Source organism: Podarcis erhardii (genome assembly GCF_964252035.2).
Source record: "Podarcis erhardii genome assembly, chromosome: 17".
In the NCBI taxonomy this organism is placed as follows: Eukaryota; Metazoa; Chordata; class Lepidosauria; order Squamata; family Lacertidae; genus Podarcis; species Podarcis erhardii.
The window spans coordinates 9,870,514-9,942,602 of NC_138515.1; the positions used below are offsets into that span (position 1 = coordinate 9,870,514).

Genomic DNA, 72,089 nt, shown 5'->3' on the forward strand with positions numbered 1-72,089 from the left:
TACCAAAACCAAAGTATTAGCACCCCTTAGTCACAACAGCCAGGATTCTCTGTGCATAATATTTGAGAATAAAAGTTACACCCTCCTTCAGCTAATGGATAAACCAAATGGTGGATTTTGAACTTAAACTCACCATGTGAGAAAAATGAAAAATACAACTATGGAGCAAATTTACTGTAAACTTATCTCCTTTTATTCATTTTTGTAAAACGAACACTTTCTAATGAAATATGCAGCTTTTGTTTTTTAAAGGTTATTCCAGATACTGTGTATAGTTTTGTCCTATGTTGTGTTGTAAAGTGTTTTTTTTTAAAAGTAAACAGTAAAAGGAGGCAGAGAACAAAATGCAGGGAACGTATTCTGGCAGGATGCAGGAGTGGTATCTGGGATTTTGTGCATTTGAACTACTGAGTAAAAAACAGGGCATCAAAGACAGGAAGGTCAACCTCTTATCATCTTCCAGAGGCACCAATCTTCCTCGGGTCATGGCAATGGTGTTTTAAATGTCTAATTTTGCCTTTTCTTCTGTCAGAGATATGCTTTCCAATACCACAAACTCTAGATTACAGGACTAGGTGGAATGACATGCATACAAGAAACATTTTCGTAACATTCTTCCTGTTAGCATTTGAGAATGGGCAAGGCCACGTACAAAGATAGGAATAAAATGCAGCAGCAGAATCCCACGTTTGCTCGGGTTTTCATCAGAAATGCAGGTAACAAATCCTTTTTTAAGTTTCACCAAAGCAATTCTCACTATTGCACTAATGATTAGAAGGGTTTCAGCCTCCATAAACCTTTATACGGCAAACGAACAAACATACAATCTCAAAATCGTATGTTTCATGTGACAAGACACAGGCCTGCTTGATAGCTTCCCACAGGTATCTGGTAAAAACTGAATGCTGGAGTAGATGGGCCATTGGTCTGTTTCAGCAGGCTCTCTGTATGTTCTTAGCATACTGAGAAAACTCTTGGCTTTATTAATAGCTCAGAAAGGAAATTTTAACAAACAGCATTTTCCACCAGAGTGCCATTGTGACGAAAGGAACTGTTCCCTAAAATGTATTGGCAGGCTTATGTGAGATTTTCCCCCAACCCACTTTGTGATGAACCGCTTCCCTTTGCAAGATCTTAGTTGCTGGTACTCAGCTATTCATTGGTTGCCACTAAACAATACTTTCAAGTTGAGTTGCTATCCCTAGGCTATCATGACTTTCACATGTAGCTTATCTCAGGTGCCACCACTCTCAAGGATGGGTACAATACTCTTGGTAAGGGGAAACAAGAACATGGGGACTCTGTGCATTTTTTATTAATTGCTTTACTGAAGTTGTTCTTGAGATGCAATTTGGGGCTTTCAGTTGTCCACTACCATACTAGTGTCCACTCTTCTAGAATGGCAATTTAGTGTTTGTCCATGATAAAAGGATCTGAACAGATATATTTAGAGTTCATTATTTGGTCAAAACTGCTAAAGGTATTACTAAATTTGAAATACTCAAGCTAGTGAAATACTTAAAATGGTCATGGCAATATCTCTGTCATGGATATTCATGATAGCCTATATTCCATCAATGTGTGGGATATTTGTACAGAATGATTTTATGGTCATAGTTGCTAAGGCAACTTTCCATTAGAAACAAAAATTTTGAAGGCCTTAAGCCTTCAACCAAAAATAAATGCATAATTGAAATGATCTAGGGATACTGCTTTGCGAGGCAAGACTCCCTACAGAAACATGACTTGCTAAAGTGATACAGATTCCTCCTTCAATCCTCTCCCCAAACCAGATTGTGTATGTCTTGACTGGTATGCAAGACTAGGTGGAATGAGGCACAAACTATTTGTTTCTTGACATGCGGAAAACTTCCAATGCCAAGGCTTGATCATTTCTAAATAATCAGGATGAACTGTGCTGTTAATGAGAGAAGTAAAAACCCAAGCTCAACCCCACCCCCATGCTCTAAACTCTAATAATCTAACAAACTCCCATTAGGACATGAAGCTTTGCAGATCCCCTTAGATTCCACAGAAGGCAGCTGTGCACTGTTGGCATGTATTCAGAATCCGTACACATGTATAGTACTAACACTGAGATGCAGGTTTGATCAAAGTAACATAGAGGTCAACTTGCCCGAGGAGCCAACTGATATGACCCCAATTAGTTACAGAAGAACCACATACACATAATTTTCTTTAATTGCAGTTTATTGAGCATCTTCTATTATATGATGAACACGTTATTCCCACTGATGCCATTTTGTTTCAGTCTCTGGACTTTATGCCACCCTGCATTATTCCCTTCACAACTGGAGTAACAAAGGGCAACGAACAAAACCCATAAAAAGAAGGAAGGAAGGTCTCTTGATGCTTCATATACCCTACAGAAATAAGAGAGAAATGGTCACCGTAATATAAAAACAACCAGGGAACTGGAATGCTGGGGAGGGGGAATGGAGAGACAAGTAGCACAAAAACCACCATCAGAGTAGTTGGCTTCGTCGTTGGTAGCCACCAGAGACTCATCAAGGATACTGACTAGCCTTGAAGATGGTTCTTCATTATTGGGGAAGAAAGAGGTATAGTAGAAAATATGAGCTCAGGTCAAACAAGCATGTTGCTACCATTACCCCCCTGCCATGCATTACCTGTCCTCTGGCGAGATAGTGGCAGTCTCTGGGGCTGCTGACCCAGCATCAGAGTCCTGTGAAAATATTGCATAGAAAGGGGGGGGGTGCATAAGTAGTTTCACAAGCTCAACAGTACTCTATTCTCCTGCAGTTACAAAGCTTGCCTCTGGAAATGTCATTTGGAACAAAAACAGTTCTGGAATTCGTGGAGAAGCAGTTTTGCCTCCAAGGCCTTCTAGAGCAAACTGTAATCTTGCTTATTCCTCCAAACACTGGGTCAGAGGCTGGTGGGGCTCCTGCTACCCACTTTTCTGAGGGACAGGTGAGTCTGTGTGAAATCTTCATGTGAAAGGAAGGGGAAAACACTTTAGTAGCAATTCTCTTTGCTCCTTTATCAAATGAATTTGCAGTATTTGCCAGTACCTGCAGACTAACCATACGATTGAAAGTCTGCTTTAGTCAAAACTAAAAATCCAGTAGCCCAAGAACTCAAGACTGTTAGGACACAAGTGGAATAAACTCTGCAGGTTGCACAAAGTAAGCAATTTGAACGTGTTCTTTTAAAATGCACTTGAGGGAAACTAAGCTCCTCCCTTCTCTTATTGCATTCCACTGCAGCAAGAGTTTCTCTAGAGTTCAGCTTCCTTTGCTAATAGGGCTTGACTGGGCAGGAGAAGCGGCGAATTTTTAGAAATACTGGAATGTAGCAAGCTAAGGCAAGAGGGGTTTCATTCTCTTTACTGACACTGCTTTTCATGCAAAAATAGATTCAGCCTAACCCCCTGTTCTGCATATGAACAACACACACGTACACGGTTGTCTTGTCACATCTAGTTTGACTCATAGATGGTCACGTCACCTTTTGTTCAAAGTTTCTATTTGGATGGAAGAATAGCTTCACGCGGAGCCCAAGGACTGATGAGGCTGTAGGGAGCAAGAGGGAGGAATCTTGAGAAGACACAGGAGTGCCTGGTAAAGAAAGTAGCTGAGGTCTTGGGAGCCCTAGAGGCACGAAGGAGGGCAGTGTAAAAAAGCTGCATAAGTTATTTCAAATTACATCTTTTTTCCATGACAGAACTGAAGGCAGTGTGCCTGGAGCTTCCATGAGCTTCGTGTGGCTTTAAACCATTACTAGCCTTTATGTGGCGTGTATAGGGTGCTGGGGGAGAAGTAGTGCCTCTGGTGGGGGATACGCCATGCTCCTTCTGGGGTAGTTCGTCCACCATTCGTCCCCACCCTGCAGTCAGCTCTCACCTGTGGCTCCTAGAAGCTGTCAGAGCGACAGCGGCCACATGCCAGGAACAGCATCGACTGGCTGACTAAACCAGGTGAGAGTAGCTGATGGGTCTCAAACCCTCGGTGAGTTAGGTACTTCCCCTGAATGCGAATACAGGCTCCACTGGATTGATCAAGAGTGGGTCCATCGGTCAAGAAGGCGGTTTCCGCACGTGCTGTAGAGGGAAGTGAGGGACAGATGGGACTAGTCAACCTGGGAAGGTAGCTAATCTAGGAAAAGGCAAACTCTGATCCTAAACCTCTGTTGGCTCATGAGATATATTCAGGAGAAGAGCAAGCTAAGGAGCAAACCCTACACAAATCTGGAATGGAGTGTCTAAGATGGTTGGATGGTGCCTGATACGTCTCCTTCTTGCAAATCCTGCAGCCAAGCAAGGCCAAGATGAGGGTCTTGTCATCTGGGCAGCCCAGGACCTCCATACACACTGCCCAGGCTTGCTTCCCAGGGAGGTCACTTTAGTACTGCTAATGCAGCGGTTTGGCTGCACCCCCTAGAGGTGCACTCTGTTGTCTATCAAGACAGACAGATGTGAACAACAGCAACAGCCCTTATGTACAGGACCATGAAAAAGAAGAGCAAAGGGAAGCATGGGTTGGAGAAATGAAGGCACTGAAGGAAAGCTGTATCAGGCAGGACATAAAAGGGGCTCTGGAAACTAGAGGGAGATGGGGGTGGGAGAGGAAGAATTCTGCATATTAACTCAATCAGTGAAGGATCTGGCTGTATATCTCTAACTCTGTAGCAATGATTTCAAATATTTTTTTAAAAATGCATGAGAGTGCAGTGTCTCTGGCTTTTTTCTACTCCCCCTTTTAAGCACAAATCACATTTTATTACAAGTACTCAACTGAGAGATTGGTCTGCAGTACTTATGTAGACCTACATATCAGGCGGGGGGCGGACAGGTGGACACTTTGGGTCTCTGTTAAATAGTGGCACAGCAGCAGAGGATTGCAGTGCTGGTTCCTAATGCTCCTCTCCTTTTCACTTACAAAGCTTTCCTCCCAGCTGCTTCCTCTGGCCCTCCAGTGACATGAACACACTCATCAGGTATGTCAGCTGGGAAAAGCAGGTGTGGTGGAAAGACTACAGGCATGTCTGCAGTATGCACTGAAATCAGCATTATTTAGCTACATTAAAAAGAGAGGACCTGGGTGGAAGGATGCTAGGTTATCGAATTACTCCTTAGACACAGGTGACTAGTGCATGACTACTTTTACTGCATTTAATTTTATTATTTACATTGGTTTTAGCAAGTTTTTATAAGAAATGAGCTTAAGGAGGCATACAATCAATGGTCCAGTTCACACATCACTTTAAACTACAGTTAAGTTGGTGCACTGGGAGAAAACCAGGACCACATCACTCTTTCCTAGTCCTGCTACTCTGCAATACAGTGGTACCTTGGTTCTTGAACTTAATCCGTTCCGGGAGTCTGTTCAACTCCTGAAACTGTTCGAAAACCAAGGCGCGGCTTCTGATTGGCTGCAGGAGCTTCCTGCACTCAAGCTGTGAACCAGTTCAAGAGGGAGTGCTATCCCATCTTGCACAAACTGAATGCCCCCTACCCACCCACTAATCACACCTCCAGCTTATCCAGGTTGAGCTTCAATTTATAACCCCTCATCCAGTCCATTACTGGAAATGAGGTTGCCACATCTGGATTAGAGGGAGTTGGATGACACCCACATACTAAGGTCACTTCAACCCAAATTCTTGGCCATCACTCAGCAAGTTCAAGTAAATATCATGGGAGAGGGGGAAAGAGAATCAGGGCCTGCTCAAGATGTTTTGTTGCCTGAGACAGATCAGCAAATGTTGTCCGGCTGCCACCTGCTCCACTGCTTCCTCCTGCTCCAGCGTTTCCCCCTCCCCATGCTCTGCACCTCCAACATGACTTTTGCACATTTCACTGTGAATAAAGGCCTCGATCCACCCCACTGTTTCTCTATCACATATCTCTTGGAAGTCTCTTCAAATACAAAAAGGGTGCTTAAGATACCTGCTCCTCTAAGGCACCCCTACTATGTGCTCTGTAAGTGGAAAAAGGTAACTTGTTGCATTATTGTATCATTCAGGGTTGCCTTGCTTTTTCTAACTGAAGTTCTGTCTTGTAAGCATATCCAGTTTCCATGCAACCCACCCCCCCCCCCCGAAATAAGACAGGCAGCCCAAAACTCATGTTGTGCTTCTCAGAAGTGTCATATTTCAGACACTCAAAAAATCATTGAGAAGCAAGGGGCACCTTGGTCTAACCAAACAAAGAACAAGTTCACATATGTGGCAGCACCAATGAATTGTTTCCACAGAATCCTATTATCCACAAGCAGTACTGCATGGATTCTAGTGATTCCTGCAATCACAGCAGCCATTCACTTGCACATTAACTCTTCTTATCTTGCACAAAGCTGTTCGGATGGCAAACCATGAACATTTGGTGGAAATGTCTCATAGGTTTATTATTAATGTTTATATTGTGGTTAAAATCTGTGGCACATTAACTTCCAGATTAACTGTGATCTAATGGGCACAGTAACGATCACAAGCAAGTAGTTGTAAAAGATCTCTTATGGCAATTGTTTGTACAGCTACAATTTATTTCCAACGTATGAAGTTTCAAGGGGCAGTTTTGGAAAAAGTCTGTAGGGAAAATATGGAAGTTGAAGAAATCTTACTTTAATATGTTTCGAGATCATAAATATTTGCTTCTCGTTCCACTCAGCTGCTGACAATTTTCCCCAATGAGTTCTATTTCTAACTACTCATTCCACACAGCATTGCCTACATGAAGTATGAGCCAATGGCTCTTTAATGCAGAACATTCCTTGGAACTGAAAATCTGGGCCACAGTGAGATCAAATGTCAAATTTCACATTCCATTTCTGTTTAACAAAATTTGTACAGAGTCATTTCCTTCACCTTGAAATACATGAGAAGTATAAATACTACATGGATAATGCCTTTGAAATGGAAGTGATAAAAATACAATCTAGCAGTACTTTTTGGAAGAAAGTGATACATATTTTTAACATGAGCAAATGGATGCCCTAGGGGAAGGTTGTGATAAACTAGTCAGCAACAATCTCTTAAAGTACTGTGTAACATGAAATCCAGACAAGCACACACAGGTCTGTCAGCCCTCCATAATGGCTTTTAGTCAGTATTCCAGATTAAGGAGAAATGTGGAGTGTAAAGATCCATTATTGTGGATAAGAATTGACCAAGAGTCAGACTCACCATGCAGATTGACAAGTCAGGGAAGCTGCCTCTCATCTTTGCACGTTACACCAGCTAATGTTTTGGAATCCATCTCTCCACACATGGCAGCATTCTCAGTTCACGGGTGCCATCTGAATAAGTTCCTTCTTCTGCTGCCACCTACCAGTTTTATTACTCTGTTGCAGCACAAGGGTATATAGAAGAAGTTCTTGTTCAGCTTGCAGAAAAATCATACAATGGGGATCCTTTTAAGGCACCAAAGCTTATTTCAAGCTTTCCCCCATATCCACCCACCCCCTTCAAAAAGAGTTCTGGACAGACGATACTCAGTAACAGGCTCTGGAAGGCCTCCCTACAGATGGAACTATCTGGATAAAGGACAGATTAAAATAGGATAGGCAAATACCACCTAGCGCTGCTACCATGTGACTTCCATACATTTCAGTAGGAAGGGGTGTGCAGCAGCTTTGTTGGTTGGGTTGAGCTCAACTAATTTCCAGGTACTGTAGAACCTAGAAGGCTATTTAATTCTTTCTTATAGCATATTAGTAGCTACAGATCTGAAACACACAACCTGAGCCACATAGAACACCACAAAACCAAACAACTTTTACTGAAGACGTTAACACCTTCCTGGGCTCCCAAAGGGAAAAAAGTAGCACTTTGTTTTAACCTTTGTTGGGCACTGTTCACAAACACTCTTCCCACAGACTCCTACTGCTTCAACACCACTCTCATCCTTCTCCCTGCCCCCTTGGATCTCTCTCCTCCCAGGAATGATACTGGCAGAGCAGGGACAATGCTTCCTGAGGTGTTCCTAATCCATTGGGAATACTTTTATTTTCAGCAAAGGGACTGCAACTGATTACCTCCTTTAAGATATCAATTCACAAGGGCGCAGCCAATTTAAAGGAAGCAATCTGCAGCATGAACTTTTCCTTAGTCTGTTTGCAAGTCGAAAGAGGCTTTCAACCACCTCCTTTAAATTAGCCAGGTGTTTGCAAATTGACAGGAGGGAATACACTGCAAAAGCAGCCCCCTCACCAGCATGCATGCATGGGTGTGTGTGTGTACACACGCATGCACTTTTTGTCTCAGTTTGCATAGAAAACAAAAATCACAAGAGAGGGTGCATATGTCAAAATGTTTGCAAAATTATTGTGCCCTCTTCAGCTAGCTCTAAAAGGTAAAACCATTTCTTTCAGCAATCAAAGGACAAAAATATATTCAGGAGTAACCCTTCCATGCCAAGCGAAAAGGAGAAGCAGTAAAAGCAATATGCAACAACAACTGTGAAATCTTAAAACATAAAAAGGCAAATCCTGCACTAGTGCTGCTTAAAAGATGTCCCAAGCAACAAATTTCAAAACGTGTTATGGGGTTAAACTGGCAAAGAAATGTTTTGCTTTAGGCGGTGTGCACACAAAATGTTAAAATACAGCAACACTGAAAAATGACTTATTTCCAACTTGTACACTAAAAAAATGATTTTAAGAGTGTTTATCTGAAGCATTATATTCTTCCTCATTAGAAAGTACCTTCAATATAGGCTATATCGTTGCAGTTGCAGCACTATACAAGTTTCGGGCTGTTAATAAATAGTTTTCAAAGTTATCAAGAGATCATTTGAATCACCAAGTATTACTGACATGAGTACCATCCTCAACAGGACATACTAAAAATGTCTGAAAACGTCACCCTCAAATGGCCTTAACAAAGGATGATAACCACCCTCCTCCCCCCCAGCCCTGCTATAAGAAATTAATTTTATATATAACTTTGTACAGCTAGTTTTTCATACCTGTTATTAATTGATGCCGATTAGTTTTGTGCTGATTGTGCCCCTGGAAAGCACCAAAGCCCTGTAAAAACTTAAGCCAAGAGTGTATATGGGGGGAGGGGGAAGGGAGTGAGAAGAGCAAGACAGGAACATGGGAGGGTGGAGATGGCAGAATTTATGGAATTACACACCATCCCACCACTCCTTTCTGAAGCAGTGCATGTTGTTTAAACTCATCCTTGCCATGATCCTACTTGAACACATGGATCCTGAAAAGGTTTATTAAAACATGGCTCTAGCAAAAAAAGCAAAAAACAAAAACAAGAAGAACTCAACATGCTTCCTAAGCCTCATTCTTTCTGGACAGTAATAATATTAAAACTAGGGTGTTAGAAGAAAGGAAAGCAATGTTAGCAAACATGGGATGATCAAAAGAGCTGAAAGTTACCTGCCAACAGGTCGGTACTGGATGCCACCAAACTGCTGCGTTTACTGTTTTACCACAGGGGGGAAAAGTTTAGGGAGGAACATTCTCAAGGATTTTTCACAAGCTCTTTCTCTTGCCATCAGAAAGGGGAGAAGGGAAGTTTTTCTCTGGATTGTTTGACTTTTTTGGCTCCTGAAAAGTTTTGCAAAGAACAGTAAGAAAGTGTGAACTGTTAGAAACATCAGCATAATGAATTCTATGTATATAAAAGTTTACATAGCAGAACAGTGTTCCCCAAGAACTACAAATTCCCACCCTAAAACATGGACAGTGCATTAATCAAATAAAAGACATTCAACTGAAAACTGGTACATGAGAGGGGGGTATGGAAACTTCCAACAATGGTCCAAGCCACCATCAGATCATCCCAAAAATCACCCTCCAAGGTCAGGAGACTCAAAATAAAAATAAAAGAAAACTAAAGGAAAAAGGTAACATTTCATTATTAATCCTACAATAATTTGCATTTTAGGAATTCCTAGAACAGAGAAAAATTAAAAATAAAAAGAGACAGTAGCAGCAGAGGTTACCTGTCTGAGCACCTACAATTCCATAGAGAGAACAGGAGTGGGTCGTGAGTCTCACACCAGCCAAATAGCTCATAAACCTTCTCAAAAAGAGTGAGCCATGAGAAAGAATTGTACATGTTGATACGTCTTACAATGTTTAAGCCCTTACACATTTAACCTACTTGGGCTTTGCTTTTCTAAACTGGGAGACTTCTTAGAAGTTTAAATGATTTATTCCACTTGTTGATTCTGGTAAGAGTCCGGTGCACCACCTCTCGTAGAGTTCTTTTTAATTTTTATAAGCATCGCAGGTCCAGAACATTTTTCTTAGGAGATAATCCACATGAGGCATTGCCGGCAAAGTCAGTGAAGCATGATCACACAGTTTGAAAGGTGAGTGCAACCCAACAAGAACAAAAGTAGTCCATGAGTGTGCTGTCCTTCCATCATTTATTACTGATGATCTATCACAGTGTTCCAGAATGAGAGGAGGGTTTATAAAATTTATCAAAACATTAAGACATTAAAGATCTGAAAACATACAAAGCTATAAACACAATCTGCATTTCTACACAATACAAAAATGTATGAAGGTAACCATTTTATCTGCAGAAATTGCTATACAGAAGTACAAACATATTAAAAATACAAATAAAACATATGGAATTCATCAAGCTCCACCCACCACCACACATCCCAGCAACTTTGCTTCCATTTGTGTTATGTCATTGGCTATGCTGATACTATGACTTCTGTCTTACCAAGAGCTCATTTCAACATAAAGTTTCAAACTATGATCAGCAACGCTGGTGCTCTTACTGTATTTAAGTAAATATTCTTCAGAAAAGTGTGACATGTAGCATTAGCTTGTGTGGAAGTTTCACCCTGATTAGTAAGAGCATAATTTATTTTCTTTACCTGATAGGTATGTTGTTTTAAAAACCTTCTACCATGACATTTCCCTGGTGGAGCTATGATAGGCAGGGTAGAGGATGAATCTACAACCCTTTTTTTTTTTCAAGTACAATTTCCTGTGAGATTTTAGTGCAACTTTTCTTCTCCCACAGATTAGCCACAATTTCCTCCAATCTCACAATACATCCATGACCATCTCATGACAAGTAGACAAATCAAAGCTTGAAAAACTCTTCATGTTTCGTTTGTGTGTTTATGTTGTTGTTTTTTTTAGAAAGAAATGTGTGCTTCATTGCACTGTGTTTATATTGATGTAAACTGGGTCTAGGAATTTGGGGTGGGGAACAAAGACACATAAGTGTGAAAATCAGACTTCTCACTACCAGTTTTGCTCAAGCAATGTAGACTAAATGCAGCCCATATCAGAACTGTCAAAGAGTTACCAGTTCCTTCCTGGATTCACTTTGTTTCTTTTCAGTGAGTGATTCAGAGATTTGTAAAATTCTATCAGATAACAGAAGGATAATTCTTTGCTCAAATTCCTGAAATATGCTCAGTGTTTCAAAGCACATATAAGGAAAAAGATTACCCAACTGGGTCATCAGAGAAACCTGTATTTTAGAAGACACGTGTAGCTGGCAAAGGGTTGAAGAACCACCAACCAGGAAAAAAATTGTCAAAGATTGGGCTTTGCCTGAGTTGCTGGGTGTTTGGGGTTTTTTAAATGAAAACCTTTGTATCTTTTGTTCCAACCTGGGCACTCAATTTGCTTCATCAGCTAATGTCAACAGTCAACCTTCCACTTGATTTAAATAATATTTAATTCTACAAAAAAGAAGAGTACATATTTTTTAAAAAAAAAAATGTACAAACAAGGCATGACCAAACCTCCATGAAAGCAGGTTAACACTTTTCTGTTTATTGCCGCCTGACGCCTCTCTGCGTAGTAATCCTCAACTGGTGTGTATTTAAGATCCGAGTGAAGGTTAGACAGCCAAGTGGAGAGGATGGGCCAGAGGAATGAAGCTCAGAGCCTCAGAAGGCAGAGGGGCCAGGCTCCTTTGAGGCATCCAGATAAAAGCAGCACTGTACACATAAGCTGCCCACCCTCCAAAAACTTTCCACAAACCATCTTCCTGTTGCAAACATTTTACTATGTGGTGTTTTTTTATAAAAAGTAATAGGATTCTGTATATATTGTTTCCATGTTGTACACACCCCAAAGAAAATAAATGAGTGAGAAATGGGTGAGGAGGAGGAAGGTGAGGCCATTAAAACAGACCCAAAGCTGCTGTTTTGGTTCTTTTATCAAATTTAATAAGAAAATGCACAGCCAGAAGTATCAGGATTGGGTAGGGGTTGGGAGAGGAGATCATCAGGCATTCTGGAAAAAAGAGTGACGAACTGGACAGACAAAAAACCAATGACAAAACAAAGCAAAATACAGACACATACATAGGGGCCTGAGATCCACAGAAGTGTGGCCTTAAATCATATTCCCATTCTGGCTGGGCCTTACTAGCAAAGTGTCCTATGTTGTTGCCCAAAACCTGCTTAATTATCTTCAAGATTTATTCTTAAGGAAGTCACTTTAGATTTTAATGTGTTCTACAGAGAAAAGTTACTAATAATAGTAACACGTTAAGTTTACTCCAAGGTGGTTGTGAAATTTGCAACCACTTCAACCCTCCTCCACACCCCCTCCCACATTTTTCAGGGTAACAGATTAAAAAAAAGGTGTCTAGTTTTTGTTTGTTAAATAGTGGTGATGTTAAACAGTATGGGTATTTTCAAGTTTGGCCACTGTTAAAGATGCAGGCATGGAGAAGGAAGTGTTGGACGAGCATGTATTAAAAACGAAACATTAACATAGCATATATCTTGCAAAAAGGACTAAAACACTAACAAATACAAGTCAATGCACATTTGTTTTAAACTAGTGTTATTCTTTTTCACATCGGATTAAACATTATTTTGTACACCAAAAGTTAACAGTGCTGTTTATCTTTGCCTTTTGCGCAAAAGAAAACATGCCACTTCTGCCATCAATGAACAAGACTGAAATTTAGACACACCTTCTCCCCCCACCCCAGGAATTAAAATAATTTCTTAAAAATCCACACATACTAAAATCTTTCTCCGAAAGAAAGTGGTTTGTTTTAAATATAAATGTATGGACATAAACCCATCTGTTAATACTGAAATGGCAGAAGTCACAGGTTTGGTTCAAAAGCTCATGCTGAACTAATAAATGCTGCACCCTGTTTAATTGCTTTAAGGGCCAGACTTCTGAGGCCATTACAGACTGTTTGTCAGGGATGCGAATTCTCACAGATCCTACAGATGTTAGATGGGGAATGCCGATATTTAGAACCTTTGGAAGAAACAGAAATTGGCTGCCCTAACCTATAAACTCCTAATGGGACAAAAAGCAAGGGGTATAAAATAACCAATAGGACTGAGCGCTAATGAGGTGAGGGGATGGTTACAGACAATAGTTTACAAATGCTTTTGGAGAATTAAAACTTCTAAGTTCCGAAAGCACAAATCAAGCTGAATCACTTCCCAATGAACCCACATGCTCTGCAATGAGTTTAAAAATCACAGTGGCATCCCTAATGTCGCAAAGGTTCCAACCCCCTCCCCCACACAAATGCAGGTTCTTAACTGGGCATGACCAAAGGGAAATTGGCTGTCAAAAATATCAACTAAACGTATGTTCTGCAAAATCAATAAGTAGCAAAAAAGCAGCATTCACAGAACATGCGTTTTGATCTTGATCCCCAGACTAAAACCTCCCTTCACCTCCATAAGCTGCTTCCGATATACAGCACTACAAGTAGTTGTTGTTGTTGTTTTTTTAAAAAAAATGTACAAGAAAGTTGGTCATATTTATTTACATGTGGCATCACTCCACCAGGAGCTTAATCTCATTGGCTATTAGCTGGTTCATGTTGAATATACCCCCCGGGAGCTTGGTGAGCAACTCTCTCTCTGTGGTTTCAGGGTCGCTGTCGACAGAGCTGGAGCTGGCGCTCATATTGTCGACAGTGGCGCTAGCTGGAGGGCCCAGCTCTGGCTCGCTAGTCTCGCTAGCCGTGGACACCACAGAGAGCAAGGACATGCGTCGTGTCAAGCGACCGGGGGGAAGAAGGGAAGCGGCATAGTCCGCTATGATACCAGCTACATCTAGATTACAAGCCTTGTCAAAGGCAATGAAACCTACATTTGCATTGGCCTCGCAGACGTAGAACGAGCCATCATCCTTCATGAGGAGGTCGATGCCACATACATCCATCCCCAAGATGTTGGAAACCTGGATTGCCAGCTGCTTGCCTTGTTCACTCAGCGAGCACATCATTCCTATGCCACCTGGCAAAAGAGAGAAGGGTAAATCTTAGGGTGGGGCTACTGAAGGTCTACCTATTTGGGGGCTACATCTTAAAAAAAAAAAAAACATGGACCAAACAGGTAGAGATGCGGGGGCTCCATAACGAATAAGACTGAAGTCTTGGGGGAACATTTAGGGAAGTCTGTATCAAAAAGATGGAGTCCACCTGAATGACAGAAAACCCAACAGCTAGTGCACAAATGGATGGGCATCTGTCATGGATGTTTTAGTTGATATTCCTGCATTGGAAGTGTTTGGACTAGATGACCCTTGATGTCCCTTCCAACTCCACAATTCTATGAAAACAGGTGACAGAAAAACTTTTCAATCCAGCAGGGGATGATGAGCGAGATAAACAGATTCTATTTTTTAAAAAAGAATTGCTTAACAGTATTTGAATACCAGCTTTTAACCACACTGCTTCTGAAAGTGGTTCGCGATTAATATAGCTTTACAGGCAGATGATAGTGCCCTCACATTTGGTTCAAGATCTCACTCCATGAGAGGTAAAGCAAAAGGAGTGAATGAAATAAAAGTAGGCATTTAAAAACTTGGTGGGATAATCAAAGCCCAAGATACGTAACCATGGATATAACAGCCACAGAAAAGATAAAAGTGGTCCAAGGAGACAACATTTCAAGATAAAATAAGTGATAAAGCAGCCTATTTCCAGTCACACAGTTCATTGGCAGTAAGTTCGCATGTACCACATCACTATTCTTTTATATCTGTGACCAGATAAAACCATATAAACTGAAGGAAGCCTACTGCGTAATATTCTAAATACCATTATCTTGTCTTTTGAAAAAGTTGGTCAAGTCTCCAATTTCAAAATCTAATTTTTAATGTAACAGCTTAATTATTTGTAATTGCACATTAAACGGCTGCCACTTAAATTAGATTTTAAACTCTCCTTTGCCGGCCCCAATTCCACCCAAGAATAAGCACACTTCGATTCTTACCAAGCGAGCAATTGCTCTGCATTCTACCGTCTGTTGAGCAACGCAGCATAGTGCCCACCACACGACCTCCCACTACGATGACACGAACATCTTTGCCATGGGATTCTTGGACATATTTTTGGAATAGATAAGGGGCCTCATGACGAATTAGATGGCTCAAGTCTGCCAAATGGTGCTTGTCTCTTGCCAGAAACACAGCTTTACCTGCATAAAAACAGTATAGAAGGTGAAAGGGGGAGGAGGTCAGTGAATTTTCTGCATATTCTAAAGGGTATGAAAAACATAATCCTTAATCTCAGTACTGCAAAAAAGTATCCTGGCAGCACTGGTGCATGTATGAATAAAATTAAAATTGGTTAAGCGCTTTGCACATTTAGTGCTATAAAAATAGCAAAATTTGAAAAACAAAACATTACCTTAAAGCAAACTCACAATTTCCAACGTTTATTCCAGTTCTCAACTCCCTCAGTATAGGTCTGCCAGTATCCTTCAATCTTGGCCTGTACCATTCCGTGCTATTCTAGTAGTACTAGGTTGCAAGAGCGTTTTGCAACAGGTTTTGGGTTCTCTAGACACATAAAACAGAGGGCTGCACCAATCACAGTCCAAAGATGACAGCCGATTCCAAGGTGCTGTGTATGATTAGCTGATGAACCCAAAATGAACCACTCCCAATTAATTGGTAGCTACTAATTAGTGCAACAGTGAAAAATATAAAAATTATTTATTTATTTGCCAAATGCAAATCCATGGGAAGTATTAGAATTCTTAGTATCATTTAAGATGGGAAATATTCTTTTGTTGTTTATACCAGTAAGCTGAATGCAACAAAAATCTATTAAATAATTTATCCCTAGAAAAATGAACCCTGAGCCAGGCCTAAAACTAAACTGATGCAGAAAGCTGCCTCAAGTGGCAGTGCCCCCTAAACTAGTCTTAAGGCCCCAGATGCAGTGGTGATGCGGAGCAAACAAAAGGCTGACTGCTCTCGACAAGGCAGGAAAGGAAACTGGAGCTGTGACGCCCCACTTCACAGAAATCTGTGCTCCTGCCTTGCCCACAAGCGGTCAGTTTCTTAAGCCCTTAGGACCACTCAGTACAGTGAGGCTTCACAATACATTGCTTCTGAAACAGCCATAACCACACCATGCAATTCTTGATCTCCAGCCCTTCCTCTTCCTTAACTGACCTATTCAAACTATTTACTTGCCACGAAACACACAAGAGCCTGGTGAAATGAAGATAAGTCATTCCTTTTAGCAACTGATAAGGCAAGCAAATCACTTTTGCTTAAAATGTTTACTTTAGGGAAATATTTCATCCCTGTATTTATGCAATCCTGTGTCCACAGGCCTTGGACTTTTGCTTACAGGCAAATTCTTTCTTTCAGACAACCCCCGAAGCCCCAAACAGCTATTCTCCTGCAAGAGGCCACATAACAGAAACACGAAACATAAGCATTGTCCAACAGAGGAATTTCAAAGGGAAAACCCAGAATGAAATAGCTGGACTGGAATATAGAAGTTTGTTTCTACTCATCTGGGTACGCCCCATTGCAGATGTGGATTTACTCAGCCATGCTTAGATCACTGTGTCCTCACTAGGGCTGGGCGTTAAATTGATATACCATCCAAAACTGGTTTAAAGTCCATATCATATCAGTTTCATAATTTTTGACATGGCAATATATTGCGGACCATGATGTGTGTTTGCTATGCAAAAATCACGATGTGGGGAAAACTGTGAAGCCAGCCAATGCCTCTGCACAGCTCCATCCTTATTTCAGACATGATATTATCAGTGTATCACAATGTTCAGCTGGTGATATATCACAATGTTGAAAGCCAGATATTGCCCAGACCGACTCCTCACCAATTACTGCTGTTTTAAGTTGTCACTGTGTTTATTTCACATACATTGAAGCTTTTTCTGGAACAACTGTCTGGGATATGTGTGGGTGTGCATGTGCACATGCATTTATGTGTAGCAAACATTTGCCTGTGGTGTTCCACACCAGAATTTCATCTGCAATCACCTCAGTCAAATGCACATGGCTGGTTCTGCAGGCCTGGGAACAGGATTTAAGTACCGTATTTTTTGCTCTATAAGACTCACTTTTCCCCCCCTAAAAAGTAAGGGGAAATGTGTGCGCGTCTTATGGAGCAAATGCAGGCTGCGCAGCTATTCCAGAAGCCAGAACAGCAAGAGGGATTGCTGCTTTCACTGCGCAGTGATCCCTCTTGCTGTTCTGGCTTCTGAGATTCGGAATATATTTTTTTCTTGTTTTCCTCCTCCAAAAACTAGGTGCGTCTTGTGGTCTGGTGCGTCTTATAGAGCGAAAAATACGGTAATTATATCTTGCTTCTGTCTGCTCCTTTGACTGTGTGGTCAGAGAGTTGCCCCACAAAGCATAAATATTAGCCCTGTCTACCCAGCTACCCCTTTTTGCTGCTTCCACGATTGTTACTGTCTAGATATCCAAAACAAGGGTTTAGCCTTAATTCCACATCCCTGCCACCACCCAAAAACAGGACTTCAACCATTATTTCCTAAATCACTGCTAAGTTCATGGGTTGGTTTCGTGTGAAAATGTTGCTTGCTCTAGTGTTTCCATTCCCCCTCGCTGGCAAAAAGCTCATTCTCCCAGAGATGCACAAAACCTTTCTTATTGGGAGCCTATGCGTTCTTCAGGGTTAGCTTCAAAGAGCACATTGCACCCTAATTAAACCATGCTAACATTACATGCAACTTAGCAGGCCACTGGGAGAAACAGACTGTATGATGATCCTGCATATGTGATAGTAACACAATTACTATTATTTTAGTCCTGCAGAATGTTCGCCGCCACCCTTCCCCCTTGTATTTTTTATTAAAGTTTTCTTGGTTTACACAGGTATGCGCAATGTCTCTTTTTTCAAGTTACATTTTCCATAGGTCAGTTTCATTTGCTGAGACGTTAGGGTTACATTAGGAAGAAAGGGGGGGGGGGAGAGGTGGGGGGGAAGGGGGTCGCCCCTCCACCTTGTAAACTACTGTATCTTTGCTTACTAGTCAATAGCTCTAGTCTTAGTATTTTCTTAAAATACTTGCTCAAAATGCAGTAATTTTATTTTTAGAAAATAATCTGAGAACCCTGCTGAATCAAACCAGCATCCTCTTTTCACAGCGGCCAGCCAGAAGCTGACAGGAAGGCCACAAGCACAACATGAGTGAAACAACACAGTCTCCACTTGTGTTTCCGAAGCAACTGGTGTTCAGAGGCATAAGGCCTCTAATACAGAGGTAAAATACAGCCATCATGACTACGGGTCATTGACCACCTTAACCTCCAGGCTATACTCAAGGGATACCCTGAATCTTTGTTTTAATGGCTTCAGATTGCATTTTTATTGCAATGATACTGTTTGTTTATTACATTGTAGAGTTTAAAAAAATATTAAGCAGTTTATAAATGCTCTAAATAAATAAAATCAGAAACTAGAAAAGCTTTGTTGCAAATGTTGTTCGATAAGCTTAATATAAATCAATCACTTAAACAGAGTTTAAATTCTAAATTCAAATGCTAACACCAAAATTATCAATAAATTATACTTTACGCTAGCTGAGAAAAGGTAAGGATTTTTGTTCCTCTTATTAAAATGATTCAACATGCAGAAATACACTTATGTGATTTTGTAGCTAAATAAAACACTTGGTGTTCTACTTATCCACATGTTGAGAGAGGTATACCACCTTAGTTAGAAGGTCTAGGCAAACCTCATTTGCCCGTTCCGCCCATTTCCACAATGTCTTTTTGACGTTTAGGGCTAGTTCTGGGTTTGGTGCTATGCCCGATCGCGCATCATTCGGACATGCTTAAATTGGTCATTGCCTGTACATCGGTTTGTTATTCAGGCAAGGGTTGATACTACTACATCACTGTAAAAATCTGCATCTTCTTGTCAAGGCTGAGTTTAGGATATTTAAAGACTTTCCGAAATAGCCAGGAAGCTTTAGACAAAGCACAATCCTCATTCAGCACTCCATAGCAATTATGCACAGATTCTCACTCACCTCTATGACCACGTGTGTTCTTCACAACCATGGGGAACTCCAACACTTCTGCTTCATCAATCATTTTGGCAAAATTTTCATGACCACCTGGACAGGAAAAAAAATATACATGTTGCCAGTGAAGCGTTCAGCCAATTTCTAGCAAAGGCATATTCCAAAGGCCAACACAATTATTTAAGAAGACAACCCTGGAACCCAGATTGTTCATTTTCACATCAGAATCTACAGAGGTTATCTATTCTGGCCATATGCTGAATAGAATTTCCTATTAATTTACATGTTGGTTAAAATGTGACTTTCTAATATCAAATCGTCATCATATGATGCCTTTTCTTTCCTCAATTTTAAAAAGTTTACAATTATAGTACTGTAGAAACAATCACAGGCCTCATGTGAGGGAGTGTCCAAGCTGCTCTGCATGGGAATGAATTTCTCCCAAAAGATCCAATTTGCTTCTTTTTTGTATTTTTAGTATTTATATTTTATTGAAAGAATTTCAATTATCAATTTGCTTCCTGAGGGCACTGATCAATTCAGATTTCATTAGAAGTGCAAATGATATCCACAGCATGCAGTGTCTTGTACCAACTAGGGCTGATAGGCAAGCTGCAACTGCTCCTCAACAAATACAGCTTGGCCACAGTGATCCATGCCCTAATAACTGCTTGACTGCACCAATACAATGTGGGCTGCCTTTGGTGATTTCCCAGAAACTTAAGTAAACTCACAACACAGCTGCTGTGTTACTAACTAGGACTGGCTATAGATCTCATCAGAGCTTACAAGAGCTGCACTGCCTGCCACTCCATTTCCGAACACAATTCAAGTGTTGCTCATTCTTTACAAAACCCTACATGGGGCGTTGCTTCTTGAAGGAAGGTCTTCTCTCACACAAACCGGCTTCAACCCTTCATTCTTCATCCGAGGCCCTTCTTCTGATTGCCTGCCCTTTGAAATTAGGCATGTGGTAATCAGGGATACGGCCTCCTCAGATGTGGTGCCTTAAATATGGCTACCGTTAAATCGGTCCGGAAATCCCAAATGGTGTGGAATGTTGCTGCTTGGTTTCTGGTGGGAGCAAGGCGACTGGAGCACATAACTTCAATTCTGTACCAGTTACACTGGTTATTGGTACACCTCCCAGTCCAACTGAAAGTGCTAGTTCTGACCTTAAGAGTCCTAAGTCATTTGGGACAGAGTTGTTCAAAGGACTGCCTACATCCATATGAACCTGCCTGGATATTAAGAGATGCCTCTGAGACTCTGCTTCTGCACCTGCCAGTGAAGTCTATTTAGCTGGTGGCCATGACAAAGACCCCTTCCTGTGATAGGCCCCAGACTGGAAATTCTCCCTGTGCACACATTTTTCGCCGCCACCAATTCTATGCATCTTGCCGTAAAAAGTGATGATCACACACGGTGCAAAGTCCAGGCATTGTTTACTCAGGTACTTGCGTATAAAATATCCAGTGAGTAACAGCCCTGAGTTATTGGATTAAATCACAGCCTGTTCTTTCTTCAGCTGAAAATATGCTACAGATCGCTACCATCTTATGAACTCTAGCCTTCTAAGAAGACCAAACATTTAAAGCCTTGTTCTACTATCTCCCTTCATTTCCCTCTTTCATCAAGCAACCAGAGACGAGTATTCTGAAGCGCCAAGCTCCTTTCCAGGCCAGAAACTGAATGCTTAGTACGGGTGTGGGAAACCTTTTTCAGTCTTGGGGACCACATTCCCCCATGGGCAAACTTCCAAGGGCTGCACGTCAAGTAGTGAGCAAGGCCAGAGCCAAAAAAGTGAGCCAAACAAAAGTGATTTGTACTGTGGATTAGACTCATGCTACAGGAAAGTCAAAAGTTTACCTGCACACTCCCCCCCCCCCCCCCGTCCTTCACCAAGGTAAGACCTGTCACAGTTCAGGAACGCATTCCAGGGAGGCAAAAGTATGCAAGGATGGCACACAGTATGGATGATGAGGGGCCTAGCCCTAGATAGTCCCGGCGTCTAGAAAAAGAAGCTTGGAGAGCCACATTTGACACTCATCCCGGGCCTGAAGTTCCCCACCCTGGCTGTGAGGAAGCTGTTCTCAAGAAACCCCTGCTACATTTGCCATTCACAGGCCAGAGAAGCACCTGACACATAACCAAAGAGGCCTATGCCAGAGGTTCATATAAGACAAACTGCCTCCCATCCTTCAATTAATGCATCCTTCTCCCTGTAACAGAAGAGCTATGGAATCATAGGAGGAAAATTAGGTGTCAGCAGGGTAGTAAATGGGAAAACAAGGCTTAGAGGCACAGGCACTAAAAACCTGATTAGAAGCTAGCAGAACAAGCCAGAATCAGCTCTGCATTTTCCTTGTTCAGAGGAATACGTGCGCTGTAGGACATCTTGCTTCTCTTGGCAGCCCTACATTTTAACCATCTGGCACTTGAGGGGAAGAGAGAAGTCTGAGTCCAGGTCCTTGTATACACACTAAGAAAAACATATTTCTAGCCCTCCACAGACTGAATTCTTAAATACAGTCTGATGGACACATCTATCATCCTGAACATTAACTCCTAACTACCCAGACCTAGAAAAGCAGCAGCTGGCCTGCTGAGGGGCTGTGAAAAAGCAGAATGAACAGTAAGGTAACTTGTGTTGTTAACCCCCATTAATAGCCCTATGCCTCAACAAGGACCACAAAATATGATGTAATGCATAGGAGTTTGTTTAGCTACATATTTATCAGGCAGAAAATGTTTCTAGGATGGTCACCATTATAAGAACATACTGTTGCTAAGCTTCCATAAGTAAAAGCAACAAAAGATAAAAAAGCAGAGGGGGAACGGTACCTATCAGCAGTGCATTAATTAAAAAAACCAACATGCCTATTCCTCATTCATTCATTTTGTTTACATACCACTTAGATATCAATTCAAATTAACCATTAAATACAAAACTTACTTAAAATACCTGCTGAAATTTAAAAATCCCAGTGTTCAAATGCATTTACTGGTCTTCACCCCGTCCACCACTGCACCCAGGCAGAGGCTGTGATATTGCAGTCTCTCCTGACTCAGGTGTTATGGAGAAACAGAGCTGCATGTCATCAGTGTACTGATGAAACTTTGCCCCAAAATGTCTTCCAATATAGAATACTAGAGATATAGTATTCTATAATATAGAATACTTCCAATATAGAATACTCCAGTGCAAGGATCACAGGGCCAAAACCCCATCTCCCAATGTTATCCCCTGGACACATCCCTGCAGGTAGGAGCAGAACCACAATAAAACAGTGTCCCCATGGTTGGTCAAGAAGGATTCCATTGTCAACGGTATCACAAGTCGCTCACATAGAGAACTAGATACAGGGTCACACTCTCAGTTCTAAAACTGCCAGAATCCAGATTGAAACAGATCCAGATAATCCTCCAGAGCTCCTGCAACTGTTCTGCTATCACTCAACCACCTTACCCAAGAATGGAGTATTTATGACCAGGCAGTACTTATTATAGACCACAAGGCCCAGAGGGAGCTTCTTCAGAAGTGGACACACTAATACCTGTTTAAGGACAGGAGGCCCAACTCTATTCTTATTTGTACTTGGCAATTTGTCACTAGTCAAGTTGTAGAGTTTTGATTCTTTTTTTGATTCTTTCAAATTTCTCCAAACCATTCAGAGTTTTAGTAAGGATCTCACTTGCTCCAGGTACATGGTCACTATGGACAATAGCATTATTTTAATCTAGGTGGCTTACCATAGGAAAAGGTGTCTGGAAGAGGCACACCATGGCCAGCTAGCTCCTGGAAAGTCCAGAACTTATTGACACAATTAAGTATGGCTTGGGGACGATTCATGAGCCGGCAGCCCATCTTCTCCAGATGGCGAAGAACTGTAATGTCACTGTCACTTTGGACCCATGGTGTTGGCACACGCACCACCACTACCTGTGGGTAAGCAGTGATGAGTTCCCCGTTGACTCGAAGACCTGCAGCAATAATAAATGAAGGAATGAATGAGAATCTGATAAGAAAACCAAGGGCCAATCCTCCCCTTCCCACAAAAAGTAAATAAAAGAATGCCAGCTCTAGGTAACAAAAGCATTTTAATAATCCATTTGACAAGAATGATGGAATTAGCCACAGATACACACTACTGATCCATCACTAATGCTCCAGAATACTCCAAATTGTTAACTTAAAAGTTTATCATCTTTTCAGTCTCCTTTTTTCAGCCAAGAAACCACACCCTACTTTTACAATGGTGGAACACTTTCCCCATGATCTTCTGCCAGTAAGCAGATGTCTTTATTTTTGAGTTTCCAGAGAGGCAGTCATATTAAGTGTCTTGCAGCAAAACCAACCTGCAACTCAACATAACTCCATGCATGACTGAGAATTGGTTTGTGCCTTATTTTGGATCAGATTCCTTAACAAAAAGGGCAGATTTTATATATATATATATATTTTTTAAGACAGCAGGGGAGAAAGAAAACAATATTGCTAGCCTGGGAGGCCATTTTGACTTTAAATCCCCTGTAAAGAACAATCCATTAAAAAAAGAGAGGGGACACACACTTTACATTATATGAATCATTTCAGAAAGAAGTGGGTCAACAACATTGGGGCTAACACACATGCCTCAGCCCCTAGACCAGGAATGGCTAACCTGTGGGCCTGCCAAAGTTGTGGAACTACAACTCCCTTCATCCCTGACTTTTTGAGTCCAACAAAAGGTTAGCTATTCAACTGCACATGCGTGATTGCCACTATAGAGTCCCTGGGCCCCATCATCAAGGCAGCACCCACAGGTTCTGTGAAGTTATGAAGTGACAGGGAAACAAAGCCATCCCAGCTGCCTTCTCCTTCTCTGCCCTCAACAGAGAAGAACATCTGCCATTTTGAACTATGTGTTCCCAAGCCCTAGTGGAAGTGTGGGGAGAAAAGCGAGGCTGATTTGGTGTTTGATTTCTGTCTCAGGAATACACCTTCCCCAATGGGGAGGAGCCTGTGACTGGTTGTTCCTAGGAAATGAGGGAGAGAGAAGAGAGGAAGAAATCAGTCTTGGCAATTTAACTTATGCCTCCTCCAAGTGCTTCCTCCAGTCATAGGGGAAAGGAAAAATAACAATGGTGCCATGCAAGGCATTCTCCTTTTTCTTGTGGGGGATTCCCCCCCTGGAGCTAAGGAAAAGGCAATAGAAAACTAAACACAAAATGTTTTTTAATGTACAGTATTTTTTTTATAAACTGTAGTAGGCACTCCAATTAAGCCTGTTACCTGCTCTCAGGCAGGACAAATTTGGGAAGCTCCCTTAATTTAGTGCCCTGCTTGTACTCAAGAGGGGGTGATATATACACAGTGGTTGCTCTCTCCCCCCCACCCCAGCAACCTGGAATAATTTATTCTGGTATCTCCTGTTCTCTTGGCACCTAAGATACCTTTCAAACCTGAGTATGTAGCTGGAGTATACAATGCCTTAGCAACCTTAGCTGTACATGGCTTAGGATGCTGCCTGCCCTGCCCCCACTGGACATTTTTCAACCTCCACATTTACAGAAGGCAGTAAACTAAGCAGGTTCATGTGCTGTGCTGTCCCTTCCCCTTCCCCAATCCTGACCTCATAATTTTATCGAAAGAGCAGTAGTCGACAAGACACTGCCTCAGCACACTTCATTAGCTGCAAGCGAGCACTGCCGCATTGCAGCTGACTTGTGCTTGTAAAGAAGTGTGGTTACAAAGAGAGATGCACATCATTTCAGATCAAATTCTCAAGCACTGTCACTAACCAAAACAGGGTATTTACAAACTAGATTCCAATGAAGGAGCCTATCATGATCTCTTACTCGTGCTAGAGGATTGTTCCAATTTGACAGAAAGATGACTGGTGTTATCAAGGGTGTCTAGTCTGCCATGCATCCTCTCCTAAATCTCAAGTAATACCCGCAATATTTCCAAGACCATTCTCAACTCTGCATGTACTGCAGCGAAATGAACTCCCAGAAAAAACCCTCAAAAGCATTGGGGGGAGTAGCTACCACTACCACATCTCTAAAGAGTCACAGAAAAAAATCATCCCTTTGTTTAAGCAGCATTCAGACAAAGTGCTTGTTAGTTTTTGCTGTAAACAGTCTGAACATTGGTTTGGCCATCTCATCAATATCAAGTTATTTTACGCAATCAAGGTTGTGAAAATTTGCACAATATTGCATTGAAAGGAAATGGAAAAGCCACTTACATCTTCCACAGAATTTCAGAAATGTAACTGTTAACACTGATAATTTAGCATAATGTCACATTTGCAGCATAAATCCGAAGTTAGTCAGGGTTAATCCGTTTAAATGAACCGACTTAGGTTACTGCCTTTTGTTAGTTTCAGAAATATAGTCCAAGAAGCAGTAAAATTGAGTCACCTCTACTGAGATACACTAGTGATTAGCTTCTATTTCTAAAAATACAAGACAACTCCCCCAGATGAAAAACAGAATCTGCCATTTTGGAAAAAATGAATGTTTATTTCAGTTTGTCTATTAGAAGCAGCTGTCAATCACCAGACTACCATTGCTATAAGCAAAGGTACAGGATAGAAGCTACATTTCGAGCTACATTTGACAATATGCACAAAATTCCTCTGCTGTTGATTTTTTACATTTAGAATTTTTAAAATATTTTTAGCGTTGTAATCAATTTTGTTTCTTTTGTAGGCTGCATCCACACTATGGCATTACTACATATGCAGGTCATTGATTGTGTGTTTGCACACCTTTTGTCCACGTAAGAATTTTCAGATTTAGTGCCTCCAAATTCTATCTAGCTGTTTCCCAGACATGCTGGTTTGCAGTTTGTAAAAACAATTTTATTTGTTTAGCTCTAAGCCATAACAAAGAAAAAAAGACATTCAGAGTTGAGTCACAAATGTGTTTCTTAATTTCCTGGCAGCCAACTCAAATAAAGAAACACACATGGTAACTTAATTTTTATTTTCCTACAGCAAAAAGCACACAAACTTACTTGAGGTAACAAAAAAATCCCAGCAGCTAAACTAAGACAGATAGTTTTCACAAGGATCTTTCTACAGAGGACATTGAGTAATGTGGTGAACAATGTCATCTATAACCATTTTACAAAGACACAGAAATGCTGTTCCAAAGGTAATTTCTTACAGCAGCCATCCAGAAAGGTAGAGAGTAAAACGCTAGGCCTTAATTCTGTAAAAGCAATTATACATGCAGCCAATCTAATTAACTCCAAGCAATTAGCTGCCTGATGTTACTGAGACAGGAGTGCAGACATGATGGAAATGTGGGCTTGGGAGAGCATATCTTTGTTTGAGTCTGTCTTGCCAGGTGACACCCAAAATCTTCCCGATGCAGTTCATGTGGAAAGCGCTGAGGTGTTGCTCCTGGTGGGCGTAAGTTGCCCATGTCTCACTACCAGAAAGCAGTGTGCTCAACACACAAGCCTGGTAGACCTTCATCTTGCTATTGGCCGTTAGCATTACATTCTCCCTTTTGGAGTGATGAGCCATCACTGTAGCTGCCTTGCCAAGAAGCCTGTCCAACTCCGTGCTGATGAAGGTTGCTGCTTATGGTGAAGTCCTGGTAGATAAATAGATAGACAATCCTACAAATTGACCTCAGATTTGATAAAGTTTGGTGGGGCAAAAGAAGAATCCAGCTTAGCAGTTGAGAATAGACCTCTTACTTCCTCCAATTCAAAAGATTTGCTTACTTTCAGAGCCTCATAGAATCTAGCGCCTGACCTGTGACAGGAGAGGTTTTTTTAAAAAGGCAGGAGTAGAAACCCAAATGAATAACTAATATGGGGCATTTTCAGGGTTCAGGGTTGCATGTTAAATTAACATGCACCGAGTGAAGTATTACTTCCTTTTGTCTGTCTTGATTCTCCCGCTATCAGCTTCATTAAATAGCCCTGAGTTCTTGAGTTATAAAAAAGAGGAAGAGAAGTTTCCCTCTATCAGTCTTCTAGACACACATTAACTCTTTAACAAATATGTATTTCTAATACTCTGGAAATACTTTTAAGTACTTCAGAATGAAAGAGCAGCAATAATCTTAAAGAATAGTTTAAAAGCACTTGACAGCCAGTTCTGTGCAGGGAAGGTCAAGGCCACAAGAAACTGGAGTTTACAGCAATATGTTGCTGTGCTAAAAATAAAAATCTGAGGGTGCACTAAGGGCTACATGGCTTTGTATTGTTTCAAAGTGGTCATTTTAACACCATGATTAAAAACATGAGACCTCTCAGGCTAAGGCCAACTTGGGAATCAGCACTGAATTGAATCAATGCCCTATTGAGTTCTATGGCAAAATTCCTCATTAGCTGTAATCCATTCTTTTTGGCTTTTGTGTCCTGAAAATACATTTTAGTAACTGAAGCAGGCCAAATATAAATTAGTTTCAGATTCAGAAACAAAGAGATCCCACAAAATTATTTTTTCTAATTGATTTTAGAAAGTTATATAAAAACACAAACCACAAAAGGGGGAGGGAGATAAAAGAAAAAGAAAAGAAACAATGGGAGAAGAAGGAAAGAAAAATAAATAACTTCTGATTAGTCTATCAACTATTTGTAAACATTATTCAACTCATCCATTCCAGTATTACACCTAACAAAACCACTTTCTATAAACCAACATTATCTTCAGTCTTCAAGCCCAAATTCCATTAATTCATTTTATCGTGCAAAAAATCTGTAAGAGGTTTTCAATCCAATGTGTTAGAAGTCTTTTTTCTCTGATTAAGCATGTCAGTTTCGCCATCTTGGCTAAGTCCAGTAATGTTAACAACCATCCTTCCACTGTTCGTGAATATGAGTCTTTCCATCTTTGCACATATCAAAGTCTTGCTGCCACGATCATGTGTTGGAATAAAGTTCCATAGCTCTGGGGTAATTGACCCCAAGTCCCAGCAGGAAGAGATAATTAGAGAAAGGGATACTTTTGCAGATTCCGTTCCCATCCAGGCTCTTAACGTGGCTTTTGGGCAAGATGTTGATGTTGTTCACCCCCATCGGGGTTCCCAGGAGCCGACTTCTCCAGTGTGGTGTAGTGGTTAAGAGCAGTGGACTCGTAATCTGGTGAACCGGGTTCGATTCCCCGCTCCTCCACATGCAGCTGTTGGGTGACCTTGGGCCAGTCACACTTCTTTGATGTCTCTCAGCCCCACTCACCTCACAGGGTGTTTGTTGTGGGGGAGGAAGGGAAAGGAGAATGTTAGCCGCTTTGAGACTCCTTAAAGGGAGTGAAAGGCGGGATATCAAATCCAAACTCTTCTTCTTCATCATCTCTACGTAGAAAACAGCTTTTTCATAGCATCAGAGGTTAATCCCCTCTGTTCATTCTTATCTCTAGAGCAAATTCAATAACCAAGATTTATGCCCGGCTTCCATCAATCACCACACAATTATCTCCATCAGCAACCTATCAACAAAAGACGTTCAGTCCCCTGTGTCCCTTCCTTGAAAGTCCAATCCCTTTTTAGAGATCAGTGTAACATTGCCTACTTCCCAGTCTTCTTGTAAAGAGCTCGGTTTCAGGGCTATGGCAGGCAGATGGCTCATCCTCCGACAGTGGCAGTGCTGTGGGCTCAGGCAAGAGACGAGTGTTGCAAAGCTGGAGATCTTTGGTAGGATGCTGACACGGCCTCAACTGTGGTGCACACTCTGGGAGGTGGCAATGCAGTTACAGGCAATGGTGAAGTCTGAACATGGTGTTCAAAGCTTATGAATAGGGGTATTGCTGCCACCTGTGGTAAGATGGAGATCTTCTGTCAGTGTCTTCTGTATCTGCCAGGACATGGCTGTTGTGGGGACTCAGGAATTGCCCCTCACGTTTCTGATCAGATGCACAGTGTGTGTGTATAGAGGCCGGCTACAGTGGCTGCCTGAGTGGGATGGGGGGAGACAGCATTTGCTGTGGCAAAGAGGAGGCGGCGGCGGCACCTGCTGCCTATCCTCAGGGAAGATCCTATCACCAGCCCCCGCCTGCCTGCAAGCCTGTTGCAAGGTACACATGTGCTTCCTGGCCTATTGTGGCTTCTGCTGAGCCTTTGGCTGTGGGTATTTTTGGCTCTGGGGTACTTTTGGTAACTGCCCAGTCACATCTCCCTGCGTATAAATGTTTTTGGGTGGGTGGGGGCCTACAATAGCCTGCGTGGATGTTTGCCAGGTGTGCGTGCCTTGAGAAGCAGGGTGTGATGGTGATCTCTGTGACCTGGTCCTTCCCTGGTCGTGTTGTGTTGCTTGGTTGGTACCTGTAGCTGGGAAATTGGTGTAACTGAATACACGTCGTGTTGACTGGCTGCTGCACTAGGCACTACTGGGAACACCATGTGCACTTTATCTCGTTTGTTTGCATTCCTGTGCTTGTGATTGCCAAGATGCTACCCATGGGCTATATGTGAGCAGCCTTACAATTCCTTTGCATCTGATTACGGGGCCCAAAAACACTCTCTGTGCATCAACAGAAGGCCACAGTTCCCATGGTGATGCTGGCTAAGCTGGCTCTCCTGTAGTTTTTTTCCCATTTCACCACAATGGGCCCAGCCTAGATAGCATTTCTCTCCACCTAAGAATCCTGAACGAACTCTGGATCTGACATACTATATGTTGGCTTAATAGAAGATGAGGTAATTTATACTAGTTTCTTGTGCTCAGGATCGCTCCCTTAACTTTGTAAGCCCCCTCTGCCTCCCGCCCCTTTTTGTGAAATCTTTATAATGTTTAGGGGTTACTTCGAGGTTTGACGCCATGTGCACATGATTGCGAGAAATTTGGACACACCTAAATCGGCCATTGCCTGTACAGGAAAGTATTCTGTCTAGTACAATCACCTTTATTATTTATATAAAGACTGGATAAAAGAACAAATAAAATCCTTTCAACAGAAAATGGGAGAAATAAGATCACAATTAAAAGTATTTATGAATCAGACTTTATTAGAAGTAGCGTAATACGAAAACTAAGAGTCAATATGTTTTAAATGCATCTTTGTCATAATCCACAGAAAGCACTTTTCAAATATCACTTGCTGTTGTATGTAAAAAAACAAGTTGCCCAGCATATTTGAAAAAGTGGACAACAAAAGGCACAAGAGAAATTTCCAGGGGATAACGGAATTATTTATGGGGGAAATTAATAAATATAGAATAGATTCTACACTAGAGGAATACTGATTTAAGATGTTATCACAATGAAAATAAATACAACAATTTATTTATTTCATAAAATTTATATACTGCTTGATTGTAAAACAAACAAACCTCAAAGCAATTTACAGATTAATATTTAAACAATCAATAAAACTTGATTTATTGCTGGAAGTGTGGAAAAAAAAGTGTTTTGACCATTATTGGTGGTCCTGTGTTTATACTGAAACAGAGGAGTTGCTAGCTTTTGTCTCTCCAGATGGTGGATGCCAACTCCTATTAGCCTTAGTCAGCATCAAGGATTCTGGGTGCTGGATACCAACAACATTTAGAGAGCCACAGGTTACCTACCCCTATAACTAGATTTGTTTGGAATCAAATATTAAAAACTATTAATTTCAGCTTCAAAGTCTGTGTTTGGATCCCCAAAAATATTCCCATTAACAATATTTAAAAGGAAGTGCACCCAAAGATAAATAATAAAATAATTTTATGATAGGTGCAGAAATACTGGAGGTGATGTGCTCTGAGGTAGGTAGGAAGCTGCTAAATAAATAAATAAATAAATAAATATTTAGCATTCTTACATACAGCTTTTTGTCAAATCATGACCTCCCCTCAAAGTGATTTATATCAAAACAAAACAATATCAAAGAATCACATAAACAATCAAGATGGTAAATAATAGTAACACTACTACTTTAAAAAGAAGAAGTTAAATTCAATAAAATTATTGCCTCCAGGCACTGGTTCAACACCAACACCAAATTTCATATGGATTGGATGGTATAGAGAGGTAGAACTTAGTGTCATCAGAATGCTGATGGCACTGGCCTGTAAAACCCCAATAGCTGCCCCCCAACAACTTCATATAGTTGTTAAACAGCATGGGAGGCAGGATAGAGCCTTACAATGTTTCAAAGGACCCAGCAACGGGGTCAATCAAATATTACCCACTGCTACTCTATGAAAATGACCAAGAAGGCAGAAGCAAAACCACTGTGTTATCAAGGCCCCAACCCACAACCTGCAGAGTCACTCCAGAAAAAGACCATAGTCAATGTTATCAAAAGCTGCTGAGAGAAAGAGCAGGATTAATAGGGTTGCACGTCCCTCATCTCTCCCTTGATACAAGTCATCAATTGGAGTAACCGAAGCTATATTGGTGCCAAAAGTGGGAATAAAGCTGGATTGAAATAGATCAAAATGCATCTTTGAGGGAGAGGGTCTGATAATCGTGCCTGTCACCATGAAAGAGATTGCGGTGTGTGTCCCCACCTTAAGAGGCCCTCCCCTGGATCCTGAAGATATTGTGCAGCTGCAAATACCCACTTCTTGAGCAAGGTGCTCAAGAAGGTTATGGCGCTACAGACAAGCTTGATGAAATATAGATTATTTATCACCCCATAGGCCCACCCAATCAACACACTTCAGCTAGTTCATATAAGCAGATATATGCAAGGGTTGAGAGCAAAAGTAGTTGGCAAATTATAGAACTCAGCTGTCTTGCATAAAATAACTTAAGACTTTCTGGGTGGGTGTGAAATCAAGATATTTTTGAAAATGAGTTTTCTGCATGGTGCAGGAACACAATCAGAGTTGCTAGAGTAGGAAACCTGTTTCCATTGTTGTAATTTAGTGCTTTCACATGCAAATAGTACCTCTAGAAATTTGAACATATAGCTCTGCTTCCTGAGATAATTTAATGCAAGATGCCAGGGACTGAACCAGGAAACTCAATCACTAAGCTCTGGCCTCTGCCTTGAGAGTGTCACGTTTGGTTTGACAGATAGACTGTTTTGACTTAGACCAGGGAAGCGTAAATTCAACTCTCTACTCATTCATAAAACTCACTTGAGTCAGACATACAAACTTGTTCTCTCAAACAAACCTTTGGCAGATTACTTTTACTGTATTTCACTGACAAAAAAATTAGTATGAGATTGTACAAGTTGGCCAGATAACAACATGCAGGACCATCTATACTATACTGCTGCAAGAAGATTTGAGGTGGTGAACTCTTTGCTATATTAACAGTAAAACTGAAATTGTCCTGTTTTGCTTGCATAGCAGACTTGAATTACTCCAAGGTGCATCAATTGTAATGCCTGCCCTCCTGCCACACCACAGCTGTGACCATTCCATGCCAGTGTTAGAAACAGAGATATGAAAGCTAGGAGCTAAATGGCACATTAAACCTAGGTTATGGGTACAACAACAAAATGTCTAGGCGCACTTTTTAATAATAAAAATACAAAGCTGAAAATGAATGAACTGCAGCTAAAATATTATGTCACTTTTCATATGGTCTAGCCCTTCTCCTGCCCACCCCACTAATATTCTTAAGACGGTCCCTTCTCCAATCTTCAGAGAGTAGCTGGAAGTGGGGAGGCAGTTTTAATCTGAAATTTTAGGTGCAGCACTGTGCCCAAAGCTCAGAAACTGCTCTCACTAATCAAATTCCCTGTTGCAAAATGTGCCTAGAACAATGGGAGTTTTGAATGCAGTTCCATGTACAAACATCAAATCTCCCTGTAGGAGAGACAAGCACAGGAACAATCCCTGGCCACTACAGCCACAAATACATGTGTATTTAATATTTTCTAAATTTCAACACACATTTAAAAGATAGTAAAACCGATTAGGCAGTAGAGATTATATGGAGAATACAATTATGCAAGACCATCTCCCAACTGTCTTCTCCACTTCATTCCAGAGCTCCAGGTTCAATTCATTAGCCATCCATCCATTTTGTAATCTGGCAAGCCTGTCACACAAGATTCTTCTTCCTCTTCAGCTGTCCTTTATCCTCCCCTGTCTAAGCAACCTTGCCACAAGCACATTCTTCACTGCAGTGACTGACTGGAAATACCCCCAGGTGGTGACAATTTGCCATGCAACTGCAACGGCTGTAAAGGGGCAGCTGCTCAGCTCTAGGTTCACATAGCAAAGGCCTGTTTACTTTGTACAAAGAATCGTAGAGTTGGAAGGGACCCAAGGGTCATCTAGTCCAAACCCCTGTAATGCAGGAATCAAATGAACGCCTCTTATTTACAATTGTCCTACAATGTCACCATCTTTACAAAGCCACTCCCTAATTATGCCATTTCATCCACAAAACCATTTTTAGCAAATAAACTCTGCTTGTATCTAAGTGGTTCTGTAATAAAAGCTTCTTTCCTATATTACCATTTTATTATTTTGTAGATGCCTACTCCCATTTTAAAGCTGTGTGGAACAGTGGATGACAAAGTTGCTCACAGCAGTTGGTGCCCTAGGCACCTCTGGGGAGCATGATCTTCCTGATTTCTTCAGGAACATGGTGAAGGAAAAGGGGTACCGGGATGATCCTGATGTCCCTTCCAAGAGCTCAGGGTAACAGAAACAAGACACCACATCTCCGAAGTGCAGCAAGGAGGACATCATCATGTGAACCGCAAACTGTGTTTGAATTACAAACCTACCTACCCACAAACAATTAAGCTTACTTCTTCCAACCCAAATTGCAGCAAGGAAGGCATTTTCAGTGAGGAGGGGGTTTGCAGGGAGAGTTTAACACTTCCCTCATCAACTGCAATCCCCCTTCCTGATTAGCCCTATGGCAATTAGGCTTGCAAAAAACAACCCCAAACCTCATATTTTCTCAAACAAAAGGGTTTTTGCAAGCCTAACTGTAGTAGAGGAGAGGTGAGACAAGTAATGATGCTGTGGGGCTGACAGGGAGGCCCCTGTGGCTGCCCAACCCTGCTATGTTACGTATAAAGAAGTCAGAGTTGAAGTTCATATCCAAGCTGAAGGTCTGCATAGTAAAGTCCTCATCCTTTCTCATAAAACAATTGGGCTGGAGTAGAGCCATGCCCATGGACTTTGGAAATGTTACCATAAGAATCACAGGAGTCAGAACAGAATTGGAAACCTAAGTTATTTGTACTGTGAAAGTCTCTGTAGACAATGGTGGCATGATCGAGTTCCAGCAAATTTTTATCTGCTACTAAGAATTCTGCAGGTGCAGCAGTGGGAAAAGGGACACAATCCACCCTGGTGTAGAGTCGCATGGAAGTCTATGTCTCAGCCTCAATTTTAAAATTAATGTGTAGCAATATCAGGGAGTACATGCAAAGCCTTTGCAGTGAGTGAAGCTTTAATCTCTGCGACTGCTTCCACCCAACACTCAGTACTCAGAGGGCCTCTAGAGCACTTGACAACCTGACTGTACACATGGCAGATTGGGGCAAATAATCTCTCTTAAACCCCCAAAGCATTGGCAATGGAGGCTGTGCTTAAGCCACTAATTTTTAAAGAGTTGACGCTCAGCCTTGAAACAGCACTCAGGCAGAAAAATACGACAACACAATTTGAAATGAAACACAAACTTTTCTCTGTTTTGCTTTTTGGCATTTATAATTTAACAGCTCACAGGCAAAGGCATTAGTGCCTGAAATATCAGGCCAATGGCCCATCTAGTCTAGTACAGTGGTACCTCGGGTTACATACACTTCAGGTTACAGACTCCACTAACCCATAAATATTACATAGGGTTAAGAAATTTGCTTCAGGATGAGAACAGAAATCGTACTCTGGTGACGCAGCAGCAGCAGGATGCCCCATTAGCTAACGTGGTGCTTCAGGTTAAGAACAGTTTCAGGTTAAGAATGGACCTCCGGAATTAATTAAGTACTTAACCCGAGGTACCACTGTATCTTGTTCTCACAGTGGCCAACCAGATCCCCACGAGGTCTGAAAACAGGACCTGAGTGCCATCTCACTCTTCACAATTGTAATTATCAGCAGGTGGCAATCAGAGGCATACTTGCTTGATACACCATGTCCTCCCAACTGTCACCTTTCCATACAACCTTTATTCTTACCAAGGTTTCCTTGCTCAATGGTCAGGACCACTTCATCCATCACCAAAGCTCGGAAGTCCAGGTCCTCTTCACAACATTTGGCCTTGAGTGCTCTCAGGATTTGTTGTTGAGGGTAGTCTTCCCTAATACGACGATCCGTTAAAAACCAGAGCCTGGGAGCAACTGAACTACACATCTTGAACTAGTCCCACAGACGTCAGGTCTCCTTTGAAAGGAATGTCTAGAAAATTAAAGAAAGAAATTTAGCACACAAAAAGGTTTCTATCTTTCTCATTTACTACTATTTATTTGTATACAACGAGTAATGCATGTGATCAATTTAATCTCAATCCATTTCAATCTAGACTTCAATTTTGCACATGCCACACTGCTCAGAATGATTACATCCTGAGTGTTCTTAAAACTGTCACCTTGGCTTACAGCATCTATTTGAAATCCCAACTGTGTTACTGAGGAAGATGAAAGCTGAAACATTTAACTAAACTGTCTTTGATACAACTGTTTCATCAATCACTTATTTTTCATATATAAATAATGTTTGACAGTATCCTTTTAGGATCCAGGGCCTACTTAGGCTGTTTGGTTGCTTTAAGATTGGCAAGCAACACATATTTACTTAGTTCTACAGCAAAATATGGCAACATCGGGAAGATTAGTAACACTACTAAAAATGCCTTCACTGATAATCTCACATACCATAGAGGGAGGGAGAAGAGAAGAGGGAGGAGAATGTAATGTAATGTAAGGAGAATGTAATCATTTCCATAAACCATACATGCCAAACCTAGTATGAAATATCTCAAGGATTTAATACTAAGGTGGGGGTAGGGTGGTGAAAGGGCCCATATAATGAAAGGACGCCTTACTGGCAGTCAGACATTTTCATTTCAACGCAGAAAGTGGGGCAACAAGAATGAGCTGTACCCCTATCTGTACAGCCCCACCACAGGCACCCTTTCTTGGTCATGCTGGAGTGTGACAAAAGTCAGAAACCTGAAAGTGGGTTTTATTACAGAACTGCGGAAGTTGCCCTATAGTTTAAGATGTATTGGCTTTTCAACACTCTTAGGTTTTATAATAAAAATCTTAAAAATCAAATACAGTTTGTCATATTGGTATGAAATCTGACACAAAGACTCAACTTGATGAGAGGTATAATTTGGCAAAGAAAGTTCTAAATAAAATGGCTGAGTTTCTGTACTGAGGTCCAAGGATCATACATTTCCTCTCCCTGCCAACCAATTCCTCATTTGGAATGTTTAAATTATGTGTTGTATTTTTTAAATCAAATATAATGCAGGCCTGTCGCTTTCACTGGTTTGCAAATCCACTGTGGATTCCTAAAGTTACAAGTTTCGATGCTCATTTTAATCACTGTCAACTGATCTAAGGGCAAATTATGCAACATGTCTGAATGTCAGACTGAGACCAAGTGAAACCTGTTTCTCCAAGAGAAAATGACCCAGCAATGACTTGGGCAGACTATAGTACTGAATGTCAATAGTTAGGAAAAAAAAGTTCCCTGTTCCTGCTCTATCAAGGGTCGCATGTTGATGGTGGGAGAAGCCAGAGCCAACGTTGGGGCAAGGTTAGCTCACTTTCTCCCTGCTTACCCCACATTCTTCCTTCCTACCTGCCTAACAATATGCTAGAGAAAGTGACTGATTGTACTTGCCAGAGGGCTTCCTGCCCCTCCTTCCATTTTTGCTTCCCCCTTGCCCTTTCCAGGCTCCTCCACCTGTATGAAATTAGGCCAAATGGGAGCAACATCCCATGTGTACAAGAGGATAACATATGTGCTCCTGCTGCATGCATTCATGCATAGTTACTGCTACTAAGTGTAAGTGTGTGTGTACACACACACACACACAAGGAGTGTTTGCTGCATACATGCCAGCATGTAATAGTGCACTCGTGTGTGTTTCCTGTAGCATAGGGGAGCAGCAAGTGTAACAATGGGTGTGAATCTGAACTTTTTCTGTGGATATAAAGAGAGAGCCCCATTGAGCTACCTTTATCTTAAACATGACCTGGAAGGCATGAGTACATATCCTGATCTCCTAATTCTTAATGTAAAAATCAGTTCATTAATTCCATCTCACCACCAAAGGTACAGTCATACCTCATGTTATGTTCTTTCAGGTTACGTTTTGCGGAGACCCGGAAGTACTGGAAAGGGTTGCTTCCGGGTTTCGCCGTTTGCGCATGCACGCAAAATCTAATACTTGCTGGAGGTGTAAACAGGCAGAAGGGACACTGTTTAACATGTGATGGGGTTGCAAAAAAATTAAGAACTTCTGGGATATTATATATGAGGAGCTAAAAAAAATGTTTAGGCAAACCTTTATAAAGAAATCAGAAGCTTTCCTTTGGGGCATTTTAGATTCAGATATCCCAAATGAAAAAAAGAGAATATTCTTATATGCAACAACGGCAGAAAGAATATTAATAGCTAGAAATTGGAAAAGTGAAATCATACCAACAAAAAAGGAATGGAAGGATAAATTATTTGATTATCTCAAACTAGCAAAAATGACGGTTGCAATTAGGAGACAGCCTAATCAAAAATTCCAAAAGGAATGGGAAATTTACAGAGATTATCTAAAAAAAACCAGTGTCCCCAAGTCAAAACCTGGATTTGCTTTGATTAATTTTCACAAATCACAACATGGATTACAAGTACGGTACGTGGAAAACTGTGGAAATGAAGGAAGGATAAAAGGAGCAGTTTAACAAATAGACAAAATAGACCAGGGTTGAGGCAGACGAAAGTCTATTAGAGAACAAAAGGAATTGGGATTAAAGAATATGGTGACATAAATCCGTATGTAAGAACTTATGGATTTATGGTTGTGTGTGTGTATTCCATTTTGGTTGTTTTTGTCATTTTACTATTTTACTGTGTGTGTTTGTTCATCAAGTAAGAAAACGAATAAAAAGCAAACAGGAAAAAAATGGTTGAGGAAACATGCAAGATAACCAGTTGTTTTGCAGGAGGATCATGACCTTTAGATTTCAAAATGGGTAAGGTAAACAAAATGATAGACAGACAGGAACTTGTAGTAAGTAAACAATGGTACAAAGGAATACTCATCCAGAAAGACCCCTCCCCTCTCCATAAGGGTCTATTGGTAGAAAATTGTACTTAAAATTCCAGATTTGCAATTGCTGGGTAGCTCACAGGCTCTAATGGGACTGTGACTTTACTCTCAAGGACCAGCTTCATGCATCACCTGACCATGGACCAAGAAACAAGTGAGAGAGATGCTGTAGCCTTGCTGGTACAGTAAATCAATGGGGAGAGCTCAACTCTCATGCAAAAGGTACAGATCTCTCATTCCTGAGTTGGGTTCCTCTTAGGGATACCTTCCCCTTTTCCTCTCTACTTTTAATGTGAGTTTGTGGCAAATTGCTGTGCCTATTCTTCAGGCTTTTGTGTGGTTAGGGATTTTTTTTACTCTTTAAGATCAAGGTGGGTATGTACAGTATGATTTGCTACTCACTTATATGTCGCCTTGCTGCCCGAAGCAGCATCCATTATTATAATTATAACTATTAAATTTGTATGCCATCCTTTATTCGTAGATCTTGAGGATGTTCTCAACATAAAAATATAAAAACACAAAATACCTGATAAAATTTTTTACAAAAAACCCAATAACCCCCATCCCATAAACACATTTTAAAAGGGTGTAAGATGTTCATCAGCCAGAGGCTTTTTTTATTTCATATATGCTCCTTTTATTTCATGCAATAAACCAGTCTTTCTTTATTCCTCTGATGTGTGAACCTCTTGCTGGGCATGAAGTTACAGGTAGGAACACATATTCATAATGAACACACACACGGACTCCAGCAAAAAATCCTAAATCTCTTGTGAGTGTGTGCTGAGAACAGCTCATAACGGAAGAGTTTCTATTCCTTATTTGTCTGCCCACCTGTTCCTCCACTGCTTCATTCAAGCCACTGAACAGTGCAGTGCCAGTACCTCCCCAAAGCTCATCAAATCATCTTCTGGGGCAACAATGAACTACTCCAGCAGTGGGAAGCCTTTTCTCTCTGGTGTGCCAAGATCTTTATCTGCCCAAACCCTGCAGGCCAAGTTTGACAGGTGGATAATAATGTCAGATTATAGCTAATGACTAATTTAGGCATGTCTGAATAATGTGCACGTACAGTGGTACCTCGGGTTATATACGCTTCAGGTTACATACGCTTCAGGTTACAGACTCTGCTAACCCAGAAATAGTACCTCGGGTTAAGAACTTTGCTTCAGGATGAGAACAGAAATCATGCTCCGGTGGCGCAGCGGCAGCAGGAGGCCCCATTAGCTAAAGTGGTGCTTCAGGTTTAAGAACAGTTTCAGGTTAAGAACAGACCTCTGGAACCAATTAAGTATTTAACCCGAGGTACCACTGTACGTTGAAACCCAGAAGTATCCCCCAAACATCATAAAGACAAAATGCCTCACAAAAAGAGGCAACGCAGGCTTGTATGTGCTCCGCTGACATGCACGGGGTTTTTTTACACCTCTGAAGTGTGTTCCTAATAGAAGTCACTTGGAAATGAACTTCCAAGTGAGGGCCACAGCTTCACCTGCCTCCCACCTGATATTGTATATGGTATTACAGCCAGGGGAGGATTGTTTGGGAGAAACAACTCCACACACCAGATTAGGACACCTGCTTGACCTTATTTAGCTCACAGGCTAGGGGTTTCCCCAATCATGGATCACACTGTATGCCTAACACACTTGCTGCACTATTGGGCAAACCAGGAAAGCAATAAACAGGAACTAAAAGGGGATAATAAAAAAATAGCCTAACTTGCAAGTTTGGTATAAACATTACTATGATAAAATATATGATGGGGGACTGCCAGCCCTGGGACCTAATTAGATCTACCAAGCTTCACCATTTCAGCCAAGTCATGTCCGGTTGCCCTACATCGGTTGTCATATGAGGCACCAGGCATGGGGCAGATGAAAGCCCAGCTCAATATAAAAAGGGTGTCCAGGCACAAAGCCCTATTAAAAATGCAGGGCAAAAACAGCACTTTTAAATGGGCTTTTGAAGGCCCCTGCAGGTAATAAAAAGTTACCCAGCATCACCGTGATGTCAAGTGTTTGCTGTGTGAATGGCTCTGTCCCCTTACTAAATTTTATCCGCATGGGGAAGGGAAATAATGACCTGGACCGCTGGCCAGATTCAGTCCCCACCCCTGATATATATAATGAGTTTTCAACACAAAGTGGTTTCATTTCTAACTAAATAATACAGTGGTACCTCCGGTTACGAATTTAATCCATTCCAGAGGTCCGTTTGTAACCCAAAGCCGCTCATAACATGAGGCACGCTTTCACTAATGGCACCTCCTGCTGCTGCCGACGCACGACTTCCGCTCGCATCCCGGGGCAAAGGCCGCAACTGGGAGCATCTACTTCCGGGTTAGCGGAGCTCGTAACCCGCAGTGTTCACAAGGGGGATAGTACATAACACAAGGTTCTACTATAGAAGCAAAGTGTAGTTAATTTTGCCATGCCTCCCACCCTACTACAAGCCTCAGCTACTTAAAATGAATAAAGTCACTCACAAAGTCTCTCTTGATTTGTCCTTCACTAGAAACTTGTGTCACCTTAAGGGTCTGTTTAAATACACTCATAGTTGCAGACACCATGCCTCACACTGACATTGCCACACTTTCCTGAAACTGTAGTTAAGATGACTCAGGAGGTTTTAAGGCTGGTCTGTTCTGGCTTGGTTGAGTTTAAGCTGGTTTAAACATTAAAAAGGTGGGAGAGATACCTTCTTGCATTTGCATACAACACTTCCCATATATAATCTTCATGCAAAAAATGCTGCTCACTATACTGATGTGTTTAGCAGAAACGTAAAGGGAACAAACCCAAAGTTGTCTTCAGAGGTTAATACACACCTAGGTTGCAGTATTGACACCTACTGAAGAATTAGTTATTAGTTATTCCACAATAATAATCCAACTAGCTAAATAATGACTCCACTCCCACTTTTCAGATCTTTTTATAGGTACTGCACAAATTCAAAGTCACATTAGTTGTTGAAAGTTCAGGTCAGTGAGTGTTATATATTCTCTGGATTAAAGAGTTTAAGGCTGTGATCTCGTGCTTGGAGTACAAAGCTGAATGTGAACATAAAAAGCAGTTCGCTATCAAAAGATCACAACACAAATGGTCACCTGGTCTCTAAAAAGCCTGGCTTATTGCTGTCACAAGCCACTAAGAGCACTATTGTGGAATTTTGACTGCACTGGATAAGGCAGTTATCTCTTGCAGTCTAGTCCTTATAAGGTGAGCATTAAATACATCAAAATGGCCATCTTAAGAGTAGCTAGAGACCTGCAAATCTGCTTTTTATATACAAGAAACATTTTCAAGCCTATACCCATATAACTGGTCTGCTTTAAGACAACAATGGTGCAAACATTGGAGAACCTAGTCTCCGTGGACCATCAAGCCATTTTCCTGTCTCCTTTTAACTGACAAGAACAGAAGGAACTGTTATTATTATTATTTATTGAATTTATATACCACCCTCTACACGCAGGAACTATTGTTCTGACCTAACTTCTTCTGTCTGCAGTATGAGATTTTGCAGCAAGAATGCAACCAAACAGATTTTATATGGAGCTCTCTTGCAGCAATTTTTCAATCACATAGTATTGTTTCTCAACCTTAACATGCAGCAGCCGTAAGCTGTAATTTTTTTTACCAAATAAAACAAAATCAAGTATTCCTTTTCTATGCCGGGCAACAAAAATGAGTAAGATGTTTCCAGATGTTTTTCACCACTAGACCTGAAGGCAATTTATAAAATGTACACCACTTGGTATGAGATCTAAGGCACGTGATTTGTGATTGTGACCTATTCCTTAATTGTCTGTGGAAAAATAGGGGGGATGGGTGAGGAGAAAAATCAGCATTAGTTCTTTGCCTACTACTTGAGACGGACCCAGTTCCAGGATTCACAAGCATCTACTTAAACTGAATATAGTAATTTATTTATTTTTGTGAGTTTCCATGTATATTTTGTATCTTTCCTTTCCACTGAGGCGGAAGCAAAATGGCATGAATATCCTGTTAAGAAAACAATAATCTACAGTAGCCTTTACCTAACCTCATTGCATTGCACTATTTTATTCTTTAACAAAAGTTGTAAACCACTTGATTGTAACGAAACCTCAAAGTGGTTTACAAAAAAATATCAATAAAAGACAGTTAAAAACAGGTGTTTTAGAAAAACTTAAAGCAAACCTAACTAGAATCAACAAAAAACAGATTAAAACACATTTAACTTCTTACATGTCTAGATAGGCTTGTTAAACAAACATGTTTTAATGCTGTCTTGTATACTGCAAGTGACTATTATCAAAGTAAGAAAGAGTGTTTTATCACTAGAATGCATCCTGAATTAGTCAATATAAACTACTGTACAACACTAGTGCATAACATCCATCACAATAGGCATAGTATACATTGCGTAGTCATAAGAACACGAGACTCTGGTGATGGGGCAATGGGTCTCTGCAGAGACTTTGTGTAACTACAGTGGGGTATTGTGGATGAAATTCAGCCCAATTGTCTTGGTTTGTAGAGAGGTTTTGTCTCTGCTGCAATATTATCCTTGAGTGTCCATGGGAATGAATGACAGCCAGTCACCTATAAGCGTGAATTAAGCATAACCCCCGATTTCTCTACCAGAAGGGCTTTTTTTGCAACAGTATTCTTTTTTTGCTGCATATGGCAGCCATTTTGTGCTGGCGCCCACGGCACTTTTATCAATATATGAATACCAGCACCCCATTTTGTTATGAAAAATGCACTGCTACCAGCAATCCCTTTTTGTGGAGGGAACTATGAAGCTTGGGTTCAAACAGTAATGAGATTGACGAAGGTATGAACACCAGAGCCCACCTAAATAGTGTGCAGCATCTCCAGCTCCCAGGCATTCTGAAAGTAAGTAGGGAAACAACCAGTGCACAATTTTAAGAGGATGGGAGCAGTAAGAACTGATATTTATTTAATAGAGAGAGCAAGAGAAACAATTTATGTAGGTATACAAATTAAAGTCTCTAAGCAGCGGAACTGGAGTATATGGAGTCCAATAATGGAGCATATACAAAAGTGAGCATTCAGAGACAGTAAGATCTGCCTATGTCTACCTAGTCCTCGAAAGCAGGGATGGGCCTCGAGCCATTACACACACTTGGTTTGGAGCTGCTGCTAAAGAAGTGCTGAGGCCTTTGGCAGAGATCTTTTTGATCACCTGCATTTGTGGAGATGCAAATGATTGAACCTAGGACAGTCAGTACGCAAAGTAGGAGCTCTACCATAGAACTATGGCCCATGTAAAGTGATGCACTCAAGGATACCACTGGAGTGGGGGGGAGGAACATGTTCTGTTGATCGCAGCGCATCGATTCAACTATGTCCAAAATTGTTTACTACATCCCATAGAATTCAATGGCAGGACTGAACAGCCCTTTTCTGGGTGGCCCTAGCCCTTAATATCTCTGGCACTGGATTATGTTTCTTGGGGTGAAACTAGAAAATTATTTTTTAAATTACTTTAAAAAGCTAAATTGTTTATTCCATGATACATACTTTCTTCAGGAAAATCTTCCGCCACTATGATGATTAAAGCCAAACCAGACTTGATTTTCAAGTCTTGGGCACAAAACTTTTCCTTCACATATTGCCAGCGTGGGCAGGGGGCAATCTGGACAAGGATCCTGCCATGAGTTCAGAAGAATTTAATCCATTGACCTCTACTGGGGCCATGATGTGAAGGTGCTGTGAGCTAATCTGTACCATGACCATAGCACAGGGTTAAAGCTCCTTAATGTCAAATTCTCAATCTGGAATGGGGGTGAACACTAGCAATTTCTAGAAGAAAAGGCTTGCACTCAAGGACCAACTACATGACAAATGTGACATGTAGTTTGGCCCCTAGGCAGGAGCAACCCTTCCTATATGGCTGGGAATAGAAGTCAGCCTGATTGAATCCCACTAACCACCAGACAGTGGACAGGACCCAAAAGGTCAATTGCCACATAATGGAATTAAAGTTCCTTACAACATATTCATTTAAATTACAGCCCAGTTGTGTAAATGTAAAAATAATTTAGCTAAAATACTACTTCAAAATGAGAAGATTCAGCAGAAGAATGGACAAGTGCAGAATTTCAATACACTTAGGTAAAAACTTACATGTAAAGAGTTGGTTTAGACATAACACCAAAACACGGCTTGGCATTACGTGCATGAGTCTGGCTGGTCCCTCAGGCTCACAAACTCCACCTCCCATCTCCAGTGCCTTCTGCACAGCAATTTATAACCTTCTTTCCTAGTATGAGGTAACCCATAGTTTGCCACCTCATCCCAAACCAGCATTATGCTTATCCAGCATAATAAACCAAAGCCCACATGCCTGAGGGCCCAGCCAGGCTTGTTCATATAATGCCAAATCATGGTTTGGTATTGCCTCTGAATCACCCCAATGAAACAAATACAATTCCAAACCACATCTCAGATACTTTAAACCCCATTGGTTGAAAACTCTGCTCCATCATCTGTATAAGCAAATTTTGGTTCTTAGAACATAAAAAATATTTTATTTTCCTTTCATTAATTACAGGCTCCTTTCAGGAATATGCCTGCCAAAGTGGCTCACAAGGTATTAAAAGCATAAAATGAAGCACAATTTGAAATTGAGCAAGCATTAACACAACCTGGGAAGCCTGCATACAGCTGCATATTCTGGCTGTTCATCCTCTCTCCATTATAGAAACAGCCACTGCAGCCAGGTGATAAACTACACACTTCTTTGAAAGCATCCGTACATCAATACCACCACTACTCTGCATCCCTTTTTTATTTGCAAAATACACCAGTCTGGAGAGAAAGGACTGTTTCAGCTACTGTGTTTGTCCAACTGCAGAACCATAAAACATTGCTTAATCTTCCAACTCATTTTGTGTGTCCTCCCATGCATTTGGTGTGTGTGTGTGTGTGTGTGTGATTTTTTTCCACTCACTTGTACAACTCATCCTTATTTTTTGTACCATTATACTAAAAGTCATCCCCTTATGAGATGATACAAGTCTCTGCACACCCATTAAGTCTGCATTCCTTTTTGCAGGTGCCAGCTATTTCCACATAAACGGCACATAAACCCCAAACTTGTAATGCACAAGGCAAGAGATACAAACCCTCTTTTCAATGTTTTACACTAACACACACAGTCATCCCTGCTTCCCCACCTCCACCACCTCCACCACCACGCTCACCATATTGAGGCACGTCTCTTCACCACATAGTAGAGTGGAGGTGGAGTGAAACAAAACAGAGTGAATGAATAAGTGAATAATGGTAGTGTAACTTACCCAACGCTTGGGGGTGGGAAGAGCAGCAATATCCAGAGACTGTTGCTTCAATCTTCCTTCAATGCAAAGAGGCTTTTCTTGGGACCTTCTCTCTTTCTCCCCACCCCACCCCAGGGAGGTAATCAAGTCCTCTCAGTGCCTTTTAGCTCTTCAAGCTTGGTTTGGTCACAGAGCCTCCATAAGAAAGAAGCTGTCATGTGAACTGTATTATCCTGGTACCCCAATGAGTGATGCCTAACTACTGCTCTGAAGAGTAAAGAAATGTGGGGGGACAGATTTTATATTCCTCCTCCCTCTAATGAAGGTTGATAAAAAAAGAATCTTAGATTCTGAGGATTCAAAGTACAGTAAACTCCTCTTGTGTTTCTGCTCCCTCAGAACTGGGCCCCTTAAAAAGCTGCACCTGGCACCAGCAATATCTAGGGAAAAAAGAATGAAAAGATCCAGGTTAGTTTGCTACACTTAAAGCTTAACACAGTGGTGTACAACAGAAGACAAACTACATGGTTAAATTCTCAAATTACTAAAGCCATGTGTAACCTAAGGCAACTTCAAAGGGGGAAAGAAAGTGGCCTAACAGAGCTTTACATTTTTGATAGTTAAAAAGACAAAATCTGTGCCTTGGCTTTAGTAAAAACTTGCATTCAACACCCACGTCTTAAACGGAACTACTGTCATACAGAAACGAAGTGAAGCCAAATTAATGTGTAAAACTGTTAAGCCCCCAAGAAAAGCAAAGGTCATTGTTTCAGGCACAGAGTTTGCTTATACGGAATAAGCAGAATAATTACTACAAAACGGACGTTAGCACACAAGTCTGCAGGGATATTGTATTTTCTATCCAAGCTACCGTTCGTTCGTTCTTTAAAAAAAAGGTATGTTTTTTTAAAGGTCCAACAGAAAGGGCTTTAAGATGACACAAGCCAAAAATACACTATACTCCCCACACGGTAGCTTTTGCACGTCGACACAAACGCCGGAGCATCCTGCGTTCAGACAAAGAATTATAAAATAAAATATGCACGTGCGTTCCCCATCTTGAACACAGAAAATGAGTCAGAAGCCAATATCACGTCGGCAGCACGGCTTTTACACGAATGACTAACCTGGTTGCTTCTTTCCGACTCCTGTTCCTCCTCCTGTGAACAGCACTTTGGATTTAGGGTTGGGGGGGTCGGGGGGGGGAGAGAGAAAGAGATGCGTCGGTCTTCCGACCCCTCCCTGGGTTATTAGGGAAAGAGGGTTAATAAAAATAAACTAGGGGGGGGCCTCAAACAGGGGGTGGGGTGGGAGAGGGGGGAAGGGGAGAAGTTACAGCAAAACGAAGAGGGCTAAACCACCGCTTTGCGAATCCGAAGAACAAAGATTGGGGGTGGGGGTGTTTTTCCCCCCTCCCCTCCCCGCCCTCCTTAGTACCCTGCCCGATTATTTCCGGTGATCATGATCAATAATTGGGAGAAATTGCGAAGTACGGCTGAAAACAAAGGGGGGGGGCGTAGACGGGTGGACGGAATCTGCCCCGCCCTCCTCGCGCGCGCTTTGAGGTGGGGGGGGGGAGCTTTCTGCGAGTCCACAACCCAAACCGTGAAAGTTGGGGAGGGGGGAAGGAGGGAGGGGCGACTTGCCCTCGTTTAGAAGCGAGCAATTAATGCCTCCCTCCCCCCTCGACTTTAAAGGCAGGCAGGCAGGCAGGCAACCAACCCACCCGCCCACCCAGCTCCCGCCCGCCCGCCCCCAGAGGCTGTTCTGCAGAGCGAGCCTCCTCAGAAACCGCCTCACGGCCGAGCTCTGCCTTCCCGACTGACCGACCGACGAGCCGGATGAGGAAAGGATGGGGAAAAGAGCAGCGGGCGGTGGGGGGGAAAAAAAGCGGGCAGACCTAAAGAAAAGAAAGGGAAAGGGTTAAAAGGGAGGGGGACGGGAGAAAAAGCGGGGAGGGGGGGAACCGAAAGACGCGGCCGTCAGCGCGCGCGCCCGCGGCGTGAGGGGAACGAGGGAAGGCGTCGAGTCTGTACGCGGTGAGAGGGTGGGTGGGGGGAGCGGGAAGGGGCGCCGCCGCCGCCGCCCCTTTTCCCTCGCGCGCCCGTTGTCTCGAAGCCCCCTCCCCTTCCTCGCAGCCAATCAGGCTCGAGGAGCGGGAAAGGCGCGCGGAGAGAGCGCGAGCGGGGGCCCCGCCTCCCCTCGCCGCCGAGCGCGCGCCCCAACTGGGCTGCCGCCCTCTGAGGTGGCTCGGATCGTTACAAACTTGGGGTGGGGGCGCTGCGTGTTGTGAGGGAGAGACAAGGGGAAGTGAGCTGGAAGCAGCCGGGGGAAGTGCCGCCGCCGTTCCTCCTCTCCTGGCTCCGACGCGGCGTAATGGTTCCCGGCGAAGCTGAGGAGATATTTAACCCCACGCACCCCAAGAATTCGTGGCCAGTTCTACATCCCAACCCCTCCTCCGCCAAAAATATATATTTTTTTTCGTCGTATTCGCCCGCTTTGTAGGCCTCTGGAGTGAAAGGGAAACGCGCAAACGTAAGCCCGCGCTTGCCCTGAGGTGCGAACGCCTCACAGCGAGGGCTCTGAGGGAAAAAGGAGTGGAATAACGCTGAAAAGAAGGAGAGAAATGATCTGGATTTCAATAACTGTCACGTTCCTAAAAATACTGTCGGCATCTTTCCATGGGGTGGGACACTCGCCGCCCTCCACCATCAAACTGCAGGTGGCAAAGCTACACCCTCAGCCAGGAAAATTGCCACACCCGGTGCCGTGGCGCAAAACCAAGAATCAGCACGTGGTTTTTACATGGCAGCCCCCCCCCCCCGAAAAAACTGCTAAATTGCACTTTGCATCAACGTTCATCAGCTGAACTGTGAAAATTGCAGAGCCATCCTGGTGCAAAAGCGAGGAGATCATGCACACATACATGAATTGGCATGGTTTTTTCCTGTATAGGCTTCCCCAAAAGGCATCATGAAATGGGGGGGGGGCGGTTACAGATCCAGGGCTTCACAGCACCACTATGAGGCAGAAATGTCAATCCACTCCACCTATCCACATGGATTCTACCTAAATTGTCATCAGATCACATCCCTGCCCACAGTTTGCACCACAAAAATAGGTGGGCTATGTGTTCCCTGCACCACTACAGCACAAAAACATGGACTCAGGACACTGAACCTCATAAATTCTCTTGATTTTTTAACTGAAGTGCCACAAAACGTCATCAAATCACTTACCAAGTATTTTAAGGCATGCCAGAGTGCCTTGTATGGTTTATGCTACGCTAGTGGTGAATCCCTAGGAGACGGGCAAGATGAACTCTTCTAAATGAACACACTACACACAGCAACCTTATGAAGCAAGCCAGTGTTATTTCCATATTACAGATGAGTGTAGAAACCACCTATTGTTTAGGGCTGCTGCCTAATATTGCTGCTGCCCCCCAGCTTGCCGCACATTGCCTAACATGAGTTCTCTTAACCCTATGGAGCAACTTCCAGGAATTCATGCTCGCACATCTTCAAAGCCACCTTCCCACTTAAACTCATTTTATGTAAGTAATTTTCACAACCTTTAATATTTATATGGAACTTTCTTCACCCACATGTACCCATATCATCCAAGATGTGGCTTGCTGGGCCATTTGGGGGGTGTTACATCCACCTGCCCTACACACAGTCTCTACACATGATGTCAGGTGTGGGGTGGATAAGGGCAGGGCTTCAAAAAGAACTTATCAGGAAACTATGTACTTATAAAAATTCAGTGTTTAATAAATGTTTAATAAATACATTTTTGAAAAGGAACTATCAGTAGCTTAAAGTGAGCTCCAGATCATTCCTTTGCTAGAGTAAGGCCTGCTTCTACTCAACAGCTGATGGACACTGGAAGCTACTTCTATCTCCCAGCATTGCTCTTTGAACCTCCAAAAACCCAAAGTTCAAAGAACAGCGCAGGTCTGTTTGAAAGCCCTTTAAAAAACTGCCCTGCATTGTACAGTACTTTGAAGTTGCGACAAGGGCCTCAAAATATAGCACCACCTGACATCACTATGGCATCAGGTGACTGACAGGTAGGTGCTCTCGCCCTGCCCTGTCAGATTTGTCCCACCATGGGTGAGGAGATTAAGATCTGCCCCACTGGTCAGAAAAAGGTTGCCTACTCCTGACTTATGCAATTCAATACTTTTACAACAATGTTAAACAGCAGAGATACCGGTAAGTCTTGGATGGTGGAGGAATGCAGTTCTTACCTGATGAGCATTCAGGTTGGGGGCAGAGGACATTCCGGATTCAGTTAGGTCCTGCCTCCGGGACTGTGAAAACAGGGCTAAAAAGTCACTTCCTGTAAGGTGAGAAATGCTCACCATATACTCAATTACATAGCAAATTAAAGAAAAAGCATCTGCAATAGAAAGAGCTAGAAAGAAGAACTACCACCATAGAATGGGAAGAATTGAAACCAACAGATCATGTTAATTGGAACAGAGAGCAAGATAATTCCCACTCTCCAAAAAATCAAACAAAATCTGGAAAATATAAGATTCATAGTAACTGGAGTAAATGCAGAGATGGGCAGGATGTCCTACCCATGAGAATAAATTTTCATCAGGGTAAAAATAATACTTTCTCCCCACATGGGCAGGAAGACACTTCTGACTGGTATTTTTAAAAAGTAGTACAGTGGTACCTTGGTTTTCGAATGTAATCTGTTCCAGAAGACCGTTCGAGTTCCAAAACATTCAAAAACTCAAAACGAAAGTCTCAATAAGGAAAACACAATATCAAAGCCATGTGGCATGTTTGACTTCCAAGGCGTGTTTAAAAATCGAAGCATTTACTTCTGGGTTTACGCCGTTCGAGTTCCAAAACATTCGTCAACGGAGACGTTAAAAAACCGAGGTACCACTGTACATCCCTGGAAGGGAGAACTTGGTATCCAAATACCCCCACATATTCTGAGCCCTATGATATACTGTACAGGTTGTTATGGATCCTGCTTTAGGAAACTGCCTTAAATAGTGGCATATGTTTCAGTCCTGTAGTGGCCTGTCTACAGAGACCCAAGAGGCTGTTTTGAACATTTCATCCAGGGGGGTTCTTTCCTGAAACATGGTGCTTGTTCTTTGGGAGATAAGAGTTAAAGAATGGCAAGATCAATCCCCTGCTCCATGATAAGTCAAATTAATGTTAACTTGAAGGGTAATAACACAGGATAATTCTTGTCATTTTGGGAATACATAGTTCAAGTTCTACAGAAAAGGCCCAGATCTCAAAAACCCAGTGTGCTGAGGTTTACGGTCAGTAGCAAGTTTGTTTTGAGGGTGAGTAAGGGAAGCAGCTTCAAGGGGTTTAAATAAGCTCCAAGGAGGAACTTTGAAAGCCATATTTAGACTCCAAGAAGGCATACAGCGAACTGGAGGTGGAGATATCAGATAGGAAGTTTGCAGGTATTAGAAGAAATGGGATGTCCTCCAGAACTTGCAGTTATGCTGGAAAGAGCAGAAATCCATCTTTTCAATAAATTTATATGAAGGCCTGGAAGCTCCAAGGGCTGCTGTGTCTGGCTTGTCACAGCGTTTTAAAAGGCCCTTCTATTCTGTTAAGTTTATTTTGAAATCATGTAGAAGGGGGTAGAAACCAAAGTATTATTGGTACAGAGGTGGGAGATTTGCATGAGACTAAAAGAGTGGAAATTACTCTGGGATGGCAGCTCGGGGCTACAAGAGTCTGCCTTTCAATTCAGGCAGTTGTAGGAGGAGGCATGCCATGCAGCAATCCATAATTTCCAGAAGAGATCATGGATTGAGAGTCTGAAACCTGTAGGAAATGGGGGGCAATAAAGATGATATGTGTCTTCTGATTCCCAATTATCTTGATTGTTCTGGAAATAACCAGACCTCCTGAAAAGTCTTCCAGAAGCCCTCTCCTCAGATTATGGGTTACCAGGGAAGTAATAAGTTTCTGCTCAAGGAAGCGAACAGATCACCTCTTTGAGGAGTTGTGGAAAACTCATTCCTGCTTGACTGTTGACATAAGACTTAGTACATATGCTGTCCGGGTGAACAAGGATATCTCTGGAACTGTGTCATTTAGGAAAGGCTTTCAATGGAAGTTGACTCACCCAAAGTTCAAAGAGGCTTATGCTGCAAGAGGTCTCCTTCTGCCACCATGTCCCTTAAACATTGCTCAGCTTGCATGGCTCAGCTAGACTGGTTGACACCAGTTATTACCACAGTTTCTAGCAGAGCCAGATTTAGGTTTGATGCAGCCCTAAGCTACTGAAGGTAATGGGGCCCTTTTTATGTGATATTTCAGGGAGCAGGCTAGCAGGCAGGGCCCATTACTTACATCATAGAAACCTACACAACACAAAACACTGTTGCTGTATGTAAGTTTTATTTTATTTGTTTTTTGTCTTATATTTTGGAAATGTACATCCTTTAAATTTTTTTGGGGGGGGCCTCCAAGAGAGTGGGGCCCAAAGCTAGAGCTTGTTTAACTTATATGTAAATCCGGCACTAGTCTCTAGGCTGATGGAACAGTGCAGGAACTCCTGTCTCGATGACTTGCTTGAAGTGCTAGCTCTTGTGAACCACTTAGGGAAGGATTTAAGAAAGATAGGGTCTCATCGTAGAAGGGTCACAGAAAGGTTTTTGAAGAGACTAACCATGATGCAAATCATCTTGCCTAGCAGTCTGGTGAGGGATTGAAGATGAACTGGGTAACTTATTCTGAAGGGGTCAAAATCCTCTCTTCTGAAAGAGAAACACTGTTCAGACATGTATTGAGGGGAACTCCTGGATGCTGGATCTATTGGACAGGTTTTGTTTACTAGGATGCTGAGACACCTCAGCTGAGGTAAGGTGGATGTTCCGATTCCTTGGCGGAAGGAAGGGACACTAATAAAAATAATCTATGTAAAATGGATGAGCAGTCAGGGTTCTCAGATGCTTCAGAGGCTGGAGAAGATACTGAAGGAAAGGGCTCCAAACTGGAACTGGTTGTTCCTTCAAGCGAATCCTAGAAAGTTCAATGACAAGGGTGAACGTGAATGTGGAGGCAATAGAATCATACAATTGTAGAGCTGGATCAGGGACACAAGTGTCATCTAGCCCAACCTTCTGCAATGCAGGAATCACAACTAAAGAATCCCCCACAGATGGATATCCAGCCTCTGTTTAAAAACCTCCAATGAAGGAAAGTTCATCACCTTCTGAAGTAGCCTGTTCCAATGTCAAACAGTTCTTACCATCAGAAAGTTCTTCCTAATGTTTAGTCAGAATCTCCTTTCTTGTAATGTGAAGCCATTGGCTCAGATCCCCCCTGGAGCAGCAGAAAACAAGCTTGCTCCATCTTTCCTGTGACAGCCCTTCACATATTTGAAGATGGGTATCATATCACCTCTCTTCTCTGGGCTGAACATACCCAGTTCCCTCAACCGTTCCCTCATAAGGCTTTGTTTCCAGACCCTTCATCATCTTGGTTGCCCTCTGCTGCACACATTTCAACTTGTGTTCTTCCATGCTGCAGACAGGGGATGGAATGACCCAATCCAACAAAATATGAAAGTATCCAAGGAAAGAGCATTTATGAAGCATTTGTAACATCTTCCTTAATGAACTGATGGTCCTCCAGGTGTCTGTAAAGGCCTGAAGTTTGCCACTAAAAGGAAGGAGTTAAGGCTGGCATCCCTCTAGTCATGAGGAAGAGAGGGCTTGTTACCAAAGGGTTAAGAATATTTGGAGCTGCCTTTTGACTTGGAAGAATGCCATTTGGGCCTGTTGTTGTCACATCTATTCTGGGAAGAAAAGAGGGATGAAAGGAATGTTTCAAAGTGGAGGGTTTCTGGTCCCTTTTTTTAGGAGGCACACATAGACAGCCTCTCTCTTGTTTGAGTGGGTTTCTGTTTGCAAAGCATCTAGGAAAGCATCTGTGAAAAAGACTGCTGGTGAGGCTAATCTCATTTGCTGATATGAAGGCAGCCCTGGCAAGTATGAAGAAGCCGAGGAAGCTCAAAGGCTAGGGCTAAAGCCTCAACTCTCCTATGCAAGGTATACTCTGCAATCTGGGGCTTCACACAACCCCTCAATGTATTTAGAGGAGATGGGAAGGGGGCATGAGGCCACGTGGGAAAGCCATGCCCCCACACCACCCTCACATTCTTCTGGTGACCACACATTCAAAGTTACATCAAAACTTCTACTCATGTACCAGTGTACACAAGTAGAACTTCTGATGTAATTTGAACATGCAGATATTAGGAGAGCATGGCAACAGGGAGGGTCCCACAATCCCTTTAATACATTCTTTCAACATGTCAAGGGGTTCGTGTCAGCCCCACATTATCTCATTCAAATTAATGGAGCTTTAGGAGTTAAGGGAGCCACTAAACCATCTCTTCACACAACACTTGTTAAAACATCCTTGGGTAATATAATTTCTTGAACAAGAAAGGGATGGTTTACCCCACCCAAAGGGTTCAGCCCATTCTTTATTTTCTGATGGCAAATTCACACACCAGGAAAGGAAGCAAGGAACCTGAGACAAACAGAGTAGGAAAAGGTAGGTCCATTCCAACTGGTTTGGTGGGTGCTGGAAGAGTTTCTGAAACATTTAACTGAAAGGTGTCCAGAACATACCAGACCAAAAAGAATCTGATTTGCCCCTGTGCACTATTCTTCTTCAAAAGTATTATTAGAACCCTTACCATCAACGGAGGAAGCCCTAGCAAAAGAACCAATGGAAAGGAGAGCAGCTCCCTAGATTTGTAGGGCTGGGGCCTAGAGGTTAATGGAAGAACCATTCTCTCTTAAGGGGCAATCAACACAGAACACAGCAATAGGAAAAGCACTTTGCCCCCAGGATTGCCTTTGGAAAGATAGGGGAGGCAGAAAAATGTAACCTGACTTCTGGACATACCCCTAGAATGGATTCTGCTTCTAAAATAACAAGGGGAAGAACTTTCTCTAGCCTGAAACTTTTCTCTGAACTAGGAAGAGTAGTGGTGGCACCTGTAGCTACTGGACCTTCCCTTCAGCTATGGGAACTGGAGCAGGAAGAAAAATGTCTAAATCTGATGCAATTTGCAGAACTCTGGTTGAAACAACTCCAGGCATTACCACTTTCAGTTTAGGCTGGCAGTCTACAGTGCCCATATGCCATTCAAAAGGAAGAAAAGGGCTTATTGTGACCCTCCATAATGGCAGGCATACCCTCCATGGCTGAATGAGCCATGAGCATGTATGGGGATGAGGCAGACACCTTTTCCTGAAAAAAGCACCTATGAACCATGTCAGAAGGAGGAAATTTTTTTTTTACTGGTTCCCTTCTGAGAGAAAGCATGAGAAAAAAACAAAGAGTGCACTGTATATGGACATTTCCACAGCAGGACTTAGGCTGCGCTCTTAAAATCTTTTTCCCCAACCCAGAGCAAGGTGAGTTAGGTTCTGAGGAAAAAATAAGGTTCAGGATGGTTCATTTATTAAAACAATTTATACACAACTTTTAAACAAGAAGTCACCAAGGTGGTGAACAACAACATAATTGAAGACAATCCACTAAAGCACGTTAAGAGTATTAAAAAAATAATCTGCTGTATCTAAAGAATAATTAAATCTGGTATACCATGTGGGAAAAAGTACCGGTACTTCCAAACTACAACATAGAAGATGCAGGCAGAGTTGGAATCCAACTTCCTCTAGACTAGGGTCATATCCCTGCATTAGCAGTTGTGAGGCACTTGCTTGTGTTTGACATGTTAATGTTCCTCCCCACCCTTTTCTTTGTTTAGTAATTTAATATGCTTCATTTTTTCTTTACATCTCAGGCATGAGGGTGATGAAGCATTTGCCCAAATATACAAATTGAGTCCTGGGGTGGTATTCCACAAAGTTTTATTTAGAGTAGAATGAACGGAAATGAATTAGCATGGCTAAGGTAGGTCTATTAATTTCAAAGGGTCTGTTCTAAGTAAAACTTAGTTGGATACAACTCTAGGTTTCTTGAATGGTGGCTTTACACAAAGATGGTACTATTTAGACTTTGAACTCACTCTTTGATTCGAATATAAGAAATTTGTACTTGTAAGTTCTGGTCATTTGATTTCTTGAGATGTGTTTGTGTCAACTACTCAATTGGTTCTTTGAATCGTTCAGTACTATTTCATACTGAATTGTGATTCAAGGATTGACAAATAAATTTCAAAAGCATAATGCAAAGGCTCTTGTCTGAATAAATATCTTGTCATGTGAGAATATGGATGGGCCTACAGGCAGCTGACATTCTTGGCTGACTTTCAGGGGGTGGAGAAAAGCAATTTCATCACTGTTCCACATTATCAAAAAATGTTGGAATGCAGATACAGACATCATCCTAGGGTCACTAGGCATGGCGTGTATTGATTCTGAAGCCTTCTTTTAACTGTTAAAAAAGCGAACAGTTGTCTCTATCCATCTTTTAGGCAAATGCATGCTTTCTAAATGTATATTGCAGATGCATGTATTCTATCCCTTTCCATTTGAACTCAAGTAAGAACTTCCCTGTCAGACATATTTCCTACTGCTGTATTCATTAATGGTGTATTTAAATCAACATATTTAAATAATGTGTCTTTTCTCCTGGTGTGAAGCATTTTATACTGCTCTCTGTTTTACAATTTAAGACAATTATGTTATTTTAATATATTTTATAATGACTATGTGCCATCTTGGGGAAGCTTTTTTTGAATAGAGGCATAGATCTTCAAAACCATAAAAATAATAATAACATAGTTCTGGCATTCCCCTTTAAAAACATGCCCTGACTTTCATCAACATTTGAAAGGCAGTCACTTTTCTTGAAAGTCCAAACCTTTATTTCACAGCTTGCAGAGCCCTGCTGGCTGGGGCTGATGGGAATTGTAGTCAAAAACATCTGGGGGGCACCAAGCTGGTCTAAGTAGCTGCATTTGATTGAGTCCAATTGCCAGTAATTATCTACCAATTTGTGGCAGATGCTATGAGTGAGAGATATGGAGGATTATTTGTGACTCCTGACGAAGTAGGGATGAGTGCTAGAACTCATTATTATATGTTATCCTTATAGCTAGAATGTTGTATGGTGTTTATCAGCAAGTCATTTCCCCCCATGATAGCTAATGTGATGACGGTACATGTGGATGCATGAGGGTAGTTTGTGTGAGAGTATAAGGGATGCATGAACACTGGTGTGATTCTTCCAGCGGGAAGGTTGGTGAGCGTGTGAGTGATTGGGACTGACCAGGATATGTTTGGGTGACATTGCTAGAAGGGAGCATTATAGTGGCAGGCCTACTTCTGTGATTGCTGGGGCAAGTGTACCCAGCTGCCCACCCCCCTTTGCACCGGCCTGGGGGTAGGTAACATTGGATAATTGTTCTACTGTCCCCTGACAGTTATATTGTAGGGTGCCATAGAATAGAGTCTTTTCCCCAAGGCTTTAACATCTAAATGAAGCTGTTGGGGACAATATAGTATTGACATATGGCAAGGCAGGAGACACGAGAAACAATTGCAGCAGCAAACTGGCATATAGGATTTGATGAGAGCCTGTTTCTTCCCCGTCTCGCCCATGTCTCATCTCCATTTTGACTGTTATACCAGAGCAACATACCCCAGCATATCTGTGCAGTCATATTAGTGGCTCTCACACGGTGGTGGCATATCTCACATGCTGCCAGTGTAGGGAGGCCATCATCATATCCAATAGCCCCCCAGCCCATGTAGCTGAAGTATAGGATTGGGCCCTTAATATTATGTTCCTTTGCCCAAAGAAAAGCATGCATGTAGTATTGCCAAGTGTGATTAATAGCTGTACAATTATAGTGTACAATAGATCAATGGTTTCTGAGATCAGAACATACCTTTAAAAACTGCAAGGAGGCAATGCAGATCTGTGGAAATTAACTGGAATTTTGCTGGGGGACTACTGTATGATCACAGAATCTGCCTAGATTTTCATTTGATTATAAATAAAATAAAATGAGCTTTAGAGAGAAAATGGGGGAAAGTGAGGTGCAACGTTGTGGCAGAGATGCTATGGGAAAGAATACTGACTATTTGGGTCTGCAAACACCGTGTAGCATTCACAAACCCATTTGGAACCACCCCTGCATTATCCAGCCCAGTGCCTATCAGTTACATCCAAGACCTTGCAAGGGCAGCCCTGCTATGAAACATCCCTCTCAGATGGCAGACTTTAGGCACCATTAAGGCAAACTACTCCATGGAATAATTCCCACTCAGAGGTTCTCCTGTCCAATGCCGCTGAAGCGACTAAGAAGCGCACCATTGTGCCAGCACTCTTGCACAGCTCCTGCTGATCCCAAGGAGGCAAAAACTGCAGCAGAGAGAAAACGGTACAGCACTCAGCTTCCTAAAGTGGACTCTTTTAGTGTCACCGACGCCGATCCTGGTATTCTGCCTGCCTTAGCAGCAAGCCGGACCCTGATCATTTATTCAAGGGCCTTTGGAGAGCTAGTCCTCCGAGTATCGATTTTCAGAGGACCTGGCGCAAGGAGGAAGTACGCACACTAGCCCTGAACGGATGCCAGATCAGAAAACCAGACGTGGGGAGCGCGCCGCAGCTCCGTTCTTTGCAGCGGCTTCATGCACGTGGCACACGGAGTCTGTTGCCTGCTTACTAAGGAGATGTTCTGCAGCAGCACATTCGCCTCTTACGAGGCTGCAGCTTCCCTCCCCATTTCCGTGTGTGTGTGTGTTTGTGGATGGCTCTGCCTGCATGCGTATTTCAGCCAAGCGCCTGAGAAGCGCGTCCGCTGCCTTTCTGGGGCTGGAAGACGAGCGGAGCGCCTTCTTCCAAGACGGCACCCAGGCCCAGCCTGGGAAACCTGGGCGTTGGCTGGCAAGATGCTTCCCCCGCGCCAGGCTGCCGAAGAGTCCAAGAACGCAGCAAGACCTCTTTCCTGGGGCGATCAGTGGGGGGAAGAAGGGGGGGGAGGAGCGCTCCGCGTCCCAGGGAGGTGGGTGGGGGACGTGGCGCGCGCGTTCGCGGGGCCTGCAGCCGCTTGCGCGCCGCCGCCTCCTCCCCTTTCCTGCCTTGCTCGCGCGCCAGCTGGAGGAGCACAGGCAGCGACTTTTGCAGCTTTGCGGCGCCGCCTTGCCATCTTCTGGTGCAAGCCGGCTAGAACCGGCCTCAGCAGAAGCAGAAAGCAGCAGCAGCAGCAGCAGCAAAGGGGCGGCGGCGGCCGCGACTCCACCTCCTCAGAAGGACAGGAACGCGCCTGAACGCTTCTCCTTCCCCGGGGCCGTCCCTTCCTATCCAAAGGATGCTGCCGCCGTCGCTTCTGCTTGCGGGATTGAACCAAGGGGAAGTGGAGGAAGGGGTGCAGCTGGTCCCAAAGCGATTACTTTTATTCCCTTCCTAACACCGCAGCCCTACACGTCTAAGTAAATCTCAGCGGAGCTTGCTCTCCCAGATTAAGTTGGCGCACATTAATTAATTAGAATTTTAATTGTCACATTTATAATCTAGCAAGGAGCTCAAGGTGGCAGGCAGGGTTCTCCATCTCCCCATTTTATCCCCACAAAAACCGTGTGAGGTAGGCTAGGCTGGCTGAGACAGTGACTGAATCAAGCTCACCCATGGTTCAGTTGCCTGGGGAGGATTTGAATCCTGTTTTCTCCCAGGTCCTACTCTGACATTCGCTCGTGTGAACCACCAAGATCCGGCATGCTGCAGAATCTCCATAAGGAGGCTGGGAGGACTGGAGCAGTGTTGCCACCCCATCTCTTTTACTGACCCTTCCATTATGCCTTCTGAGGCTGCCGCCTTTAAGTTGGTGTGCAAAGCTTTGCCTGAGGATGGAGGTGGAGCGATGGGAGGGAAGCACCACCTGCCATATTCATAGTAAAGGGACCCCTGGCCATTAGGTCCAGTCATGGCCGACTCTGGGGTTGCGGTGCTCATCTCGCTTTATTGGCCGAGGGAGCCGGTGTACAGCTTCTGGGTCATGTGGCCAGCATGACTAAGCCACTTCTGGCGAACCAGAGCAGAGCACGGAAACGCCGTTTACCTTCCCGCCGGAGCGGTACCTATTTATCTACTTGCACTTTGACGTGCTTTCGAACTGCTAGGTTGGCAGGAGCAGGGACCGAGCAACGGGAGCTCACTGTGTCGCGGGGATTTGAACCGCCAACCTTCTGATCGACAAGTCCAAGGCTCTGTGGTTTAACCCACAGCGCCACCCATCTCCTGCCATATTCATAGAAACCTAGAATTGAAGAGCCATAGAACTGGAAGGGACCACATGGGTCATGTAGTCCTCACCTATCACTTTATAAGGCAGTGTTAATAGTTCTCTGCTCCGTTATGTGGTGGTTACTGCCTGGCCACGATTGAAATGATTGTGTATGTTACTCTCACTGCAAAATGGGGCTATTGATGGCTTCCTTCATACAATTGTTAGATGAGTGAGATCCAGGCTGGAAAGCATTTTGTAGAAGCAATGAATGCTAATAGAGCAAAAGATTCATTCATTCATTCATTAAAAATGGGTGTATTTCAGCCTGTCGCCCCAAACAAAACACAGAGGTACACTTTTGTTCTGAAGTCATTTGATCAATATTTAAGATTAGATAGTATCCACTAATGGAGAACAAATGGGAACAATCCAAAAATGGCATCTACAAATATCAGAAGGTGCTCCCCTGAAGTTTGTCCATAGCTTTTAAGGGCTGATTGGATTAGGAGAAGTGAAGTCTGACCAAAAGCCTCATTGGGACCAAGTCTGAAATGTAAAACCTCATCTCACATCCTGAGGAGAAGACCCAGAGAAGAGAGAAAAATAGGGAAGGGCCGGAAAGCTATTGGTGTTGTTTCTGTTTATGCGTGCCATATCAAACAGGAGGCAGAATATCATGGGGAAATAAAGCTTAAGCCTTTTACCCTGTACCAGTCTGAGGCCAAAACTGCACTTCTTTGTTTGGAACTGTGTACGTGTTAGTTAATGCAAGAAAATGTATTTTCCAGGTGTAGTAGTAACAAGGTGGAAGGAATGCATTGGTAATTATCCCATCTTCCTCTTCTTGGTCTTGACTGTTCTCCTTCCCACTTTTGTTCTCCTTTGTGGCTCTGGACTCCACGTGTCAGACATAACGGCTGCAGGTATTCCTTGCAGCAAAAACCAAATGTGTGTAGTATACCTGCATTTTTAAACATCTATGTACACATGCCAATATCTTGAGATTGGAATGGGGCTCCCAAGCCAGGGGCAAAACTAAGCGTTATATCACCCAGCTCAAAGACCCAGTTTGGCACACACCCCCAGGCACATTTGCATACACACCCACACAGGTTAGGAGCCTCAGTGGTGCCCCTCTGGAGGTGGGCACCTGGCTAGCCCCTCCCCTTGCGTAGCTACGGCTCAGCCCAAGCATTAGTGTCTTTTTAAAAATGCAGTTTTGTTATCTACTATAGCGTGAAATGTTAACTGTGCTGTATATGCTGTCTGTGTAAAAGACTTGTGAAACTGTGTCTGCAGAAATTATATTTGTTACATGAAGTGTAGAGCCATTGTGCTGTTCTTTTTCTTTCTACCTCTGTCTATCCATGGCTAATTCACTCTACTCTTCCTGCATTCCATCCTTTCTTAAATCTCACTCCTGCCAGATTGCCAGACATCCTTCAGCAAATAGCAGGGCTGGCCAGATCTGAATTTTCATTTGAGTGTCCCGTGTTGGCATGAAAAACGTGTGCCTTTCAAGAATGTTTCACCATTTGCCCTGCAATCTGTATGCCTTTATTAACCAATTTTAAAAGCCTCTATTTATATCCTTGTTCTTACAACACCCTGTGTGTGTCTGTGTTTTGAAATAGTAAAAGTGGTGAAGTGATTGGTCTCATTGTGGGAAAGTTATCCTTTCCCTCAATTTTTTCTCCAGCTTCATCCTTTAACCATATAGTACTGGCTGTAAATATAACCACATATGTTCAAAAGCAATGTGGGGGAAGGTCTCTCCTGATAACCCATTTCCTCTGTGGGGTAGCCTTACATAAAGGGTGAATGTTGTGCTTACTGAGGATATGAACCGATAATTGCTCTCTCCCCACCTTCTTTCTATTTCAGACACTGCAATTGCTGGAAGCAGAGGAGGAGGAGGAGGAGGAGGAGGAGGAGGAGGAGGAGGAGATGCTTTGAAGGGAGAAGTAGGTCAGTGTGTAGATGGCAGCTGCCTCTGATACATTGTGATGCTAGGAGGAAGGATGCAGATGGGGAAAGAAGGGAATGGCGGGAAGGGAACCTAAGCCAAGCTTGCAAGGGAGGCTTCAGTAGCAGCAGGGGAGGAGGAGATAGTGAGGGTAGCAGTTGCAGGGTGGGGACTCTTCCTGAAAGCTGATTGCACAAACAGCAAACACTCCCTTTCCCCTCCTCCACTTTCTTTCCTCCCATCCGCATTGCTTGCTTCCTCCTTTTGGGAAGTACCCTATCTGAGAATGAGAAAAAAGGCTGCCACAGTCAGTTACAAGTCCTCATTACTATTGCCTGCCTGAATCAGAACTGATCACAATGAAAGATTGCTTAGAATGCACTTGGTTTTCCTGCACTAAATGTGAGAATGGAGAAACAGCATAGGTGAAACAAATGAGGGACTGGAGGAGACAATGGGAGAGAGAGAGAGGATTCCAAATGATGATGGAATAGGAAGAAGCATGGAATGAAAGGAAAGGAAGTGACAGCTTTTAAAAGGCAAAAAGGAATCAAGATGAGGGGGAAGCTGTGGGGGATGGTGAGAAGAATAAATGGAATTCAGAGCAGAGATAGAGGGAGAAAGGGAAGATAAAATGAAGCATGGGACACAGAATTGAAAAGAGTCCTTTGTGCAAACAATCTATTTTTTTCAAATCTATTTTTTTTCAAATTTCAAAATATTCCAAAATGCACCATAGAGTGCTCCCTGTTTTTTCACTTTGCTATGATGCACATGTTCTGAGGCACCTAATTCCAAAAGTTTCACTGCATGTCTTGGAGCTAGCCGGTCAGGGATGGTATCTTCTTGTTCTGGCTCACACAGTGTTCCCAGTACCGTTAGACCTTCCCACTGCACCATTCCTGGAGCATTTAAGCTGCACCCCACTCAGCCAGCATTGTTAGTTCTGACCTGAAGGTCATATTGTCACATTTCCTTATTGCACACATCTCAACTCTTTGCACATTTTCGCATCACCAGCACAGGCTGTTTTGCATTAGCTGGTGCAAAGAAGCGTGCAGTTGTGGAGCATGGGTCATACCACAAAGGAAACACAGTAGTTCTGCATTCCAAGCCGTATCCTATGTTCTGAGATGTGCCTCTCTGGCAAAAGTGCTCTTGCTGCTGTTCTTTTCTTCCTGTGTGCTTCTGTTCGCTGCACCTTTGCTTTAGATACAGCAGTCAGTGGCAAGAGCCTGTCTTTTGGCTCCCTGTCTCAAAGCCCAGTTCCATCTACCCAGCCAAAGATAGAATGGCGCCGTCTGCACACATGCGCCCATGCGCGCGCGCACACACACACACACACACACATTCATCCCTCTCCTTCCCACCCTGATGCTGACAGTCTTTTCTTCTGCTCCTCCCCTCTCCAGCCTTTTCTTTCTGCAGTGCTCCCAGCCTTTACTGCAGTGTAATCCATCACTCACAAGGTCTGGAGGGGTGGGGTGGCTAGAGAGCATAACTATTCACTGACTACAGGGAGAAGAAAGACTTTCAGAATGCAGAGCCTTCAGAAGCAGAATTCGCCAGCCAACAGGCTTTTTGAGATATTTAATTTATTTAGTTTCTTTGTTTTCAGGCATGGGAGGGTGGGGTGGGCTGGGGGAGAGAAAGGTTGCTGCCAACATTCCAGCGAAGGTGACTGAAAAGAAACCAAGGAGACGGGAAAGCGAGAGACAGCAGCAAGGAGCACAGAGGAGAGCTGTGAGAAAGATGAACAGAGGCAGACAAAAAGAAGAAGAGGGATGTCAAGAAGGGAAAGAGAGCAGCCATGGTGGAAGCGGGAAAAACCAAAATGGAGAGCAGCAGACACAGACAGGAAAATGTGGGCAACACTTGGAAAGTGTGTTGAGTCTAAAGAAAGGAAAGACGCAGAAAACTTTTCAGCAGGGAGAACTGCTTAAAGATGAAGGGAAAGGGATCAGGGAAGGGAGATACGAGCACACAGTTTTAACTTTAAAACATTTGAGTAAATATTTGCATACAAGCAGCACATTTTGAGCTGCAAATTGCCCCAATTTTGAGCCCAGTCCTGGGAGAGGTTCAGGACATTTCAAAGGCTGTTGCAATGATGAATAAGGATAGCTCAACATATTAGTTGTCGTTCCCAAGGAAAGTTTCCATGATTATTGTCACACAGTGTAAGCAGAGGGAGGCACCTCACCCCCCCACTCCCCAGAAACCTATAGTTTCTTCCATTGACTGAGCAATTGTGAGCCAAAGAAATTGTGTGTTCTGACTTGCAGAGCACAGTTTATTTCCTGATACCTGAATAAAATTGAAAGTATCTTACGTTCATCAGTGTCCAATGTTGCTCTAATAATCCTAAATGGAGGTGTAATTCATGGTACTGTCTGTAGTGAATATGTGTTGTGCCCTCAAACTGTAAAGTAAAAAGCTGGAGGGGGAAAAAATAAAGACACAGCTGAGCCTTTGTCCAACTTTCAATCATTTCTCCACCTACAGGTTACTAACCCACGTATCATCTTGCAAAAATGTGGGTGTTTATTTGTAGAAATTTACCCAATCAGATAATAGAAGATTGTTGATGCCTTAGCTCAGAAATACTCCCTACGGCAGAAATAGCTAGCAGTGTATTGCATTTTGTGTTGTGAAAACAAGAGTTCAGGTGTATGGAACATTTTGCTAAGAGGGTAAAACCCTGTACATTGCTGAAGTTGCTGTCTGGACATATAAACTTCCAATCTTTTCTGGTTGAACTGTGTTTTGACCTTTCATGCAAGTAAGGAACTAGGAACCAGGAATCATAAATATATCCCATTTTTTTGCAAAAGGTTTGAATGTGGGAGGAGCTGAAGCCGACCTTTCAAAAGCTGAATCAAAAGTTGAAAGTAATACATGCTTGGGAAGATAGCTGTATCTGTTGTCAGAAAGAAGTGAGCAAGATTTGAAGGAAGACTTGTTTATGTCTCTGTTTCTCTGCAACAGTCCAGTTAGTCACATGGAACAAAGAAGTTCTGTGCTCTCTTAAAGTATTAACACAGCACTTTTCTTGAATTCTTCTGGGCGGGTCCTGGTGTGCTGGTCCCGGGGGAAAGGTTACCGTTGGCGTAGTCAAAGTCCGGTCCTGGGTCACTAGCCTGGAAACAGTTCACAAGGAGCGGGGCGAGGTCCGAAGCAGGAAGCCGGGCGGGGACAGGAACACTGGAGGGTCAGGTCTGGGTCCGGGCAGGAGCAGGTACAACGACGTTGTTCCCACAACCTGGGACTGGGCTGACTGGCCTTTATCTTCTCTGAGGCCAGGGGCGGTCCTGGCCCCCAGGAGACTTGCCTCTCCTGGCCTTAAGGTGAGCACTCCTCCTGGGAGAAACTAGTTCCCTCCGCCTCTGCCCAAGCCTCTGCAGTTCAGGAGAGGTTGGGGAGTTACTGGACCCAGGGGGAGACTCACCTTCCTCTGGCAGGGCCGGGAGAGGCGCACCTGTAGGCACTGTGTCCTTAATCACCTCCGGAGCTAGAGTGGAATCACCTGGTGCCTGCTCCTGAGGATCCGGCACAGGTGCAGGCGCTTCAGATCCAAGCCCCAGCTCAGCCGGCCCTGGAGGCGGGGACTCTTGTGCAGGCTGGGGTTCCTCCGGTTCCGCCTCTGAATCGGATTCCCAGGCCATCACACCTGGTCACTTTCAAGAGTTGCCAGTGCAAGTTGAGGACTCAGGAACTAGCAAGAGAGTATTGTTGAGTGTCTGGAGATCATGTATTGTAATTTTTCCATTGCTTCCGGACATACATACAGTGGTACCTTGAGTTACATACGCTTCAGGTTACAGACTCCATTAACCCAGAAATATTACCTCGGGTTAAGAACTTTGCTTCAGAATGAGAACAGAAATCGTGCTCAGGCACGCGGTGGCAGCGGGAGGCCCAACCAGCTAAAGTGGTGCTTCAGGTTAAGAACAGTTTCAGGTTAAGAACGGACCTCCGGAATGAATTAAGTACTTAACTCGAGGTACCACTGTATTCTGGATGTTGCGTCTAAGAAACTCTTGTTCCTCCATAGGATTCCATGGGATTCTATTTATTTATTTTGTGAGATATATTATATTGCTTGATTGTAGAGAAAATCTCAAAGTGGTTTACCACAAAAAAGACAAAATAATCTCCCAGGCTTTTTAACATCTGCATTGTACTACTGGGTGAAGTTGTTCAGAGATTTGGAGTCCAGTAGCATCAAAATGCTGCTGATGACACTCAGCTCTATTTCTCCTTTTCATCATGTTGAAGGTGGGGCTTTTGCCACCCTTAATGAGTACTTGGTCAGTGGTGGTCCAGACGAGGATGAATAAATAGTTCAACCCAGACAAGAGTCAATACAGAGATGGTGGTGGTAAGCTCAGTAAACAGGTTGGTTGCGGAAATAATCTTCTCTTCATAGAATCATAGAATTGTAGATTTGGATGGGACCTTGAGGAACATCTAGTCCAACCCCCTGCAATGCAGGAATATGGGAATTGAACCTGCAACCTTGGCATTATCAGCACCATGCTGTAACCAACTGAGCTATTCAGGGTTCATGGCTTTGCATTTGTCCTTTAGGGATCATGTTCACAATTGGGAAGCACTTCTGGGCTCAGCATAGTTCCAAGATGCTCATGTAACCACTGTGGTCTGGAGTTCTTTCCATCACCATTGGATAATAGTCCCGTTGTTCCTGTTGCTAGGCTAGGCTCTAGCTCTGATACAGTCAATGCGATATAGCCCTCCAGATGTTGTTGGACCACAGCTCCATTATCCCTGACCATTGTCTATATTGGGACTGATGTAGCCTGCAACCTGCGGAAGGCTTCTCCTGAGGCATCTATGGTCATTCTTGTATTGATGACTTCCATGGCTTAGAGATTCTGCTGTGACTGCTCTTGAAGACAGTTCAGAAGCTTCAGCTGGTTCAGAACCTGTCTGCTAAAGGGCTGAAGGCATTGTAAACACACAACCACCATTTTGAAACATCTTTATTGGCTGCCAGGCTCTTCCTGCGTTCAATTCAAGGTTTTGGCCTTCATCTTTAAAGCCCAGTCTTGCCTATTTCAGGAAGCATCTTATCTTGTATGAGCCTCAGCAGGCCTTAAGATCTGCCAAAAAAGTCCTTTTTTCTGGGTACCATAAATTGTGGCTTTAGTCTTTTTCTGTTCCTTAAAGCTCTGTTCCACTGGAGATTCAGCAGACACACACTCTCCCCTCTTTTTCACCGTTCCCTCAGCAATTCGATTTTCAAAGCTTTGTTACTTGGCTTATGCTGTCGTTCCGTTTGATTGGTTTAGGCTTTCTGCTGTTTGGTTAGACTTTTTGCATATTGGAACTTAGATTTATTTTTTAAGACTTGAATTGTACATTGTTAGTGTAAACTTCTTTGCCTGGAAGGGCATCTACAAAGGCAGCAACTAAACAAATAATATCTAAATAGTGAGCTGTTGTAGAATTGTGTGTGGCGGTGGGGAGGGAGTGACTCAGTTATGGATCAATGAAGCCCCCCATTTGAGTCTCACCTTTGCCCTGAATTCACCAGGATGCCTTATGCAAGCCCCACTTAGCCACATCTTCCCTTGCGCAATGTGCTGACAATAACGCCCACCTTCCTTCCAAAACTGTTGTAAGGATTGCAGCAAGGGGACAGCTTTGATCCAGCAAACAGTGAACATAACTCCACTTGCGGAATGGGACTTTACCCAGCTCCCTCCTCCATGCTACAGCTAGCTCCCTGTGCTGCCCCAGGGGACTCAGGGGAATGTTGTGAGAGGTGATGCGAGGGAGCTGCAAATGGAAATAGCAGGTCACATTACCCCTCCCCAGGCAGGCAGAAGCACCTTGACTCTTGCTAGGGCCTCTTTGGATCTAGCCCAGGGTACGTGAAGTGCTCTGAGCACTTGGAAGCACTCTGGAAAGCTAAGTATTAAATAAACCAAGGTGTGTGAGCGAAGTGCAGCCAACAGGAGAAGAGCCAAGTGCTGCTGTTCTTCCTCTCCCTTCCTCCCGCATCTCTCTCCACACAGACATCTATATGAATTGGGGAGGTGGTGGTGGTGGCCCAGTCACCTCAGGCAGCCGAGTCTTTGTGTAGTTTTGAACAGGATATATACGCCTCACAACAACACCTCATTTCAATAAAGCTTGAGCAAGAGAATGTCCAGATGGGGTAAAATCTATCTTAATTAGTGGGAAAGATGTGGATTTTCGGCTACAAGCATCAAAATTGTACTTGGCCAGTCCAAGAGGGCAGAATCCTGGGTCCGTCCCCCCTCCTGATATCCCGCTCAAAGGCTGTGGGGGTTACAGTTCAAAACAGACCCTCATATTTCAGAGCATCTTTCGGAGTCCTTAACAGCACACATTTTCAGTCTGATCTGGGGATCCACACAAAATAAAGTGTGGGACATGATGTTCACACTAAATTTTAATTCATGGGCATTGACTTTGGGTGCTTTCTTTGTCGGACTTCAATCTTCCGTCATCCCTGACCACTGACCATGCTTGTTGGAGTTGAACAACATCTGGAGGGCCACACAGGTTTCCCCATTCCTGGATTGGGGGTTGAGCTCCTAAACAGATAAGGGCTGCACTGTATTGTTTAAACTCAAGGTGAGACTTGGCGTGGCTATCTTGACTGATGTTGTGGAGCTTCCTGTCAGCTGTGCTATTTCTGAAGCACAGTAAATACACTGGAGGAATGAGAACCATGTGTTCTACATCTCTATCATAGAATCGTAGAGTTAGAAGGTGCCCAAGGGTCATCTAGTCCAACCCCCTGCAATGCAGGAATCTCAACACGTGGTCCCCCATTGGATTTGAAACCATATTAGACCCTGCTTAGCTTTGCAAGTGCTCTGGCACTTTTATTACCACAAGGAGGTTTCTTTGTGTATTTATTTAACAACATTTATATGTGACTGTTAAGAAAACATCTAAGGGGCTTAGGTAAAGGTAAAGGTAAAGGACCCCTGACAGATAAGTCCAGTCGCGAACGACACTGGGGTTGGGGTGCTCATCTCTCTTTGTTGGCTGAGGGAGCCGGTGTTTGTCCACAGACAGTTTTTCTAGGTCATGTGACCAGCATGACTAAGCCGCTTCTGGTGAAACCAGAGCAGCGCACGGAAACACCGTTTACCTTCCCGCCAGAGTGGTACCTATTTATCTACTTGCACTTTGATGTGCTTTCGAACTGCTAGGTTGGCAGGAGCAGGGACTGAACAACGGGAGTTCACCCCGTCATGGGGATTCGAACCACAGACCTTCTGATCAGCAAGCCCTAGGCTCAGTGGTTTAGACCACAGCATAAAAACATAAAAACTATTGCTAAAAATGGTTAAAGACAAATATATAAAATAGTCAAAAGAAACAGTAGCCAAAAAGAAATAAAGCACATGGGCAGGCCCTCTGCTAGAGTGGGAGTAGACAAATTGGAGCAGGTGCTTATGAAGAGCTTCCATCTGCCACAGAAATTGCAGGTCACCAATTGTTATTTGTTTCTTTTTAAAGTGTTTAATGACGGCATCGATGGGATCCACCACAGCCTGTTACTTTGAAAAACTGCTCTGCAAAAGTGGGTTACATGGACTGTGTTTCTCTCTGTGTGGTCTTGATACAAGAGGAGGTTTGACGACATCAGCTGCCAGATCAAGCTGCAGCTGCAAAACGGACACAGGCAAGAGATACCTGAGCATTCTAGATTTTAAAATGTGCTCAGCGTAATTCCGGTTAGGAGTGAATCGTGCTTGGGAAAGTAATGGCACTAAACAAACTTGAGGCGTATAAGGTTAATAATCTCCGCTGATATCAGAGGCTCAACAAAGGAGCAGATGAAACTGCTGGAGGCCATGCCATTGTGTGGGATTCAGTTAAGTGAGCTTTGTGACCCAAGAACTGGTGACCTCGCCCACAGTGACTTAGCTGAACACACAGTTCTTACATTATTCACACCGGTGCGCTCAGACACTGTGCTGCAGCTCATTAATGCCTAATCACTGATATGTAACTTAATGCAGGTTTAGCTTATAAGCGCAGGACAATGAAGGAGGGAGAAGAGAAGGAACATGCAGTTAGTACCTGTACAGTTTTTCTACTCTTAAAAGTTCCTCAAGCATGCAACAAAATCCTCCCACTTTGGACACAGAAAGCATCGCGAAACTTGGGACTGGCAGTAGCAAAGCCACTAGACCCCCTTGGATCAACCAGTCAAAAGTATTGCCAGGGCCAGCCCACTCATGAGGCAAGGTGAGGTGACTGCCTCAGTCGGCAGGATCCACAGAGGCAGCAGATCTGGGCTCCAAGGAATGCATTGCCCACTGCTGCAGCTGGCATGGTTAACAGTGATGGCTGTGGCTTGCTCCTTGCAACTGAAGGCACTGCCGGTCTTGTCCTACCCTTGCTCTTGATGTAGATCTTTATTACACCATTGTTCCTGATATAGATCTTCATCAGAGGTGGACCTTGGTAATACGGCGCCCTGTCTGTGGACAAACGCTAGCTCCCTCCGCCTGTAAAGCAAGATGAGCGCCGCAATCCCAGAGTCGTCTGCGACTGGACTTAACTGTCAGGGGTCCTTTACCGTTTGGGATGCGGGTGGCGCTGTGGTCTAAACCACTGAGCCTCTTGGGCTTGCCGATCAGAAGGTCGGCAGTTTGAATCCCTGCGACAGGGTGAGCTCCCATTGCTTGGTCCCAGCTCCTGCCAACCTAGCAGTTCGAAAGCATGCCAAAAAGTGCAAGTAGATAAATAGGTACCACTCCAGCAGGAAGGTAAACGGCATTTCCATGTGCTGCTCTGGTTTCGGTGTTCCATTGTGCTAGAAGCAGCTTAGTCATGCTGGCCACATGACCCGGAAAAACTGTCTGCGGACAAACGCTGGCTCCCTGTAAAGTGAGATGAGCGCCGCAACCCCAGAGTCGTCTGCGACTGGACTTAACTGTCAGGGGTCCTTTACCTTCTGGGACAAGGGTGGCGCTGTGGTCTAAACCACTGAGCCTCTTGGGCTTGCCGATCAGAAGGTCGGCGGTTTGAATCCCTGCGATAGGGTGAGCTCCCATTGCTTGGTCCCAGCTCCTGCCAACCTAGCAGTTCGAAAGCATGTCAAAAAGTGCAAGTAGATAAATAGGTACCGCTCCATCAGGAAGGTAAACGGCATTTCTGTGTGCTGCTCTGGTTTCGGTGCTTCAATGTGCTAGAAGCAGCTTAGTCATGCTGGCCACATGACCCGGAATAACTGTCTGCGGACAAACGCTGGCTCCTTGTAAAGTGAGATGAGCACCGCAACCCCAGAGTTGTCTGCGACTGGACTTAACTGTCAGGGGTCCTTTACCTTTTGGGACAAGGGTGGCGCTGTGGTCTAAACCACTGAGCCTCTTGGGCTTGCCGATCAGAAGGTCGGCAGTTTGAATCCCTCGGCCTGTAAAGTGAGATAAGCGCCGCAACCCCAGAGTCGTCTGCGACTGGACCTAACTGTCGGGGGTCCTTTACCTTTACCTTTTGTGCCAGGCCAAAATTCGGCACCCACCACACTAGCCCTCATGCCACCACTCCAAAGCTGGGCAAGCGCTAACTAGGTTTTGGGAAGGAGGCAAAAGGATTCTAGGATCTGTCAGAGCCCTCACACCTCCCTCCCAAAGCCCAGGGCTTCCTAGGCTTTGGGAAGAAGGATGGAAGGCGCCCTGTGCGGGGGAACTGGTTGTGCTGCCCTAAAGCTGCCTCTGTCTTCACTCGCTCCATTGGAGATTCAAAACCCCATCAAAATTCCCAAGGTACAGACCAGTTATTGCTATGGAACAGGGGAGCCATGCCCGGGGAAGGAATTGTGCATTAGATGTGCAGGAATGAACAGCTGGTGAGAGGGAAATTCTCTTGTCAATAACATGAACCAAAACAGCTGAAAACAGAATGGGGTCTCCTACGTTGATGGTCTGAATATGAATGTAGAAGAAGACGAAGAAGAGTTTGGATTTGATATCCCGCCTTTCACTCCCCTTCAGGAGTCTCAAAGCGGCTAACGTTCTCCTTTCCCTTCCTCCCCCACAACAAACACTCTGTGAGGTGAGTGGGGCTGAGAGACTTCAGAGAAGTGTGACTGGCCCAAGGTCACCCAGCAGCTGCATGTGGAGGAGCGGAGACGCGAACCCGGTTCCCCAGATTAGGAGACTACCGATCTTAACCACTACACCACACTGGCTCACACTGTAGACATTTCTTGGAG

At 43.2% G+C, this 72,089-nt stretch overlaps 1 protein-coding gene across 1 annotated transcript; it reads right to left on the reverse strand.

Moving 5' to 3' along the window:
• Positions 1 to 12,134: 12,134 nt before the first annotated feature.
• On the reverse strand, positions 12,135 to 46,955 carry RIMKLB (ribosomal modification protein rimK like family member B). Its single transcript, XM_081845419.1, has 7 exons — positions 46,797 to 46,955; positions 45,691 to 46,109; positions 35,272 to 35,491; positions 22,994 to 23,224; positions 19,247 to 19,333; positions 15,194 to 15,397; positions 12,135 to 14,212 (listed from the first exon to the last, which is right to left on the reverse strand). The coding sequence occupies exons 3-7, from the start codon at positions 35,444 to 35,446 to the stop codon at positions 13,749 to 13,751; spliced, it is 1,161 nt and encodes a 386-aa protein (XP_081701545.1). The 5' UTR covers positions 35,447 to 35,491; positions 45,691 to 46,109; positions 46,797 to 46,955; the 3' UTR covers positions 12,135 to 13,748.
• Positions 46,956 to 72,089: the final 25,134 nt, after the last annotated feature.

Coding starts and splice junctions, on each gene's coding strand:
- RIMKLB (XM_081845419.1), bottom strand. CDS start 35,446: ATGTGTAGTTCAGTTGCTCCCAGGCTCTGGTTTTTAACGGATCGTCGT. Junction 23,225..35,271: donor CATTGAGCAAGGAAACCTTG/GTAAGAATAAAG, acceptor TTATTGCTGCAG/GTCTTCGAGTCAACGGGGAA. Junction 14,213..15,193: donor GCAGAGCAATTGCTCGCTTG/GTAAGAATCGAA, acceptor CTCTTTTGCCAG/GTGGCATAGGAATGATGTGC.